The sequence below is a fragment of the Solanum dulcamara genome, chromosome 3 (genome assembly GCF_947179165.1).
Source record: "Solanum dulcamara chromosome 3, daSolDulc1.2, whole genome shotgun sequence".
Classification (NCBI taxonomy): domain Eukaryota; kingdom Viridiplantae; phylum Streptophyta; class Magnoliopsida; order Solanales; family Solanaceae; genus Solanum; species Solanum dulcamara.
In genome coordinates, this window is record NC_077239.1 from 4,102,260 (window position 1) to 4,174,348 (window position 72,089).

At 33.5% G+C, this 72,089-nt stretch overlaps 4 protein-coding genes and 1 long non-coding RNA gene across 5 annotated transcripts; 1 reads left to right on the top strand and 4 right to left on the bottom strand.

Annotated features, from left to right (window-relative positions):
* Positions 1-9,747: 9,747 nt before the first annotated feature.
* LOC129881466 (uncharacterized) lies at positions 9,748-12,343 on the bottom strand. Its single transcript, XR_008765591.1, has 3 exons — positions 12,120-12,343; positions 11,137-11,187; positions 9,748-10,048 (listed from the first exon to the last, which is right to left on the bottom strand). It is a non-coding gene; the product is annotated as an uncharacterized LOC129881466 (long non-coding RNA).
* Positions 12,344-15,368: 3,025 nt separating this feature from the next.
* LOC129882220 (ribonuclease MRP protein subunit POP4-like) lies at positions 15,369-26,968 on the bottom strand. Its single transcript, XM_055956420.1, has 10 exons — positions 26,484-26,968; positions 20,703-20,758; positions 19,859-20,115; positions 18,945-18,980; positions 18,771-18,847; positions 18,419-18,681; positions 17,160-17,228; positions 16,979-17,037; positions 16,504-16,605; positions 15,369-15,704 (listed from the first exon to the last, which is right to left on the bottom strand). The coding sequence occupies exons 1-10, from the start codon at positions 26,553-26,555 to the stop codon at positions 15,607-15,609; spliced, it is 1,089 nt and encodes a 362-aa protein (XP_055812395.1). The 5' UTR covers positions 26,556-26,968; the 3' UTR covers positions 15,369-15,606.
* A 4,501-nt stretch (positions 26,969-31,469) lies between these two features.
* Positions 31,470-36,378, bottom strand: LOC129882221 (ribonuclease MRP protein subunit POP4-like). The gene is made up of 8 exons (XM_055956421.1): positions 36,085-36,378; positions 35,172-35,207; positions 34,998-35,074; positions 34,646-34,908; positions 33,333-33,401; positions 33,152-33,210; positions 32,676-32,777; positions 31,470-31,878 (listed from the first exon to the last, which is right to left on the bottom strand). The coding sequence occupies exons 1-8, from the start codon at positions 36,320-36,322 to the stop codon at positions 31,781-31,783; spliced, it is 942 nt and encodes a 313-aa protein (XP_055812396.1). The 5' UTR covers positions 36,323-36,378; the 3' UTR covers positions 31,470-31,780.
* Positions 36,379-45,822: 9,444 nt separating this feature from the next.
* Positions 45,823-54,022, top strand: LOC129882223 (probable ADP-ribosylation factor GTPase-activating protein AGD6). The gene is made up of 3 exons (XM_055956423.1): positions 45,823-46,804; positions 47,167-47,256; positions 53,131-54,022. Exons 1-3 carry the CDS (start codon positions 46,007-46,009, stop codon positions 53,635-53,637), a joined length of 1,395 nt encoding a protein of 464 aa, XP_055812398.1. The 5' UTR covers positions 45,823-46,006; the 3' UTR covers positions 53,638-54,022.
* A 1,213-nt stretch (positions 54,023-55,235) lies between these two features.
* LOC129882222 (cation/H(+) antiporter 20-like) lies at positions 55,236-60,590 on the bottom strand. The gene is made up of 6 exons (XM_055956422.1): positions 60,342-60,590; positions 59,523-59,884; positions 58,280-58,943; positions 56,756-57,338; positions 56,126-56,369; positions 55,236-55,591 (listed from the first exon to the last, which is right to left on the bottom strand). Exons 1-6 carry the CDS (start codon positions 60,522-60,524, stop codon positions 55,243-55,245), a joined length of 2,385 nt encoding a protein of 794 aa, XP_055812397.1. The 5' UTR covers positions 60,525-60,590; the 3' UTR covers positions 55,236-55,242.
* Positions 60,591-72,089: the final 11,499 nt, after the last annotated feature.

The following is a 72,089-nucleotide window of genomic DNA, read 5'->3' on the forward strand; positions in this document are numbered from 1 at the left end:
AAATAAAAAAATTAAATTATAATATAAATCTTGTAAAATTCAAATTGTGAATCGACCCCGTAAGTAACAAGTCGTAAACCAATATGGCAAAAGGGATGGGCGAATTAATAAAGACTTAGTTGGTAATAATTGCTGATCAGTGATATTCTACTTCTTTTAACCAAAATAAAAAAAATTAAAAAAAATATCTACCTCTGGCCCAATATCAGTAATTATTCGGGAAAAAAAGTACACTTGATTTTATATTTTGACCCACATATATAGTAAAAAAAAATGGAAATGAAGAAAATAATTACATACAAAAAAAAAAAGAGTACTCTCTCTAAGAATATAAATAAATTATTGAGACATGATATATCATTTAAGAAAGATATTTAAAACATTAATCAAAACATAATTTATTAATATTAGCTTTTTAATTCTCCTCAAACTTTCTTTAAAATAGAGATTGTCATTATCTGAAATTTAAAAGTACTAGTGTAAAAATCCTATTAAAAAAGAAGTATAATTTTAAAAAATAATAATTAATAAGTATATTTTTAAAATATTAAAAATAATTTATTTATTTTGAAGTGTAAAAAAATGTCGATAATTTATTTATATTGAAGTAGAGGGGGTAATACGTAAGCAAATCGAGATGACTTTAAAATTTTGGTCACATATCAAATTCAGAGTTAATTAGCTCAACTGTATCCCTCGAAGACAACAAAATTATTAATGGATGTGGTGGTCCTAGAAAATATTATCATCATTTAATAGTTACATTAAATTAAATAATTTAATTTAATTTTAAGAGTTTATATACACATAATTGTTGGATTAAGTGAATTCAGAGATATTTTTAACATGATGTTATATTATTTGTTTATGATCAAGTTAACACGATTTTTGTTTAAAGACCTTACTCCATTAAAATTATCACTAGATCTTATATGTACCTGATCATTTTTCTTCTCAACAATAAATGTGGAATATTAATCGCACACTCAACAATCTTTTTCTCAAATTAAGTTTCATATAACATATTATCATGATTCCCGGATCATTTTTGGATATTCACTATGTGCCATCAACATGAACGAGTATTTATAGCTACCAAAGCCAGAGCTAACTTCTTCTACTTGAGTGTCATCTGTCATGTGTATCTCCAAGCAATCTTTGGTATGGTAAAAATAATAAGTCGAGTATCACGTCATCATTTTGACATTTCTTTACTCGTCTCGTTGAATCACAAGCTCAAATATCAATTATTGGACTAAATCAATTCATAAATACTCTTAATATTATATAATATTATACGCTTTGAATCAAGTTGACATGATTTTTTTCAAAAGACCTCATATCATATATAGTAACAAATTATATTCCTAAAATTTTGGGAAAATAGAGCAAGAGATTGGTCCCATGTACTTTGATTATCCAAGTAAGTTGAGTTTCTGGAAGGATTGAAGTTATGCACTTGATTATCCAACTACTTAAGTTGGGACCAAATGAATACTCATTATTCAGTTTCTCTAATATTTAAGGTCTTTTAACATTTTTTACTGACATATAAATAAGAATAAATTATTTCGGCGGGTATTTTTTAAAAAATAATCAATGATTTTAGCGATATTTTTTATTTATTATCATTTATAGCAATACACAACAATATTATGATAAATCTGCACTTATATTAAAAACGAATTACGCATGCAATATAAATGTATTATAAGTGTTTGAAAATATGTTATGTTTGCTTGGTAAGAAATTGACGCAATGTATTATAAGTGTATTAAAGCGTGTGATAAATATAGTATCCATCAATATAACTTGTTTTATAACTTGTATTATATGTGTTTTATAAATTGCCAAAAGTCATTTCACCAAAATATTCATGGGCTAACACACACGAAAAACTAAAACAATTGTCTAATTCTTGTTGCGTGGCCCCTAAGTATTAGAAATATGTGGTGGATCATACTGAGGTTATACGTACCGTTCCCCAAGGTCATTACGGGAGGTTTCGTGAAGTTTTTCAAAAAAAATTGACCGAAAGTTATTTCATCAAAATATTCATGGGCTCACACACGAAAAATTAAGAAAAATGTCTAATTCCTGTTGAATGGCCCCTAAGTACTAAAAATATGACGTGGATCATGTCAAAATTATACGTATTGTTTCCGTAGATAGTTAAGCATGAAATCATCAATCATTTTTTTCTTCTTATAGTTGGATATTGAACACATCTATTGAATGAACCCCCATTGCTCCCGGTCAAATGTCAACTAAATAAAAGAGTTAGTAATATGGTAACATGAATAGTAAAAGTGAGCTTGGACTAGTCAAATTGTTATAAATCAAAATTGTACATATCCATTGAAGCAAAAGGGAAACAAATACATATTGAACAACACTTGGACAAGGTCAAATTAGAATAGGAGAGCAAGATAGACAGTTGTAGGTGTAACCAATTTGCTATTTTAAGAATACGAAAAAAAAGCGCCAAATTTACATCAGAAGTAATTCACGAGATTATGCACTTCTCTTTTTGATCCAGCCTAGACCAAGAGGCTCGACTAGAAAGGAATAGGCGGAGAAAATTTGTGTTATATCAAACCACATACTTTTGTCTTAGACAATTCCTTCTAATGAATTGGTGTTGTTAATAAGACTAATAATCAAAAAGTTTCAGTTGGTTCTTGAATAATCAAAGCAACCAAGTCGATCAAAATAAATTCGATCATGCTACAAAAAGTTGAACAGAATAAAGCAAATAACATAGAGTTCTTATTGACTGATCGAAATTATGAAAGAAAACTAATACTAGAACTTATCATCTTTATCAGGGAGTATTACCAAAGGAAGTTGTATCACTCCGTGAATATTTTGGTGATATGTCTATTTATATAGATTTAATTATGGGTATAGGAGGAAGAATACATTTCATTGGAAATGTAAGACAATATGATTTAACAATGCTCGAAAAAGATCACAATCTAAAATTATTAAAAATAAAATTTTAATATTATTGTACGTATACTAATTTGAATTATAAAAAGAGCACTAAAACAATTTTTTAAAGAAAAAATTAAAATTAAATAATACCGCGGACACTATTGTCACGATCCGATTTCTCAGATCATGATGACACTTACTCAAACTCACCAGTAGATAAGCCAAACTCATAGCCCGGAGGCAGAAGCAATGGGCTATCAAGTGGAAGATAGTCAAAAGAAGAAAGTGAATCAATAATAAGAAGAAGAAGAAAAGGAACAACAGTAATACATCTACAAAGAACCATCCCAAGACCTAGCATCAGTCGATATACGAGCATCTAATAAAAAATAAGTGTACAAGGCTTATACAAATATAAAATAGATACAGACAGTCTTCAAAAGCAAGTAAAGACTAGTCCCAGCCCAAAATATATGAAAATCGGCAACTCTAGATGCCAAGAGCTCACCAAACCTCCGAATGCAAGCTGCTCCGCACCAAGCCCAAATCACTGACGATAACTCGTACTACAGGGTGCAGAAGTGTAGTATAAGTTCCAAAGAATGGTAATAAGAAGGCACATGCCGATTGAGCTCCACGGATAAAGCAAGTATAGATAACATATACCAAGATAAGTACAACACAAGTAACTAATCACGAACTAACACAAGTTAGTACAAGAAATAAGGGCAAAGAGAAAGGATACATAGAGAAAAGAGCAAAGTCAAGAAACGCACTTGAAAGCTCAAGCCAATAACCAATTTACAATAAATAGGCACTAAAGGAGTCAACTAATCAAGAATGGGATACGGAATGTCACCACTAATCACATAGCTATCTAGAGACTAACCCAACTAAGCCTAGCAGGAAGTACCAATCAATAAATCTAGACTAAGCCCCCTGTAACCTACTGCAAATAAAATAATAAATTAGTATAAGTATAATTAGATAATAACCGATTGGACGTACATACCTTCGGAAGGTAAAAATAATGACAAACATATCCTCAATTGCCATAAAATTGAAGGACCAAACAAGAAATAAGTATACTGGTGATAGACGATGCGAATAAATACAAGTTTTTAGTAAAACCCATAGTATCATCTGTAACAATCAGTAACCCCTAACCATAAGCACCCTAAAAGGGCCCGCCCAGCCAACTAGTAGACTCTCAGGGGCATCAACCCAGCTAGCAGATTAAACCCGGGGGCCACCTGGCTAGACAGTTACTCCCAGGGCGCCCGCCCAGCTAGCAAGAGTAACCCGAGAGCATCAGTAAGACCATCCATAAGCAAGAAAGGGCGTCAACACGCCATCTGGTCAAGTAAAAACTGATACATCTCAGATGCCTCTAATGTCTCAAGTATAAAAAAAAAGAGTATGTCCCTGACGCCTCATAATCTCAAAAATCAATAAGTCAAGCGATTCAGGTGGTATAGTTCCCGTTAAAATCAGTTTAAAAATAGTCAAAGTGTAAGAAAGCCTTCGCAAAAATAGTAGTAAAAAATCCAAAAGAGGAACCGGGATCATACCACAAAACACGTGAAAATGCTCAATTAATGCAAGCATGTCATCACTAGCATCCAAACAAGGTACACAAAATCAAAATGGAATACGAAATCTTACCACACTACCAAGATAGAAACAAACCTGGGATCCACTCGCTCCTCGAACACGGCCTCGAGGCCAACAATAATTATACTAGACAATAAGACATCACAAGCCTACCGCTAAATATAAAGCAAAGTAATCTAGAAATAGTTTAGAATCAAATAGGGGGAGAAATGTCTTTAGGATCGACGACTTACCCCAAAATATGTCATTTTTGCTCCTAATAAGCGCCACTAAGCCAAACTAATGGCTACAATGAGTCATTGAGGTCTCAGGCACTATCACAAGGTACATCATCCATAACAAGCCCTATCGAAAGCTACGCCTAGCTATAAAGGCGATACAACACATGATAAAGTATCTAAGGCTCAAACCTAGCCTAAGACCGTCAATATCAATCCTAAAAAGGATAATAATGCTAAGGCAACACCACAACCAAGGCACATGGCCTAAACTAAGGTCTCACATGACTATTCTAATATAAGGCTCAACCGGAACCAAGAAAATAGAATGGGAGGAGGCAAACCCTATCCTCGACAATTATCAACCTAAAATAACATGTAATATATACTAAATAATTTCTAATAAAGTTCAGTCAAAACGGAGAGACCATAGCCTACCTCAAAGTCGATCACACCCGCTCTAAATACTCCAATTTAAAGCTTTCGACCTCTGAATCACCTTCAATTGCCGCTAGCTAAAAAAATATTGATTACGATGTCAATATAATTGTTTTGACACCAAAATTGTATTTTTCGAAGATGGACCTAAAATTAGGTGTAAAACAGGATTGTGGGATCCAAGCTAGGAATCCCGAAATCAACTCCGTAAAAAAAGTTCATTTGAGCTTACAAAACTTGTGTCCCAAAATACGATATAATTCGACGCTCAAAAATAAGGAAATCAATCCATGCAATTATTTTCACTATTAAAGCTTAAAAAGAGAGAGAGATCAGTTCCATTAGGATGGAAATGTAATACCCCAAAAAATATTCGTGAAGACTCGAACCATTCTTCATATGCATATAGACTCAAACTAAATGAATTCTAATTGTATACATGAGTTAGGATCAATTTCTAAATATTTGAAGTGTATTAGATGTGTTTTAGGGTCATAAGGGATCTCTAACACCAAGCTGATTCCAAAAAATTTCTACCGGCTAAGTTTTCGTATGAGTTCGTATAAGGATCAACGTCAAATGACCATATCTCCTATAATATAATGAATTAAGTGGACTATGACCTATCAAATTGAAGGTTTTTGAGTCTTCTTTTCAAATCCATCAAAATTGTATTTTTTGGAGTTTGGAGTAAAAAGTTATGCCCAGTTGACTAGAGAGGTGTACGACAAGTCCGCAACGCAGACCTGTCGCGGATTTGGCCAGTTTTTCTAGATTTGTTTTGACCAGAGAGGTGCGCGACGAGTCCGCGATGTGGACCTGTCGCGGACTTGGCCATTTTTTCCAAATTTTAGTAAGGACAACTTGGACCATTCCCTATTATATATATACGATCTTGGACGCGTTTTTAGGGCTAAACTCCACCCCCATATCAATTTCTAAGGAGTTTTCTCTACAAAAACATCCAAGAACATTGAGAGAAAGAATTGGAGAAGAGAAGAAGAGTTAGGATTCAAGTTCTTCAAGTAAGGCCATCAAATCCTTGATTTTTTCTTCATTCCAGGTATGTAAGGCTAGCCTAAAATATGGATTGAGTTCTTTCATATGCCCATAGATTTGTTGGATGGAAATAGTGAAAGACTTGAACCTTCTATGAATGTTTTCTTGGATTTTTTCTAAACCCTAGAATATTATTAATATGTGTTAATGATGTTCTTGAGTTGAGTTTTGTTGAGACTATATATTCATGTATTCATTCACATGAACCCAAGATGGAATTTCATTTTTGTCATAATTTGTCTTAGGGTTGAGATTGATGGTTTTCATATAAATATTGCTTTCAAAGTGAGATGATACATATTTTAATGAATTTGATGAAATTGAACATAGAGTTAAATGGGGATTTTGGAGCAAGATATTTAATGATGATGTGAATGATGTTTATTTTTAACAAAGGTAAAATAATTGATGAAGAGGTTATGTTGATGATGATGTTTTGAGATGAAATGGATTGGAGTCTAATGTGACTACATGATATGATTTGTATAATTTGATTTGATTGGAGGCATATGAGGATCTTGAGTATTAAATGATTGTTTGAGAAGGAGTTTTAAAAATGATTTGTGAACGTTTTTGAGTAAATTATTTATGAACTATTTTGAGTTTAAAGAATGATTATTTTCATCTTTGATTTAGAAAGAGTTTAAGCATGATTTAAGTTTGAGAAGTCTCTTAATTATTATTTTGAGCATGAGTATTTTGAATATAAACGAGTTGAGTATTTTTACATTAAAGAGTCTATTTTGAGTTGAGTTGAGGAGTGAAAAATATGTTTTAAATGCATCTAATATTTACTGTATTCATTGAGTTGAGATTGTATCAAATTTAAAAAAAAGAGTTTGATGATAATGATTGTTGACTTGGAGTCCTGATGAGTCATGAATGAGTCTTGAAAGGATTACCTAATTGAATGAAGTGATGTTTGAAATTGATTGAGTTTTGAAATAAGGTCCAATGAGACCAGATTGATTGAGTTTTGAAAGAAGGTCCAATGAGACCAGATTGATTGAGTTTTGAAAGAAGGTCCAATGAGACCAAATTGATTGAGTTTTGAAAAAAGTCTAATGAGACTAAATGAGTTGATTTGAACTAAGTCCAAAAGAGATTAAATGAGTAATTTGAGTATTTTACTCACCTGATAGATATGAGCATATTGAGTCTTAGGAGGAGTATTGAGCACCGAATTGGGTATGAGTATAGTCCATATTTGAATCCCATGAACTACATAGCCAACGTAGGAAGGGATTGGACTGTTAAAGTTGGATGTTTCCCTATTTCATTGTCCTGAAATGATAGGACTTGATTGATTATTGGATCCATGATTGGTTGATTCGTTCATACCCCAAAAAAGTATGGAAGGATGTGGCAATAACATTGGCTTGTTGTACATCACTGGCTCATAGGTGATAGTTGTCAGTTAGAGAAACTCCCAAATTGTGTGGACTGTGCATGATATGATTGGTTTGATTGAGATTGTAGATGATTGAGTCGATTTGAAAGACATTTCTAAGTTCTGATTTGCATACCTGTTGAGTCGAGTCCTTTGAGTTTATTATTAAGTTGATTGAATATGATGTGATTGGTTTGATTGGTATTGTAGATGATTGAGTTGATTTGTAAAATATTTCTAAAATCTAATTCACATGTCTATTGAGTTGAGTCCTTTGACTTTATTCGTTGAGTTGATGGTATATGATTGGATTGGATTGAATTGGATGGTATGTGATTAGATTGAATTGGATTGTATATGATTGAATTGAATCGGATTGTATATGATTGAATTGAATCGGATTGTATATGATTGGATTGGATTAGATTGTATATGATTGGATTGGATTGGATGGTATGTGATTAGATTGAATTGGATTATATGTGATTGGATATAACTAGATTGTATATGATTGGATTGGATCGAATTGTATATGATTGGATTAGATCGAATTGTATATGATTGGATTGGATTGGATCGAATTGTATATGATTAGATTGGATTGGATTGGAGGGTATGTGATTGGATTGTATATGATTGAATTGGATCGGATTGTATATGATTGGATTGGATCGGATTGTATATGATTGGATTGGATCTAATTGTATATGATTGGATTGGATCGGATTGTATATGATTGGATTGGATCGAATTGTATATCATTGGATTGTACATGATTGGATTGGATTGTATATGATTGGTCTCTGTCTAAACTGTATTCTTCCTTTAGACTTATGACACCTTGATTGAGTCTTTCTTATCTTTCTGATTTGAGATATCTGAACTGGTATTATTCTACCTTGATGCATGTTTCATTCTGCCATATTACATACTCGTACATTCCACGTACTAACATCCATTTGGACCTGCATCGTTTCATGATGCAGAGACAGGTTTAAGAGATCATCAATAGGTGCACCATTGAGGACCTATTCACACTCAGCTTATTAGTCAGTCCTTCCCGACATTCGGAGGATACCACTTATGTTATTCTTGCGATGAGTTTAGTCTTTTCATTCTGATTTGAGGTAGCCATGAACCTATCATTAGCACCAATTAGATAGTAGCGATAGAGGCTTCATAGACTAGATAGTGATGGGTCGATTGAATATTTTATTTTCTTGAATTATTCTTGTCAGACTATTTAACAACATAGCTTGGAGTTTGATTTGTTGGTCTATGGTCTTTCTTCCTTGAGCTAGATTGTTGATTGGAATTGCCCACCTAATTATCTCTTTATTTTAAGTATTCCGCTGATTGACTGAATGAATGGATGTGTGATCAGGTCAAGTGGTTCGCTTGGGAGCTAGTAATGGTTTCTGAGTGCCGGCCACGTCTAGGGTACCCTCTCGAGGCGTGATAGAAAATTACCTCAAATTATTAGTCCCCCAGTGTCCCCCGAGCACTCCAATGTGTTGCTACAAACATTTCAAACATGCTGGACTTCAAATCACCCAAAATGGAGTCTCCTAACTCTAGTTATCACGTTTTAAAGTTTGGAGGAGTGCTTGAAATTAAATTCCCAACGATGATCGCAAAAGACAACAAATTGTTGCTAAAGCGACCATCGCTTTAGCCACACTTGGTTGCAAAAGCGACCATCGCCTAGGAGGCACTTGTTGCCAAAGCGACAGTAGTGTCGCTAAAGCTACTGTCACAAAAGTCAACTTTTGATCGCTAAAGTGGCTGTCGTAAAAGCCTTTTTTTGGTCTCTAAAGAGGTTGTCGCAAATGCCAACTTGGTCGCAAAAGTGGTTGCCGCAAAAGCCATTATTTGGTCGCTAAAGCCTTCGAAAATCATTCGGAGCCCAAATGATGCAAACAAAAGGGCAAACCACTTGGACTCGACATTCCGAACTCAACAGCGCAGTCAAAATTTCTGTCACGACCCAACCCCATAGGCCGTGACTAGTGCCCAATTTTGAGCACCCAAATGTACCCTTATCCCAAATTAGTCTATTTTTTATTTTTTTTGAATAAACCAATGTAGTGATTAGTAGAAATTGCTAAATATATCATAAAAGTAGATATACGCACGAGAGTTGAAAGGTTGTCACAAAACACACAAAAATCCAAACCATATATACAAAACCCACAACATAACTCTGTCTACAGACCTCTACAGATGATAGCATAGTCATATGACGGGACAAGGCCCCGTCGTACCCCTGACCAACATATCCAAATATACAGAGATAAAGTCAGTACCAAAATACAAGCTCCGAACAAGGGAGCACTGTCAACGACGCAGCAAATATCCTAAACAGGTGGATCAGCAAATCGAACTTCGGTACCTGTGGGCATGTAACGCAGCCCCCCCGAAGAAAGGGGGTCAGTACGAAAATGTACCGAATATGTAAAGCATGAATTGTAATAAATAAAATCATAATCTGAATAGTATGTGCAGAAAATAAAATAAATGTTCAGAATTTCAAAATATTTTTCATAATCCCAAATCATATATGCAAATACATATGCCGTATCCGGCCCCATTTTATGGGACTCGGTGAACAAAACGTGGTCGCCCTCCTGTCATTGGCGCCACAGCACATCATAACACCAGAATAGGGAATATCTCCGTAACAAATTATATCATATCAGATGGCCATATCAAATCATGTCATATTACAAACATATATGTACATGGCACAGCATAACTCCGTGGCATAACATTTACCACCCCATGTACATGTCATACCTGCCCCCTCACGTCGGGACACGGCGAACAATGCAGAGAAATACGCACGAAAACATATCCTGGCCCAGGCTCAGTGAAAGAAGCATTGAGGCATCCACGAGTGGAGTAGTGAGAAACTAAATGCAATTTAAATTACAAAATATTTATACAGACTCGATTGTATAATTTCGATAACAAATCATAAAAGGAAACTTGAATAATAATAATAGTACAAGTACTTCCAATATCACAATAGTCTAGGTAAAAATAATATTTTCCGAATTATCTCCGTACTTCCAAATATATTATGGGAATTATCGGAATAATTATTCATATAATATTAGGAAGCATAGCAAAGAGTTTCTCTCAAATTCTACCTACCGCAATTCAAACGGAATAACGAAGAAAAATTTGGAATAGTGGGGCCCACCTCGGTCAAATGAGGTGGCGTATACAAATCACGTGCGTTAGACTTCATAACATTATTTAGAAGAGTTTCAAGGTATTCAGAATTCATTTGTGCAAAATCTAGAAGTTTAGACAATTTTTCCAAAATTATTCATAATTACCTAATTCAATTCTATTGAATAGAAAAGGGAAATTTTCGAGCGTCGATTTCAAAGAGTAGAGTGATCCTCGAGGTTCGTATTCACTCCTATTACATCTAGGACATGCCAAGAGAAAAAAATGTAAAGCTTTACATACCTTTTTGGCCTTTTACGGTTGTCCAAGTTCAATTCTCGTTTCCTCCAAAATCTACAATTGGTCACATTTACCAATTACTATTCATAAGACTTTAAGAATTCAATTTTTCCAATACTTGTCTACGAAAATTTCGGCAGCATCTCCCCTATATATATGACACCCCGAGATTACAACTCGGCCACAATATTAACAACCAAGCCAACAACAACACCAATTCCATCGATAATCAATTTAACACACCATAACATAAATTGGTATAATTTTCCAATTAGTGCAACAACTTTCAATCAAACTTTGCATTTCCAAATAAATATGAATATCTCATATCCATAATTAATTTCAACTCATTCCAACATAAGTAAAAAATATTTCAAGTAAGCTATCCAATTTTTTTTCAATTCCATATTTCACCCAAAAATTCCATAAATGCAACAAAACTATTACAATTCATTTTCTTCTTTCAACTTCATAACCAAATTCATTTCCTTCTTTCAACTTCATAATCAAATTCATTTCCTTCTTTCAACTTCATAATCAACAACAACAATCCATACTTTTAATAACTTGCCTCCATATTCTTATAATATCATACTAAAATTACATAATTCCTACAACCCATTTTAATACCAACTTACACCATATAAACTTCATTTATATCCCAAAAATCATAACAACTAACAAATTATACAAACTTAATTATTTTTTTCCATTTCATCACCTAACCCATATTTCCAACTTCAATAAATTCATTCAACTTCCAATTCCAACATAAATTTTTTTTACCATAACTACTACTCCATAACTACTACTAAAATACTACACAAAAATTTAATTCATCTTGCCTCCAAAATCTTCATATACATGGATTTATACATATGTAAAATTCACCATACAAACTTTCATATTTCCATAAATTCTACACATCTCTACATACTACAACATCAACAAACTTCATAACACAAAGAAATTGGATTAATTCTTACCTTTTCCTTCCAACTTCTTCACTTTACCAAAGCTTCAAATCAACCAAACAAGCCTTCTATCTTCCAAAATAAGTTTACCATGTTGTAGAGGATCCTTGAATTAGTAGGAATACTAGGAGAAAATAATTCTTGGGATGAAATTTCAAGGAGTAAAATTACTCCCTCCATAGCCGATTTTCTCTTCTTTCCTTTGCTCTTCTCCTTTCTCAAATTGTGTAGAGAATTCTAGACATTTATGATTTAAAGCCCCTCATGAGAAATTCCAATTTTGCCCCTAACCTTTTCTAATATTTCCAAGTTGAAATTTCAATTTTGCCCTTAGTCTTTTATAGTATTTCCACATGTGAAATTCTAATTTTGTCCTTAACCTTTTATGGTATTTCCACATGTGAAATTCCAATTTTGTCCTTAATCTTTTATGGTATTTCCACATGTGAAATTCCAATTTTGTCCTTAATCTTTTATAATATTTCCACATGTGAAATTCCAATTTTGTCCTTAACCTTTTATGGTATTTCCACATGTGAAATTCCAATTTTTACCCTTAAATTTTTCCAATATTTTCACATCCCAATTTAGTCATAAGAATTATGTACCCAACAAAATCAAACATAGCCTTGCCCTTGACTTATTACCATTATCCCCAAATTGTCCTAATGTGAAAAATACGGGTCATAACAATTTCTATCTGAGGTAATTTCGCTGAAAAGTGGGTCCCACACCCAAATACTATTTTATGCCAAAATCCACAAAGAAGCTCGAAACCAGATCAGAAGCCTCGGGAATCCCACGAAAGGTCGTTCTAAACCAAACTCAACATTCCGGAGCTAACCACGCTGATGGAGTTTCAATTCGAGCATGTTTACCAAGAATGTTGACCAAAGTCAAACCTAGACTAAAGTTTAAAGGCTAAAATGCCTAATGGCTCAAACTCGCACTGAAAGCCTCGGGACTCGAGCCGAATATGTTGCTAGCCTAAAATGACCATTCTAGAGCTGATGGAACCATCAAAACTCCATTATGAGGTCGTTTTCTTGGAGTTTTGACCGAAGTCAATCATCTTTAAGAGCTCCAAAACAGGGAAACGAGCATAAAACCTAAACGAATTGAACGACCAGGCAATGGAACTGTCAATCTCAGCAAGTCATTAATGACTTGAGGTCACTACAGGAAGGTTCTAAATGTTGAAGAGATTGAAAAATGGAGGATATAACTGGGGGGTCATTACAACTCTACTAGTTAAAATATTAGAACAAAAGAAATGTGGAAAAAAATAATTTGAAAATCCGCTTTATTTATTCAACTCTTGTGTCTTTTTATAGCTCATTTTTCCCGCTCAGTGCTCACTTCTCACAAATTCTTTGAAAACGCTTCCAAAATTCATAAGTTCTCTAGGAAAACGAAATCTTCTCGAAAGGTGGAATTCTCAAGTCGAAGAATATATTGAACTATGACAATATCTCGAAAAAAGCTCAAAGAAGTTCTACTCCAATAGCCGCCCTCTGCTACACATGCAAAATGCAGCCAATATCCTTGCACAAATAAGGTGTGCTACAAAACGGACAATCTCAAGCAGCACTATAAAACTTGTCATACAAACATATCTGTCAACAAGAATACGATCTCAAAGATCACTATAAATCTTCTCACCCAACTATCCCTGTCGAGGACAAATGACTCTTTACCGGTTGGCCGTAAGTTTGAAGAGGTTTTAAATAAGTATGAAAGAAAGACATTTGAAATTTGTGTTTTAAAATAAGTCATAGATATTTGTGTGATTATAAATTATTTCATTAAGGATAAAATGGACATTTTAAACTTAAAAAGTATTACTAAATATGGAAATGTGTCATTCTTTTTAGGACCGACTAAAAAGAAAAGTGAGTCATATAAATTGGGAGGTAACAAATTTAAATATAGCTTAGAAACATTCAACTTTGATATTTATGTTTAATTTTTATATTGGATAAGTCTTTATAAAATTATATGTATAAGTATAATTTTGATATGGTATATTTTAGGAACTAATAACATTTTAGACTCAATTTAGAAGAAGTAAAAATTTCAACATATAATTTGATATGATATGTTTAAGTTTTTTTTACGCTGAGTAAGCCTTTTTAAACTTAAAAAATAATATCCAATTTTTCCCTCGAAAAAAATGGTTAATTTATTGCTGAATTATTCTTTTTTTTTAGTTTCATATTTAAATTATTGGGAGTGTAAGTTTCAATATATATATAAAATATTTTTCTGATCCCACTCCACCACTTTCTCTCGCCGTATCCACCCAACCCAAGTTTTTAATTATTTTTTAAAAAAAAATTATTTATAAAAGTTTTAAAGAAATTCTTATTTCATCCCCTCCCCCCTCCCTCAAATAATATTTAGATATTATTTTAATTTTTTTAAAAAAATAATTCCCCCACCCACCTAATCCTCCGATTTCAATTTTTTTCTCGTTTTGTTTTATATGTATATAAGATTATTTGTGTGTGTGTGTGTTTTTTAAAAAAAAAGTAGTTTTTTACTTACCGTAAGACTTTTTTTAAAATAAAATTTTTATTTCTGTTATATTCGATATACAAGTAGAAAAAATATTTTCTTATATGTACATATTAAACACAAAACAAGAAAAATATAAAAAAAAAAAAATTATGAGCAGAGGGTTAAAAGTTATGACTTGCATTTTCCACATCAAACTTCTTCTAGTACATTCTAATTGTATTGTATCATCCTCTAGAATTTGCAAGTCGAGGTCACATGTTCAAGCCATGGAAACAAACATTTGCAGAACTGTGATATAATGTTGCGCACAATAAATTCTTGTAGTTCAACCCTTCCCTGAAACCCGTGCATAGCAAAATCTTTAATGCACTGGACCCTTTTTATATCAAGATCATATCCGTATCCATAAGTTGTAGTTCAAAATCAGTAGTAGAAAAACCAATAAATTTAATATGGAGACTCGAAAGGAAAAACTTCGAGTTTGATTGTTCAACATTCTGTGTTGAAACAAGAAAATGGGTGTGCACCTTCGCCAGAGCAGAATCACATTTGTATTTAGCGTATAACCTCAGCATTATCTTCCATCATAAATTTTATGTAAGAAAATAGGTCCTTCAATAATCGAGTACATTGTTTTATTCAACAAAAATTTTGTAGTAAGTTGCGCTAAGTATGATTCTAATTTTTAAATCAGCTATACCAAATATGTAATAATACAAAGTCAAATGCAAGAAGAGAAGCTTTCTCCAAGAAGTCTCTAAGTTCCTTTCTTTTAAGGGTAATATCAATACGATAAATATCGCTTTCTAAATAGAAGTTAAACTGTACAAGTCTAAATGACCCGAGGAATATCCCAATTGGAAAAATTCTCTACCTTCACAGGGTATTGGAATCATTCTTCATCTGTAAGATGATACTGCAAAAAGGATGTTTAGTTATAACCACAGCTTGTGGCAACATTTTTAGATATTTAGTCATATCATGTAGTCATGTTTCTCGAAGTGAGTTTGTCTCCAAGTAATGTAACTTTCCAGCAATCCACTTGTAGCATAAATACAGAGAGCTTTTTTGGTACAACTGCAATTCAGATAAGCAATAAGATGAGAAAAAGCAGTGGAAAAAAAAAACAAGTATTAACAAGAACTGGTCTTCTGCATACTTTTCCCATCCCCTTCTCTCCTCTTGGCACAAAATGATAAGGGAAAGAGAAGCCATGTTGCTCGGACTCTTCAAAAATGTCGTTGAGTGCATGTCAGATCCAACACGAGCTGCAGCATTTTTGGAGAGTCCGAGCAACATAGAAGAGAAGTAGTTTTTCCAAATTACAAACAAGGTGCATCAAGTAGAAGTTTCAGGTTGCAATGACAGCATGAGTGACAACTCACAGCACAATGGAAAGTGGACGAACTAAGAATAGCTGAAATAAGGATACGCTAGGAGAGAGTATTTACTAAATGAGCCTACACAGAGGTACAGTTCCCATAAGGAGGGTCGGAAAGGATGACGATTCCCCAAAGATTTCTTTCAAAACAATAGCAAAACAGCTTAGGTGCCAATTTCCTTTGGATTCAAAATTGAAATGCAACCTTTTAAAGCTAAGGATGTGAATGGAACAAGTAGGAATAAAAACTAACAAAACTTGAAAATAACTACCTCAATTGGTAATTTAATTCATTGCTCATCAAGGTGAGTGGCCCAAGCAAAAATCACTCAACCAAGAATTCAAAAGAAAAAAAAGGGAAGAGAGAAGCAAGCAAACATCATATTTGTTCTACTCCGGTATATCAAGGCTACCGAAAATAGACTGCAACGGACATATATTTGCTACATATATGCCATATTGTAACCAACGAAATCTAAGTTGAACAGGACAAACCTTGGAATTTGTTCTCTTCTGTGATTATTCCAAATGTTTCTACAGTCTCACGAATCATGATACCACGTACACCAATTAAGCCTGCTATTTTGCACTGAACAACTGCAAGAAACAAATGCCACAATGTTTCAGAAACAAAGAGTTATACTATCTATGTGTGTGCCACACTGTGCAAGAGTTAAACAATGAAAAATTTCTCTATCAAGGCTCTATTATTCAGGCTTTAGATAAAGATAGTATGTACCACACTGTGCAAGAGTTAAACAATGAAAATTTTCTCTATCAAGGTTCTATTAGTCAGGCTTTAGATAAAGATAACCCCTTATCATAATTTAGCTCATCACAAAAAAATGCTTAGATCCTTGTAAAACATTAATGACAGGACAGAATCAGCGAGTAATAATATAGCATTTCCTTGTAATAGTTTTGAAGGGTCTAAAGAGTTAAAGAGGAGGAGATGTGGTTTATACTTCACCTAGAATTAGTGCACCATGTAAGTCTGCATTAAGAAGACATTGTGCTAACTGATTTTTCCTGCAAGACCGATACTGCAGGTGAGACAGACATAAAAGTTGATTGTTTATCAGAATCACTAGAGAAAAGGCCTATTTTAAAAAATCTAAGCCATAAAAACAGTGATGAAACAAAACGCCAACCCAATATTCTTTAGGAGTTTTTTCACGTAGTCTTTCCACTTATCATGCATTGGCTTGAAGATGTCATAACTGCAGACCAAGCCATAAAAGAGTTGTCAGAACAAGAGATGATCCAGGCAACACCTGAAAGTGAGTACATAACTTTGCTGCTCAAATCAATACTCCACATCAAATTAAAAAGGAAAAAAGAACAGAAAAAGGGGGGAGGGGGAGGGGGGAGGACACCAACCTATAAAAGAACCAATCAAAATAAAAACAAGGAATAAGGTCAAGCGCACATCGGATGCATATAAAAGTGAAAGGAGATAATATCCATGAGGTATCATCAACTGTAAGTATCTAGGAATATTTGGTTCTATGTGACCCCACAGTATGCAAGCCCCAGAAAAAATATAAGCTTTCACTGCTCAGCAAGGTGAAGCACCTAATAAGTAACCGTTCCTAGAATCCTAGATGAACAACATAGCTAAAAAGTCAAATAAGTAGACATCTGAATTGATCATTTGGCAATTGAATTTTATGCAGCAGAACCACACGGTATTAGATATCCATTTTGGTCTTTGACTTTCTAGATAAGCAATATCTACTGTAAACAACATAAGGGCAGAGAAAAAGCAGCCTATTCATCTTTTGTCCTCTCAAGGATAACTGTGCAGATAATTACCAAATCAGATCAAATGATATGGAGGCCATGATAGATTTTTTTAGATCATTACACAGTATGCAATATTACTACTCCTTGTAAATACTCACAGCACTTTCTAGTTTCTGATCATTCAATAAAATACCTTCCACGATTAAAAAAAATAAAAAATAACCACAGCAGATAGAGGACGACAGATATCACATGCCTCATGAGATTCAGTGTAGCAGTTAATCTCTTAATCAAGACCATCACATGAAAAGGTCATCTTAATTAGAATAATTCACACCAATTTCTTTTTAGACGAAAAAAATGCGTGAATTGTTCTTAGAAGATGACTTTCTCATGTGAAGGCTCTTAATTAAGAAATTTATAAAAAATCATTACCATATCAAAATAAATAAATAATCACGCCACAATTGAGTCTACAAACCAGCATGAGACTTTAACATTTAACCTCCGACATAGTTAGACTCATCTAGTCAAACAGAAGAAAAAACGAACCACAGTGAACTGTAGCAAAATCAAAAACCACATATAGTTCCTCACTGAGAACGGCAGAAAGTTTCATAAGACAATCTAAAACTTTTTTACTCAAAAAGTAGAATCAACTCACTTATGAGACTCTTGAGGCAAATCAAATGATCCAAACTTCTTATGTTGCTTTATGGACATATGTCTTTTAGATCTCTTTGACTGTCTCTGCAAAGCCCGACTACGAGCTCCAGTAGCAATGCTGCTTTTTCGCACAACATTATCAAGAAGAATCCAATTATCAACTTTCACATTTTTTGACCCCTGCATATATTTCTGCGCTGAATCACCATGTTGGAGAAGATCGTGCAAAATATCGTTAGCAGTCATGCTTTTACCAGAAATCTGCAACAAACAAAGGGATGAGTAATGAAGAAGCTACTAATTAATAGTGCGCATACCTGAAGCATTATTCTGATCATGTGTATTCTTACCTCAGTGGTAATTTTCAGAAGATTATCGTCTACTGAATGGGATATCTGAAGGTATGCTGGATTATTCAGTTCAACATCTATGTTGCAGGACGAAATTTAGCATCCTGGATTAGTCTCATGTATACCTTTCTATGGATAAAAATGCAAGAGAAGAATATAGAGGAAAGGTTGTACCTTGAGCAGATGTATGGCCAGAAAAAGATATATGGCCTACAAATAAACCAGGAATGTTTGGATGAGATAAATCAAGAAGCGTTCTTTTTTAATTTATTTTTGGAAAATGAAATCAAGAGGGATCACATTAAAATGTCTAACTTGCATTCCTGGAAAACACCAACTGTTACACTGCTTTTGGATGCCAAAAGTGTACAGATAAATCAAAGAGAATATCAGGAAAAAAAAATCCAGCGTTTAGCAGTGAACTTAGGGTTCTTAAAACTTCTAGACATACTACAAATTCACTCTAGAAATCACAATAGCTTTAGAAATCCTTTGAAAAAGTCGTGGCCAAATCAAAAAATGGTTTGATGCATCAAATAGCAATAGTGCCAAATATTGGAACAGTGGAAAGTACTATTATTTCATCTGAATTATTCTTTGCTTTTGAATTAAAACCCTCGAAATAATTAAGGATGTGATTTTTTTTTCAATTTATGCTGTTGTTGATGAATTCTAGACTGCAATTGTGCATCAATATCAACAGTTTAAACAAACAAAGAAAAGAAGATAAATAACAGATCAAAACAATGGAGGATATCATCAAAACGGAGAATTCAGGTCTCAAAGAGCAGAATCACAAATAATATAATTTCAAAAAAATAAAAATTGAAATATATTGATTGATTTAGCAGGATCTAAATTCACTGCACCTAGTAAAATCAATAAGGGCAAAACTACTCAACTTTCCTGCACTAAATCTCTGCCTCTTTTTTTGCATAAAAATGCACAGTTGAAAAAAAAACATATCCATAATTATTTCAAGGGTTTTAATTCGAATAATTTAGATGAAAATTTTGGTTCCGCCGCGATAGTTGATTGATATATAATAAAAACAAGTGAAACAGAAAGGAAAATCTAAAAGACAGAACCTTTTTTGGATGATGGAGCTGAGGAAGTTGCTATTGATTTGAGAGGCGAAAGCGAAGAATTGATACCATGGGAAGTGAGTTCAATGTTGTTTTCATCTGGAGTTTTTGTTGTAGTAACAGTGATTTTCTTATTCTTGTGCTGTTGATGATGAATTTCAGCTTTTGCTTGAGCGAATCTTCGTTCTAATGCCTCCATTGTTCGTTTCTTTTGTTGTTCAGCCATTGTTTCGCTCGCCATTGTTGTGCTCCCCTCTCTCCTTCAAGCTTTATATTTATATTTGGTTATACTAATAATAATAATAACAAATGAAAATTAAGTAAATTGTGTTAAATTGATCTATGAGAATGATTGGGTCAATTCACTAAAATGAGAGTTAGCATGAAACACTTATAACAGAGCATTTAAGTTTTGCTTTTCTCTTCCATATCTTGACTCAATATTTTTTATTACAAATTTTGTTACGCTATATATAGCCCTTAAGGATCTCTTTATGTTGATCTGTTTATTGAGGAGATTCTTTCTCTAAATACATGTTTTATCTTCTTTTCTAGAATGTCTTATTCTTGATCATTCACTCAAAAGAGAAGGTATAGATATTCTAGATTGTGGCAGCTGCAGATTCATACTTTTTCAGTAACACAATTACAGGAAGTTCTAAACATACATAATCTTGTTACCTGATTGAATTTTACTATGTCAGGAATAAAAATTATTCATGTTTAGGTATACTGCTTGAATAGGGAAGATTTTCCCATGACAGATAAAACTATCTACGTATTAAAAAAAAATCCATGCTTATGGGAAAGAGAAATTTAAGACTTGGTGGACAGAATTATCGGATACCTGTTGCTGGTGGCAGGTGGCAGGTATCCCGTGGAATCAGTCGAGGTGCACAAAAGCTGGCCTGACACCACGATCATAAAAAAAATAAAAAATGTAAGGCATATCTATATTTTTCTTCAAAAGAAATAAAGTAAATATTGTAATTAATACATGACTCATTACACAAATTTTATTTATTTACACGGACTAGAAATATTATTTAGTACACATAAATATAAAGGAAATTACTTAAATATTATTAGGTTTATCAATATTCATATTGTCTTCTGCTATATCATGGCGATCTACAAAACAGTCTATTGTTGCTACTTCTTCAAATCAGGCTGAAATAATAGCAATTCATGAAGCAAGTAGAGAATGTGTATGATTGAGATCGATGATACAATTCATCAAAGAAAGATGTGGCCTGGAAAAAGATGTCAAAGTACCCCACAATTATATTCGAAGACAATGTCGCGTGCATAGCTCAATTGAAAGGTGACTTCATAAAAGGAGACGGAACGAAAATATTTCACCAAAATTATTCTTCACACATGATCTTTAGAAGAATGATGATATTGATGTACAACAAGTTCGTTCAAGTGATAATCTTGCAGATTTATTCACAAAGGCATTACCAACATCAACTTTTGAGAAGCTAAGATATAAGATTGGAATGCGTCGTCTCAAAATATCAAATGAAATTTTTATCAGGAAGAGTAAAATACACGCTACACTTTTTTTTCCTTAACCAAAGTTTTGTCCCACTGGGTTTTTCTGGTAAGGTTTTTAATGAGGCAGCACTCAAGGTGTATCACCAAATGTTTGTACTATTTTTCCTTCACTAGGTTTTTTCCTAATAAGGTCTTAACGAGACACAACATCTACGAGTGTTCAGAATATTTGTTCTTTCACTAGAATTTTTTCTTTTGTATATGAACATCCAAGGGGGAGTGTTGCAAAGCGTAGTGGATGTCCACTAATTAGTGGGACCCACCAACATGGCAAGATGCCACAAGTTGTCATTTCCTTCACGCGTTTTGCTATAATTCTAAACAAGGCAGAATTATATTCAGTTATATTTTTGAAATCCATTAATCTCAGATTTAGCCAATCATGACGTGCTTGTGGAAGCATGACCAACTTCAAGTGGTCATATCTTTCTTTTAACTTTTTCCACAGTTTAAGGGGTCTTTTAATGTGACATTGTAATTTTAACCCTTCGTCTAGATGGTGGCGGAGAAATATCATGGCTTTGGCACGGTCTTGACTGTATACCGTATTGTCATCTTTGATGGTGTCTGCCAGACCAATCGATTCTAGATGTATTTTGACATCTAGTGTCCATGATGAGAAGCCTTCTTCAGAAATATCAAGAGCAACAAATTCAAGTTTTGAGATATTAGACATTTTAAAAAAATAAAATTCTTACCCTTTTTGTTACCTTCTAAAAATATAGCTCAAAGCGATGGAGACTCATGCTAATAACGTGTTATAAAATAAACTAACTTAGCAAATTAATAAGAAAAAGAGATTAAGAGAAGAGGAGAGAATTTTCAGTATATTATTCCAAGGCTATTTATAGCCAAGTAAATCAGAGGGAAATTAGAGAAAACGCGTGAAGGAAATGGCAACATGTAGCAACTTGCCATGTTGGTGGGTCCCACTAATTAGTGGACATCCACTACACTTTGCAACAAATGGTTCATATTTGATTTTTTTACAAAAGTGTAGCTAATTGATAGCTAATTTTTTCACTTTGTGAAAAAGCTCAAAGCACCATCTCTCTCCTACGCCGTCTCCATCGTCGACCAGCTGTCTCCGCCATCTACCGTCTCTCTCGGCATTCGACCGTCCACACAGGTGTTTATGTCATTGCGTATTTATATTAAATTTGAATCATTTCTCAAGCTGTTTGATTTTTGAAAGTGAAAAGGCTCAGTGCGTTTAATCGATTTCGACCTGTGTTATTTGCTGAGTTTCTTCAATTTTTGATCAAAAGCTGAATTCCTTTGATATCCTAACAAAGATTATAGGTTGACTGCAAATTTTAGGTTGAAATTAGTTTTATTGCTTTGGTATTAATTGCACCAAACCAAATATTGGCTTGGACAGTTCTGGGAGCATATTTATTAATTCCCCTGTTATGAAAGACTCTCTTCAAAACCTCATATAGACTAGGCTGGGATCTTATTAAAGACTATATGATTGATAAAAAATGAAAAAGAGCAAATACAAATAAATAAAACTGAAGAGCAGGCTTTTAGCAAGCACGTAAACAACTTCAGAGAGAGATAATTCCAGCTCAGATGGAAAAAAGCCAATTGATGCATTCAACAGCAATTCTCATGCCTATGGAATACACAGTAAACTTTATAGACTCCAACGCATAGAGAAGGGACTTATATACCAAATAATATATCTCTAGCAGAATAGAAGTTAACTCTGGTTCAACTAAAACACATGATACCGAATGGTATTATATCCATCGAACAGCAACTCTTTTCTACTACAGAGATATATCTTAGGAACTATAAGGACCCCATTGGTCTAAATAATTCCATGGAAGTGTACCCTTTCTTTAACTAATGCAAGTGAACCATTATCCCAGACAATTTATGGAAAATAAACAGAACCAAAAGAGAACATTATATATTTAAAGGGTTGAACTGATCCAAACAGGTATCAGATGTTACAAATTTTTATAAGCACCACATAAGGTGTGTAACAATGGTATGGCAGAGAAACGCAGAAACACTGGTGAGACTGCAGAGGCAAGGACTTTGTTTATGATATAGTCTCTAGGGGTGGCAATTGGGCAGGTCAGATGAAGTTTGAGCGGGTCATAATGGGTCAAGACAACAATTGGGTCAAGACCCAACCCAATCCAAATTAGTTTCGGTCAAAACGGGTTAGGTAATAGGTTATATAACGGGTCAAGACCCAAACCCAACCCAATTTTTACTAAGCTTAATTGTTTTATTTGTTCTTTTAAACTATTTTAATATCTAATAAAATTATTATTTTTCTTTATTATGGCTATATATAACATATCAAATTGGGACAAAAAGTTTTTTAAAACTATTTTAACAAGATTTCTCATAACTCAATTCGGGTTACATATCAACCCAATTTTTAATTGGTTGAAATGGGTTGGCTAATGAATGGGCGGGTCAATAACCAACCCAAACATAAACGGGTTGGGTTGGGTTGGGTTGGGTTTGATTTTGCCACCCCTAATAGTCCCCAAGATTGTCATTTCTTTACTTCCCTAAACTCTGTTCAGATGATATAGAGAACGTCACTCAAAACCCAGTTTACATGAAATTAGCAGAAGACTACATGAATCTCTGTGGGAGGTGTCTTTAACCCTAGAACAAATAAACAGAGTAAAATATTTACATGGTTTCTGACTAGAACTAAAAATCTGACACCTCGCTCAGCAACCGTTTTGGAGATAAAAATTAAAGGAAATTCCTAGTGGATATTCACTCACAAAGACCAGCTAAATCGGCATTAGCTTACGACTCACTGCGTGAACCAGCATACTAAGAGCAACAAAAATAAGTGAAGTTAAACAATAAGCTGAACCTTTTTTACTAACTGACAAGATAGTGGAAGACGGGCAAAAAGGTCCTACAGCGATTGCTAAAGCTCTTAAACATTTCTTTAACGGCTTCAAATTGCATTTGGACATACTAATTAAGTAATTTATAAGTTCACATATTTGAGCATCACAAAGCTAATCGGCTCAAAGCCTGGATAAAGGTAGCTGATTGTAGTGAGTACACGGCCAACATAAAGATTGTCTAACTAAGGACTTAAATTGTGCAAATTGAATAGAAAGGAAAGGATACATATAGGAAAAGCCCAACTAAATTGTTGTTGAACTATATTTTGTTGATTGATAGAATTTTGGGTCGAAGCTTTAGTTGCTCATCTGGTTTTTATGTAATAGTACCTCAAAGACCTATTGTTTGTCAATAGCAATGGCATCCACACCAGCTTGCATGCATTTAACCTGGTACCCGCCACCTCCCACCAACACAAGTACCGGAAAGCTGTCTCCACCAACACTCAGGTAGATGGGAAGAAATCCCCTACTCTCTTTGTCTCAATATATGCAGAATCTTTCAAATTTCGAGAGTAAAAACAAATTTTTCTTTGGCCGTGATCTTTTTATATGCCTTTAAAATATTTTGAATTGTTTATTATCAATTATCGTACTTTTTATGTAGTTTCCAAATGTATAAATTTTATTTACAAATTATTAATGATTCTAAGTCCCGAATTCACAGACCAAAATTAAGAGAGTTGACTCTACAAATTCGAACTGTTCGGGCCAATTTGTATGCATCTAGACAATACTGTCGAGTACTACCACCACCCACCAACTCAAGTAATAGTAATCACCAAAGCTTAGGTAAATGGAAAAACCACTTAAAGCAAAACACTACCTTAACCACACTGAAGAACCATCCCTTTCCCATTCCCTCCCCCGCCCGCTAAAGAAAGATCATATATGTCATAACTTTGAAATCATCCATTACTCATAAATTTGATATTGATTGAATCTTGTCCCTTTTTAAAAGAAATTAAGATCCCAGAAATTTGTCACTCTACCAACTAGTTTGCAGCTTTTTTCTGCTTCTATGTCTTATTCTTAAAGTGTATAATAGAACTTTTAGGAGAAAATTAGTTGCAATTTGGACTTTACCTTTCTAAAAGAATGAATTGCAATTCTAATGAACAAAACTTGTTCTTGGAGACTTTCTCCTCATTGTATCCACTATATGTACTACTTGCTCTCTCTATAGCATTTGGTCATTTCTAATCTGGTATAATATAATTTTTGTATAATCGCACATCCATCTCAACATTTGCATGTTACCACAGTATTATCCCCCTCCCCACCTCCCCCACACAAAAAAATTAATATTCTAGAACACTCATCATCGGGATATGATAAGTCTTACAAGTATTGTTGGAAAATACACCTCAAAGATTAAAACATAACATCAAACTCACCTAAGAGCCTGATTGGATTTGATTAAAAGTTGGTCATATCAAAAAAGTGTTTGGCAAATAAAAAAAGTGTTTAAAATAAGTTAAAATTTACAAAAAAAAGTCAAAAGTCAAAAGTTGATGCCCCCTACTTTTTTCTATGTTACTTCAAAGTCATTTTTGGCTTAAAAGTCATTTTTTAGGCCAATCCAAACGGGCTCTAAGTCCTATCAATTAAGTGAAAACCTCATAATATTAGAAGGCTCATCTACAAAAGACAACCAAAATATTATTGAACATATTAAAGCTCACGAAGAGGTGAAGTCATCAACTAATGATAATTAATAGCTTTAACAAGCATGATAAATAGAATTTTGGCACAACCATCTATCTAGTTAAACACAAGTATACTAACAATAGAAGATTTGCAATAAGCATTTGCACCATTTCAACACTTAGGATATCGTTTAAACACTTATTGTCAGGTGTGACACAATGATATGTGACTTTAAGTGTATATAGATGCATCCCTTTTTAGCAAATAAATACTGCTATTTCAACCTACAAAAGTAATAACTGATTAAAAAAAACTAAGACTACATGGATAACCCATTTTCCATTTTGGATTACCTTAGTTACTCCATTTTCTACTCTTCTTCTAATAATGGTTACATTAACCAGAGCTCTTTGCAGAATTCCCCATTCTGATATCTCGAGAATTAAAAACAGCCAGTGTATCTAAAGTAGAACACAATTACATAACCATTAATTTTAAATGCAGAAGTCAAATTAAAATACCTTAGTAGTCAATTCCTTTGTCCCCACTTGAACCACACTTGCAGCCGACTGTGCTGCTGTTGCAGCTATCATAGATAACCTACCAAATCCCTACACAAACCACATCGCAACTCTATCAGCTATAAGTAAGTAGACATAATACAGCGCAGCAGAACAGGTACAATCAGTTCACTCTTGGAGATCTAGGAGCCTCCGTGATGCCGCCATTTGACCCGGATCCGATTCGGAAGTGACTCGAAATCGGATCTGTGAAGAGATCGGAGAATCGAAATTGAGATCAAAACGACGAGAATTGATCGGCCGGAGAAATAAGGCGTTAAAAGGAAGGAGAAGAATGGCCGACACCGAAAAGGGGTGAGTTGGATATCGGTTGGATTACAAGTAGACCTTTTTTTAGTTGTTTAGTTTACAAATTATTTTATTTTATTTTTTCACACATGGAAACATGGGTTAATTATTCGAGACACATGTTTAGAAAGGAGCCTTGGAATAGGAAAGAAGATAGAGAAATATAACCACATAATCACTAGTAATAGTCATTGGAGGAGGGGCAATGGTAAAGTATGATTCACGTGCCTCATATTTTGGCTTTAAATTTTCTCCGAACCGGTAGCTCCTCCGTGGGGGCAGAGCTAGGAATGACATATGATTTTATCTAAATCTCTTCGATGAAAAATTATGTATAAATAGTAGATGTCGAACCCCCTTCGTCGAAAAATTATACTATTTATACATGGTTAAAATATTTTTTTATGTATAAATAGTAGATGTTGAACCCCCTTCAGCTAGTTCGTATTTTTACTTTTTCAGATTTTGAACCCTCTTATTAAAAATTCTGATTCCGCCACTGCATACATGTTTTTTGCTATCAGACAAACTGAAATAGAGAGAGAGACAAACGAGATTTGTCTATATATTTCAAATACATGTGAATCACACTAGATACATGTATTTGAGATACTAGATATGCGAGTGAAATAGGAGAGTGGCGAGTGAGATAGGAGAGAGGCGAGCATATGTCTCGATTTCTAAAAATATTTATTTCAAATTATTTTTCATTTTAGAAATTCAAAACAAAATTAATTAATTTTTACCACACGTAACTAGTAGTAGTAATTGTTTTTTAAGAGCACAAACACCACAATTATGGAGTAATGTTACGATTGTTCAAGTACCAATGAAGGTAAAATAGTTAGAAATTCTTCATAATTAAATTTTTTTAAAAACGTGTAAAAGAAAATTACGTCAAATAATTTGATACGAAATCACTAGAAATGAGAGAGATGTGAGTGTCAATCATTTTGTCAGCATGCTCAAAGAGTGCTTGTAATTGATTGCGCATTATCGTATCGAATTAATTAGATGCATGACTAGGGGTGTTCATGGTTCGGTTTGGATCGGTTATTGATTAAAACCATAACCAAACCAATTTAATCGGTTATTAAATGTCTAAAACCATAACCAAACCAAGTAAAATAATAACCACGGGTTTGGTTCTTGTCGGTTTGGTTCGGTTTGATTCGATTATTCGGTTTATGACTTGCCGAGATAATTCAAATATTCTCTCTCTACATTCTTCAAATTCTTATGAAGCTCTTTTTCCCTCAGGACCCACAGAGGTTCAAAACAGAAAATGAAACAACTTAAACATTCGGAAAAAAAAAAAACTTAAAATCAATTTAAAATTTGAAAAACTCCTTATAAACCTTCTCAAAATTTGACAATCTTATACTTGGGGTTGAGGAGTTGAGGTTGCTCTTGAGCCTTCACTGTTAGTCTATGACTGTGAGTCTGTGACTTTGTGAGAAACCAACGTGAGAGGAACAAAAATGTAAAAGGAAAACAGATACTAGAGTTTTAAAGTTTTAACTTTTACTTTATGTTGCTGCCTGCTGCTCAAGTGCTTAGTGCTTATTAGAAATTTAGGATTTAGAATTTCAGATTTAGAATTGGGCTTGAGAGTTGGGCTAATGGGCTTGGATTGTTGGAATTGGACCGCTGTTTAGTGTTTATTAAAATTTATAATTGGTCTTGAGAGTTGGGTTTGGATTGTTGGGCCTTAAAAATAAGTATATTAATATTAAGTTAATAATTAAAACGTATAAAATATCTTTAATTATTTATGAAAAAATAATATTATACATATAAATAATTATAAATTTTAAGTATATAATTATCGGTTTGGTTCGGTTATTTATTCGGTTATTTTTTTCTATAACCATAACCAAACCAAATATTATCGGTTATTCAAATTTAAAACCAAACCAAACCAAACCAAACTGAATGTCGGTTTTTTTATTCGGTTTGATTAAATTTTTGGTTTGATTTTGGTTTTAACCAAAACTGTGAACAGCCCTATGCATGACAATTAATTGAAAACCTAATGAATTAGATATTCCAATTAAATTTTTTTACTTTGGTTAGATAATTTGGGGGGTAGTCTTTATATTTAATTTTTAAAAATGGTTCACTGAAAAAGATTTAATTAGTTCTATCAATCGGAATAAATCTAACTCATTAGAATCCCAAAGTTTTGGATTATAATCCATAAATTTTCTTGTGTAGACTATGTTAGGCTATCTAAATGGCTATAAAATCATCATAATTGAACTTAATTTACACCTCATAAGTTCTGAAATCTCCATATTATAAATACTAAAAAAAATCACATTGAATATTTTCCTTGATTTGGATCATTAATATGGAGATTTTCTTAGCCCTTTTGAATTTTAGTATACATTAGGTATCATTTCCAATATCAAAAAGAGACATAAAAAATTGCTGGAAAATGTCTCTTAATGACATCTCTAGCAATTCTTGTTTGTCATCCAAGTTCTGCCATTAGATGTTTCAAGCCAAAGCCAAGTTCAAATAAGTCTCCAAAAAAAAAAATGCACTTGAAGACGAAGGGATATCAAAATCAAGAAACGGGTTGGTGTTTAATTCTTGTACAAACATTTGTGACTCTCCAAAATTGAATGTGCACAAACCGCTTAAGCTGTTAGACGAGATTGTTGAAGGGAATCCTTTAAAAACCATAGTGGAAGATAGGTTTCGATTCAAATGGAATCATGGAGTAGGATACAAAATTGAAAAAATCTTGAAAGTGAACCATAGTGAAAAGGTTATTGAAAATTTTGAAGAATGCAAGAAGATGACGGTGAATTCAAGATCCACGAGAAGTTCAAGTAAAAAAAGAGTACAGAAAGTTTTCAACCATGGTGCAACAGTTACTCATTTGTTAGGCCTTGACAAGTCGACAAGAACTTAATCATAGGCCAAAATTATGGAATTCATGAGAAAATTAATTGGATTGTCAGGTTCCATAAATCCGTAGCCAGAATCATTTTCTTCTAGTTGTTGGAGTGCACAGAGGAAAATTATGAAAATTTGGAGATGGAGTTTCAAAGAAAGCTATTATAGTTTCAAGAGTGATCATTGCAAAATACGAAGAAGATAACAAGGGAGAAGTAAATATTTTGAATCCAAGGGCTATATTGCCTTGCTTTGTTATCATATATAGCTTACCTCAATATAGACCAAAAGTATGATATATGAGTTTCAAATCTACGTTGTCCAGACTTTTCAAAAATGTCAGATCATACCTGTCAGATCCGACATGGGTGTGGAGCGGAGAGGGAGAGAGCGCCCATAAACAAACCAAAAAATAGATTGATTCTGAACTTCTTCTTCCATAGTATTTTAACGTGAGATCATTGTAGTAACTCATACACTCGACCCAATACATCCTTTCTTTTTCTTATTCTAGTAGTTTAACTTGAGATCATAGTAGTAACTCATGCACTCAACCCAATACATCCTTGAAGGATATTTGATGTAACTTTTAGATTAGTTATTAACTCATTACAGTGAAAGGAAGCCTTGGAATAACAGGTAAAGTTGCTGCCATGTGACCAGGAGGTCACGGATTCAAGCCTGGAATAGTCTCTGACAGAAATACAAGATAAGGCTGCATACAATACACCCTTGTGGTCGGGTCCTTCCCCGAACCCTGCACATAACGTAGCTTTAGTGCACCGGACTGCCCTTTTTTTTTATTACAGTAACACAAGAATGTACCTTAAATTTTGACCATATATAGTCCAAGCTAAAAAGAAGTTTTTGTCCATAAAACATCAATATGTACACAAGTTATGATTTGCATTTTCCACATCAAACATCTTCTAGTACATTCTAATTGTATTGTATCATCCTCTAGAATTTGCAAGTAACGTGACCAGGAGATCACATGTTCAAGCCATGAAAACAAACCTTTGCAGAACTGTGAGGTAAGGTTGCGCACAATAAATCCTTGTAGTTCAACCCTTTCCTGAATCTCATGCATAGCAAGAGCTTTAATGCACTGGACCCTTTTTATATCAAGATCATATCCGTATCCATAAGTTGTAGTTCAAAATCAGTAGTAGAAGAACCAATAAATTTAATATGGAGACTCGAAAGGAAGAGCTTCGAGTTTGATTGTTCAACATTCTGTGTTGAAACAAGAAAATGGGTGTGTACCTTTGCCAGAGCAGAATCACATTTGTATTTAGCGTATAACCTCAGCAATATCTTCCATCACAAATTTTATGTAAGAAAATAGGTCCTTCAATTATCGAGTACATTGTTTTATTCAACAAAAATTTTGTAGTAAGTTGCGCTAACAAGTATGATTCTAATTTTTAACTCAGCTATACCAAATATGTAATAATACAAAGTCAAATGCAAGAAGAGAAGCTTTCTCCAAGAAATCTCTAAGGTCCTTTCTTTTAAGGGTAATATCAATAAGATAAATATCGCTTTCTAAATAGAAGTTAAACTGTACAAGTCTAAATGACCCGAGGAATATCCCAATTGGAAAAATTATCTACCTTCACAAGGTAGGGATAAGGTTGTGTGTACACACTGCCCTCCCGGACCACACTGTGAAATTACATTGGGTATGTAGCTGTTGTTGCATTTCTGTTGCAGCAACTGATATACTCCTTGACCAGTGTCTCAATATAAAATATAAAACTGTTGCATCAATTCTTATCACTGAGAGAGAAAATACCTAACAAAGACGCGTTCAATTCTAATACAGTATAGAAATTTCAAAAACTAATTACCCTATTAGATATCACCTTTGTTCTCCCACTGTAAGCCCAACGTAGTCTTTCTAGAACGAAACCCAGGCCAAGTGATCTTCCAAGAAATAATACAGCTATTGGAATCATTCTTCATCTGTAAGATGATACTGCAAAAAGGATGTTTAGTTATAACCACAGCTTGTGGCAACATTTTTAGATATTTAGTCATCATGTAGTCATGTTTCTCGAAGTGAGTTTGTCTCCAAGCAATGTAACTTTCCAGCAATCCACTTGTAGCATAAATACAGAGAGCTTTTTTGGTACAACTGCAATTCAGATAAGCAATAAGATGAGAAAAAGCAGTGGAAAAAAAAACAAGTATTAACAAGAACTGGTCTTCTGCATACTTTTCCCATCCCCTTCTCTCCTCTTGGCACAAATTGATAAGGGAAAGAGAAGCCATGTTGCTCGGACTCTTCAAAAATGCCGTTGAGTGCATGTCAGATCCAACACGAGCTGCAGCATTTTTGGAGGGTCCGAGCAACATAGAAGAGAAGTAGTTTTCCAAATTACAAACAAGGTGCATCAAGTAGAAGTTTCAGGTTGCAATGACAGCATGAGTGACAACTCACAGCACAATGGAAAGTGGACGAACTAAGAATAGCTGAAATAAGGATAAAGTTGGAGAGAGTATTTACTAAATGAGCCTACACAGAGGTACAGTTCCCATAAGGAGGATCGGAAAGGATGACTATTCCCCAAAGATTTCTTTCAAAACAATAGCAAAACGGCTTAGTTGCCAATTTCCTTTGGATTCAAAATTGAAATGCAACCTTTTAAAGCTAAGGATGTGAATGGAACAAGTAGAAATAAAAACTAACAAAACTTGAAAATAACTACCTCAATTGGTAATTTAATTCATTGCTCATCCAGGTGAGTGGCCCAAGCAAAAATCACTCAACCAAGAATTCAAAAGAAAAAAAAGAGAAGAGAGAAGCAAGCAAACATCATATTTGTTCTACTCCGGTATATCAAGGCTACCGAAAATAGACTGCAACGGACATATATTTGCTACATATATGCCATATTGTAACCAACGAAATCTAAGTTGAACAGGACAAACCTTGGAATTTGTTCTCTTCTGTGATTATTCCAAATGTTTCTACAGTCTCACGAATCATGATACCACGTACACCAATTAAGCCTGCTATTTTGCACTGAACAACTGCAAGAAACAAATGCCACAATGTTTCAGAAACAAAGAGTTATACTATCTATGTGTGTGCCACACTGTGCAAGAGTTAAACAATGAAAAATTTCTCTATCAAGGCTCTATTATTCAGGCTTTAGATAAAGATAGTATGTGCCACACTGTGCAAGAGTTAAACAATGAAAATTTTCTCTATCAAGGTTCTATTATTCAGGCTTTAGATAAAGATAACCCCTTATCGTAATTTAGCTCATCACAAAAAAAATACTTAGATCCTTGTAAAACATTAATGACAGGCCAGAATCAGCGAGTAATAATATAGCATTTCCTTGTAATAGTTTTGAAGGGTCTAAAGAGTTAAAGTGGAGGAGATGTGGTTTATACTTCACCTAGAATTAGTGCACCATGTAAGTCTCCATTAAGAAGAGATTGTGCTAAAAGATTTTTCCTGCAAGACCGATACTGCAGGTGAGAGAGACATAAAAGTTGATTGTTTATCAGAATCACTAGAGAAAAGGCCTATTTTAAAAAATCTAAGCCATAAAAAAAGTGATGAAACAAAACGCCAACCCAATATTCTTTAGGAGTTTTGTCACGTAGTCTTTCCACTTATCATGCATTGGCTTGAAGATGTCATAACTGCAGACCAAGCCATAAAAGAGTTGTCAGAACAAGAGATGATCCAGGCAACACCTGAAAGTGAGTACATAACTTTGCTGCTCAAATCAATACTCCTCATCAAATTAAAAAGGAAAAAAGAACAGAAAAAGGGGGGAGGGAGAGGGGGGAGGACACCAACCTATAAAAGAACCAATCAAAATAAAAACAAGGAATAAGGTCAAGCGCACATTGGATGCATATAAAAGTGGAAGGAGATAATATCAATGAGGTATCATCAACTGTAAGTATCTAGGAATATTTGGTTCTATGTGACCCCATAGTATGCAAGCCCCAGAAAAAATATAAGCTTTCACTGCTGAGCAAGGTGAAGCACCTAATAATTAACCTTTCCTAGAATCCTAGATGAACAACATATCTAAAAAGTCAAATAAGTAGACATCTGAATTGATCATTTGGCAATTGAATTTTATGCAGCAGAACCACACAGTATTAGATGTCCATTTTGGTCTTTGACTTTCTAGGTAAGCAATATCTACTATAAACAACATAAAGGCAGAGAAAAAGCAGCCTATTCATTTTTTGTCCTCTCAACGATAACTGTGCAGATAATTACCACATCAGATCAAATGATATGGAGGCCATGATAGATTTTTTTAGATCATTACACAGTATGCAATATTACTACTCCTTGTAAATACTCACAGCACCTTCTAGTTGCTGATCATTCAATAAAATACCTTCCACGATTACAACAACAACAACAACAACAACAACAACCCAGTGAAATACCTTCCACGATTAAAAAAAATAAAAAATAACCACAGCAGATAAGAGGACGACAGAAATCACATGCCTCATGAGATTCAGTGTAGCAGTTAATCTCTTAATCAAGACCATCACATGAAAAGGTCATCTTAATGAGAATAATTCACACCACTTTCTTTTTAGACGAAAAAAATGTGTGAATTGTTCTTAGAAGATGACTTTTTCATGTGATGGCTCTTAATTAAGAAATTTATAAAAAAATCATTACCATATCAAAATAAATAAATAATCACAACACAATTGAGTCTACAAACCAGCATGAGACTTTAACATTTAACCTCCGACATAGTTAGACTCATCTAGTCAAACAGAAGAAAAAACGAACCACAGTGAACTGTAGCAAAATCAAAAACCACATATAGTTCCTCACTGAGAACGGCAGAAAGTTTCAAAAGACAATCTAAAACTTTTTTACTCAAAAAGTAGACTCAACTCACTTATGAGACTCTTGAGGAAAATCAAATGATCCAAACTTCTTATGTTGCTTTATGGACATATGTCTTTTAGATCTCTTTGACTGTCTCTGCAAAGCCTGACTACGAGCTCCAGTAGCAATGCTGCTTTTTTGCACAACATTATCAAGAAGAATCCAATTATCAACTTTCACATTTTTTGACCCCTGCATATATTTCTGTGCTGAATCACCATGTTGGAGAAGATCGTGCAAAATATCGTTAGCAGTCATGTTTTTACCAGAAATCTGCAACAAACAAAGGGATGAGTAATGAAGAAGCTACTAATTAATAGTGCGCATACCTGAAGCATTATTCTGATCATGTGTACTCTTACCTCAGTGGTAATTTTCAGAAGATTATCGTCTGCTGAATGGGATATCTGAAGGTATGCTGGATTATTCAGTTCAACATCTATGTTGCAGGACGAAATTTAGCATCCTGGATTAGTCTCATGTATACCTTTCTATGGATAAAAATGCAAGAGAAGAATATAGAGGAAAGGTTGTACCTTGAGCAGATGTATGGCCAGAAAAAGATATATGGCCTACAAATATACCAGGAATGTTTGGATGAGATAAATCAAGAAACGTTCTTTTTTTATTTATTTTTGGAAAATGAAATCAAGAGGGATCACATTAAAATGTCTAACTTACATTCCTGGAAAACACCAACTGTTACACTGCTTTTGGATGCCAAAGGTTTACAGATAAATCAAAGAGAATATCAGAAAAAAAATCCAACGTTTAGCAGTGAACTTAGGGTTCTTAAAACTTCTAGACAGACTACAAATTCACTCTAGAAATCACAATAACTTTAGAAATCCTTTGAAAAAGTCGTGGCCAAATCAAAAAATGGTTTGATGCATCAAATAGCAATAGTGCCAAATATTGGAACAGTGGAAAGTACTACTATTTCATCTGAATTATTCTTTGCTTTTGAATTAAAACCCTCGAAATAATTAAGGGTGTGATTTTTTTTTCAATTTATGCTGTTGTTGATGAATTCTAGACTGCAATTGTGCATCAATATCAACAGTTTAAACAAACAAAGAAAAGAAGATTAATAACAGATCAAAACAATGGAGGATATCATCAAAACGGAGAATTCAGGTCTCAAAGAGCAGAATGACAAATAATATAATTTCAAAAAAAATAAATTGAAATATATTGATTGATTTAGCAGGATCTAAACTCACTGCACCTAGTAAAATCAATAAGGGCAAAACTACTCAACTTTCCTGCACTAAATCTCTGCCTCTTTTTTTTGCATAAAAATGCACAGTTGAAAAAAAAAACATATCCATAATTATTTCAAGGGTTTTAATTCGAATAATTTAGATGAAAATTTTGGCTCCGCCGCGTTAGTTGATTGATATATAATAAAAACAAGTGAAACAGAAAGGAAAAGCTAAAAGACAGAACCTTTTTTGGATGATGGAGCTGAGGAAGTTGCTATTGATTTGAGAGGCGAAAGCGGAGAATTGATACCATGGGAAGTGAGTTCAATTTTGTTTTCAGTTGGAGTTTTTGTTGTGGTAACAGTGATTTTCTTATTCTTGTGCTGTTGATGATGAATTTCAGCTTTCGCTTGAGCGAATCTTCGTTCTATTGCCTCCATTGTTCGTTTCTTTTGTTGTTCAGCCATTGTTTCGCTCGCCATTGTTGTGCTCCCCTCTCTTTTTCAAGCTTTATATTTATATTTGGTTATACTAATAATAATAATAACAAATGAAAATTAAATAAATTGTGTTAAATTGATCTATGAGAATGTTTGGGTTGTTGAGTGTTGACAACCAATTTTGTATTTTCTGTTCTCAAAATTAATATCTTCAAACTTCTTAATCCTTAAAGAACACACTATTATTTTTACACATTTTTTTTAATTTTATTTATTTATTTATTATTATTATTTTATTATTATAATTATTATTATTTTTAATTAAATATTTTGTTAATTAATTGATATTTAATCATCTTATTTTAATTTTAGTCATCTTCAATGTTAAATAAATTGAAATAATTGATTTTTATAAATTTCAAATATTTCCAAGTTATTTTAAAATAATTTTTGTCATCTTTATTGTTTTAAGATAATATATGTAGACAGGTAATTTTTAACCGAATTTGAGATTTTACACAATTTTTAGTTCTTAAATATTTCTTTTATATCTAAATTAAATATTTTTGGTTTTTATCTTCTTTTAGTAAGTTTATTCTATATAAGAAAAGGGGGATTTAAAAAAAAACTACAAAATAGAATCACATTTTAGTATAAATTTTATTTTTATTTTTATTATTTCAAAATAAAAAAAAGTTTTAAAAATACATATGTTTTATTTAAATTTAGGTTTAATAAATAAGTTAGTTATTTTAATATTTTTTGACTAGTCATTTAACTTTCTAGATTTTATTAGTATAAAATAATTAGTTACTATTATTATTATTACTTCATTTGTTATGAAAAAAAGAAAACAATCCTACTACCCCATGTTTCATCTTTCCCCTAAAACATGCAAACCCCTTTTTCTAAAAAATCTGTCCTTTTTAATTAGTTATTATTATTATTATTATTATTATTACTATTATTATTATTATTATTATTATTTCATTTGTTATGAATGTTATGTCGAAAATAAATGATTTAAAATTAATTTCAACTTTATAGAGAAAAAATTAATTTTAGAAAAAGAAAAGTCGTCACTTAATTTTTTAAAGAAATTAAGAAAACTTAATATAAAAGACCCTAACAGATTTAAGTTTTAAAAATTTAAAGAAAAAGGTACGAGGTTCTTATTTCCACTTTGAAAAGGTGTTAAACATTCAAAGTGGCCGTTAACGCACGGTTATCTAATAATTTAAAAAATTATTTGACTAACTTTTTGAGAAAGTATTAATTTAAATAATAAATACATTTAAATTATTGCAAAAAAATATACTAACTGAAAATACTTAAAATAATTTACAAGGGAGTAAACTTTATTGAAATTTGACTAAGTAAAAAAACGATTAAAATAATTTGAAGAAAAGCAATAAACTCAAAATATTCTAAATAATTTAAGAGTAATTTAAACTTGACTAAAATATGATTAAGTAAGAAAAACTCTTGAATTAATTTTTTTTAAGAAAGAAAGATAATAATTTGAAACATATAATTTTTTTTAAAAACAAGTAAAAATGGACCAAAATATTTGAACAAATAAAAAATGAATTGATAAAATCTTTTAAACATATGAACCACATAAAAGAAAGTCGTTCCTCTTTTTAGGGAATTTGAATAGATTAATCTAAAATTAGGATTAAAGTTAACAAATATATAATCACAAGAATAAGCAATTAAATAGAATAAATAACAAATTTATGCCTTTTGCCCAAGTTCAAACTATAGCTTAATAAGCCTAATCTTGAACCTGTCCTAATTTCCAACTTATTTTTGGCTGCCTCATTTTTGGGCCAGTGGAACATTTTCATGTATATCAACATGTATACGGATGTATACAAGGTGCATATCATCCGCTTTTCCATGTATCGGACATGTATATTATTGTATATTTGCTTTCATAAACCTGTTTACGGGCTTACTTCAATGTGTACTAGGTTCCTTGATAAGATTGACTCGATACAAATGATATTTTAAGTTTCAAACCTTCATGGGTCAATGCAAAAATGCACAGGAAAAAATAAAGTCCATAATGTACTCAGACATAAGAGTTCATGCAAAGAAAGCACACAAATTAGTATAGAAAAATTCTTTCCATACTCTAAAGGAAAAAAAAAATATTCTTAAATTTTCAAAGATCAGTTAATTCACTCAATCAGTAAACTTAACTAATGATTATTTTTGAATCAAACAAAAATATTACAACCCCAAACTGGCAAATTTTGAGAGATTTCAAAAGCATGTTTCAAACGATTTATTATGGGAGAGGAGACAGAGAAGCCAATTCAAATATAATGCTAAATACCAAATAGATAGAATGTTCATTAAAGCTCATTCAAACGTACCACTGGGAAACAACAGACTTCCATAAATCAACCATAGAAATGTATTTCACAGAGAAAGAGATTCGTCAAAGACATGAACTTTTACGAGCAAATTTTATCAAAACTAGGAGAACAAATTCAAATTTATAACCTCGGCTAAATAGAATTACTAATGTATGTTCACATGTTATGAATTATGAGAAAACAACCATAAATAGATGATAAAATATGTATATGTTGTAAATAATTGGAATGGTTGGTGATGGGTTTAATTTAGAGAAAGCCACGTGATGGGGTGTTGTATATGCATAATGTTGACACATATGAATTGAATTAAACTTATGCATGCATGCAAACCTCTTTTTCTAAAAAACCTCTCCTTTTTCTTTTCTTTTCCCTAAAAAAACCCCACTAAACTCTTTCACCCCAAAAGAATTCTCAACTTTTCACTCCTATATAAGGAAGAGAAGAAGAGAACCAAAAAAAAGATTAGAAGAAGAGAAAAAAAAAGAGAGGAAGAAAGAAAAGAAAAAGGATGAACAGAGGAAGAAAGAAAAAAAAATTCTTACAAGGATTTTCGATTTTTTTTTCTATTACATTTGACTCTTCTTGAAGAGCGAGGGTAGATTCGAGGCTAATAACCTCCCTATTTTAAAAGAATTTTTTTTTAGTTTAAATTTACATTATATATTATATTTTTTACAAGTTAAAAATGGCCGATGAAGAAATTACCGTCGATTTCTAAGGTCTCCCATGTTTATAAGATGGATTTTATTTTATTTATTAATATTATTATTATTATTATTATTATTTATACTTTACTAATACTTCTACTAAGTGTCTTTACAGGTACCCATCCCAAAGTTGTAGCTATTTGAATTTAATGAAGTTCGAATATTATTTTTAATTTATTATTGTGTATATTATTGACGTTAGGCAAAACTTAGGCCGTAAATACTTACATAAATTTTTTTTAATTGAGTTAAATATTTAATCAGTTAGTTCACATTTTAGACAATATTAAATAATCTTTTTCCTTTAAAATATTTTTCATAATTTATCCTCTCATTAATATTGTAATTTAAAAATGTTATTTGAGAATACTTTTTTTTCTTTTATAAAAGAAGTATTTTTTTCCACCCATTACAAAAGGTTTTTTTTATATGGTAAAAGCGTTTATTTTTTTTTCGTATTAATAACGGGCAATTCTTTTAATATTGCACAATATATATATATATATATATATATATATATATATATATATATATATGTATATATTGTCTTTCTCATATTTTCATACGAATAGTTGACTATAATATACATTACTTACTTGATACAGACTATTTTTATACAATTTTAGTACATATCTTTTTATATATATGTGTGTTATACTTGCAAATAATAATTTTATTCCATCCCTTTTTTAATTAACCTAAGTTTGGCCGGTAATCGTTTTAACGAATTTTAAAGGATGCTTAACCTCTTCCCTTTAGAATAACTAGAACCTTACCTAGAATCATATAAGTTAAGTAGACCATTAAATGAAGCTAATTTTAGCATTATATTAGTTAAATATTTAGATGTCTTGTTTAGTGAGGAGATTCTTTCTCTAAATATATGTATTATCTTCTTTTCTAGAATGTGTTTTTCTTGATCATTCACTCAAAAAAGAAGGTATAGATATTATAGGTTGTGGCAGTTGTAGATTCATATTTTTTCAGTAACACAATTACAGGAAGTTCTGAACATACATAATCTTGTTACCTTATTGAATTTTACTATGTCTGGAATAAAAATTATTCATGTTTAGGTATACTGCTTGAATAGGGGAGATTTTCCCATGACAGATAAAATTATTTACCTATTAAAAAAATATAGGGTAGTAGGATGATTCTTTTTCATCTTTTCCATGCATGCAAACCTCTTTTTCTAAAAAACCTCTCCTTTTTCTTTTCTTTTCCCTAAAAAAACCCCACTAAACTCTTTCACCCCAAAAGAATTCTCAACTTTTCACTCCTATATAAGGAAGAGAAGAAGAGAACCAAAAAAAAGATTAGAAGAAGAGAAAAAAAAAGAGAGGAAGAAAGAAAAGAAAAAGGATGAACAGAGGAAGAAAGAAAAAAAAATTCTTACAAGGATTTTCGATTTTTTTTTCTATTACATTTGACTCTTCTTGAAGAGTGAGGGTAGATTCGAGGCTAATAACCTCCCTATTTTAAAAGAATTTTTTTTTAGTTTAAATTTACATTATATATTATATTTTTTACAAGTTAAAAATGGCCGATGAAGAAATTACCGTCGATTTCTAAGGTCTCCCATGTTTATAAGATGGATTTTATTTTATTTATTAATATTATTATTATTATTATTATTTATACTTTACTAATACTTCTACTAAGTGTCTTTACAGGTACCCATCCCAAAGTTGTAGCTATTTGAATTTAATGAAGTTCGAATATTATTTTTAATTTATTATTGTGTATATTATTGACGTTAGGCAAAACTTAGGCCGTAAATACTTACATAAATTTTTTTTAATTGAGTTAAATATTTAATCAGTTAGTTCACATTTTAGACAATATTAAATAATCTTTTTCCTTTAAAATATTTTTCATAATTTATCCTCTCATTAATATTGTAATTTAAAAATGTTATTTGAGAATACTTTTTTTTCTTTTATAAAAGAAGTATTTTTTTCCACCCATTACAAAAGGTTTTTTTTATATGGTAAAAGCGTTTATTTTTTTTTCGTATTAATAACGGGCAATTCTTTTAATATTGCACAATATATATATATATATATATATATATATATATATATATATATATATATATATATGTATATATTGTCTTTCTCATATTTTCATACGAATAGTTGACTATAATATACATTACTTACTTGATACAGACTATTTTTATACAATTTTAGTACATATCTTTTTATATATATGTGTGTTATACTTGCAAATAATAATTTTATTCCATCCCTTTTTTAATTAACCTAAGTTTGGCCGGTAATCGTTTTAACGAATTTTAAAGGATGCTTAACCTCTTCCCTTTAGAATAACTAGAACCTTACCTAGAATCATATAAGTTAAGTAGACCATTAAATGAAGCTAATTTTAGCATTATATTAGTTAAATATTTAGATGTCTTGTTTAGTGAGGAGATTCTTTCTCTAAATATATGTATTATCTTCTTTTCTAGAATGTGTTTTTCTTGATCATTCACTCAAAAAAGAAGGTATAGATATTATAGGTTGTGGCAGTTGTAGATTCATATTTTTTCAGTAACACAATTACAGGAAGTTCTGAACATACATAATCTTGTTACCTTATTGAATTTTACTATGTCTGGAATAAAAATTATTCATGTTTAGGTATACTGCTTGAATAGGGGAGATTTTCCCATGACAGATAAAATTATTTACCTATTAAAAAAATATCCATGCTTATGGGAAAGAGAAATTTAAAACTTGGTGGACAGAGTTATTATATACATGTTGCTGGTGGGAGGTGACAGGTATCCCATGTGGAATTAGTCGAGGTGCACAAAAACTGGCCCGACACCACGATCATTAAAAAAAAATAAAAAATGTAAGACTTTAAACCAAAAAAAGACCCTAATACAGTTGATTGACATATTACCTCTGCAACGTTTGTTGTGTTGGTTTTGGCTGCTCATTAATTTTATCTAGCTTGTCACAAAACTATACCTATATACAAAGCCATAAGCCTCTTTAAGTTTTGTCACACATCATACCACTCATAGCTTGTTTTCAGTTTCTACTAAACGTGAAATTGTTGCACTTGAGCCGACTATCTTTCGGAAACAACATCTCTACCTCCACGAGGTAATAGTAAGATATGCATACACTCTATCCTCTCCCGACCTCACTTGTGGAATTTCACCAGCTATGTTTTTGTTGTACTTTTACCAGCTTAAAATTGAATAGCAGTTCATTGACATGAGGATTCTTCATCATCAACCATGCTAACCTTGGTATGGAAGTTATGCATGAACGTAATGCTCATAACTTCCCTGTAGACCTAGTTGCTATCGAAGTTCCATCTACAAATGGATAAGATCCCAGCCTAGTCTATAGGAGGTTTTGAAGAGTGTCTTTCATAACAGGGGAATTAGTAAATATGCTCCCAGAACTGTCCAAGCCAATATTTGGTTTGGTGCAATTAATACCAAAGCAATAAACCTAATTTCAACCTAAAATTTGCAGTCAACCTATAATCTTTGTTGGGATATCAAAGGAGTTGAGCTTTTGATCAGAAATTGAAGAAACTCAGCAAATAACACAGGTCGAAATTGATTAAACGCACTGAGTCTTTTCACTTTCAAAAATCAAATAGCTTGAGAACTGATTATAATTTAATATAAATACGCAATGACATAAACACCTGTGTGGACGGTCGAAAGCCGAGAGAGATGGCAGACGGCGGAGACAGCTGGTCGACGACGGAGACCGCGTAGGAGAGAGACGGTGCTTTGAGCCTTTTCACAAAGCGAAAAAACTAGCTATCAATTAGCTACACGTTTTGTAAAAAAAATCAAATATAAACCATTTAATTTTTGGTAAATAATGAGGAGAAAATAAAACATAAAAAAATTGAAAAAGGAGGGGGTGAATTTTAGAACCCGACAAATTTTGCCACAGTTATATCGGCTTTATTAAAAATAAATATTTCTTAATATTTGTTATTTTACAAAACTAATATATAAATAACATTATTCTTTTCTATTTTATCCTTGAGAGTTATTAGCCTTGTAACTTTTAAAGTTCATCACCTACTAAATATATACATAAACATATGGTGAACATCTAATATTAAATTTAAATTATTACAACTGAAACAAAATGTACAGAATAAATATTGGATACATTATAGTGCAATAAAGGTATTACATAATTTTTTTAACTGTCAAAAACTTTACAACTCTAGTTAAAAGGTATTATATAATTTGAAATATAACTGTTGAGAAGCATTTTAACAAAATTATATAAAATCATTTATAAGGACATGAATAGATTTCAAAAGAAATAATTCAAAATGAAACGTATTTTTACTGTTAGGGTAAAACCACATTTAAAATGGAATAGAGGTAGTAAACTTTTAAGATTTGTTTTCATTTATGAGTGGAGTGTGTGGCAGAAGTTTCGTGATTATACACTATATATACACATCATTCAATCTATATACCAATGTATATAAGGTGTATAATTAATATCCATTATGATTATAAAATTTGAATATCTAGTAAAGAAAGTGTAGGTGGTAGAAGCGAATCTAAAATTTGTAGAATAAGAGCGTATTGAGTGGGAATTGTTCCCTAGTCAAGGTAATAATTCAATATTAAATCAAGTGCACTATTTAACATTTTTGTAGTATGAATGTCAACAATTAATATTATACTCATTAATATATATATATATATATATATATATATATATATATATATATATATATATATATCCAAGTTTATGAAAACCCATGGATTCACGTGCCTCATATTTTGGCTTTAAATTTTCTCCGAATCGGTAGCTCCTCCGTGGGGGCGGAGCTAGAAATAACATATGATTTTATCTGAACCCCTTTGATGAAAAATTATTATGTTTATACATTGTTAATTTATTTTGATATAACTATTATAGCAAATATTGGACCTTTTTTAACTTATTTTTGTATTTATTTCTTCATATTTTTAACTCCCTAAATAAAAATTCTTACTTTACCATTGCCCCTCCTCCATGACTATTACTTGTGATTATGTGGTTATATTTCTCTATCTTCTTTTCTATTTTTGTGAAACAATTTCACCTTTAAAATAAAAGCTTATCATCTCGAAATACAATAATCAAAGTTAGAAAAATAATTAATAAAAATAAAATCTAAGAATATGAAAATACACGACTACAACTAATACTCTGGGACTAAAAAAGCAAACACTTGACTATCTACTAGCCTACTATTTTAATTCTCAACCTCCACATCATTTTTTTAAGGATTATATCTTCAGCGAACTGAAGATGCATCATATCCAACTTAATCACTTCACCTAGTACTTCTTAGGTCTATCTATACTATTCCTCAAGCCCTCGACGACCAACCTCTAACTCCTTATGGAGACATCCACACATTTTCTATTCAAATGTGTGAACTATCTCAACCTTATTTTTGTCATGCCATCCTCCATGGGAGCCATTCCCATCCTAGCCCGAATAATTTTATTTCTAATTTTATCCCTCGTGGTAACACCACACATTTTTCTCACCATTCTCATCTCGTCTACGCTCATCTTCTGGACATGAGATTTATTGATTGACCATCACCTTGCCCCAAATGGTTAACCATGTGGGAAAAAACAAAATTATAAATTTATGTTTATGTAACTATTATAGTATGTTTTGCATCTGTTTCAGCTTTTTTTGTGTGTGTTTATTTCTTCGTATTTTTAACTATCTAATTAAATTTTTTGGCTCTGCCATTGCTCCTCCTCCAATGACTATTACTAGTGGTTATGTAGTTATTTTTCTCTATCCTCTTGTCTATTTTGTGAAATAATTTCACCTTCAAAACAAAAGATCAAGGTTAGGGAAACAACCAATATAACAACAATAAACCAGTAAAATTTTACAACGTAGGTAGGAAAACAACCAATAAAAATTAAAATCTAATAATATGAAAATAAATAACTACAACTAATACTTTGGGAAATGATAAGCAAAACACTCGATTACTTACCAACCTACTATCTTAATTCTCAACCTCTACACCGTCTTATCAAGGATCATATCCTTGATGAATTGAAGATGTCTCATCTCCTGCCTAATCATCTCACCTCAATACTTATAAACCTACCTCTACCACCTCCTCAAGTCCTCGATGACTGACCTTTCACTTCCTTGCCAAGGTATTCACAGATTTCTTATTCAAATATTTGAATCATTTTAGTCTTACTTCCTACATTTTATTCTCCACGTAATCACTCCACCTTGATTCGAATAATTTTATTTTTAATATTATCCCTTATGATAACTCTTAAACATCCATCTCATCATCTTCATCTCTTCTAAGCTCATTTCTAAACATGTGTCTCGAATAATTAACCCATGTTTCCATGTGGGAAAAAATAAAATAAAATTATTTGTAAAGTAAACTACTAAAAAAAGGTCTACTTGTAATCCAGCCGATATCCAACTCACCCCTTTTCGGTGTCGGCCTTTCTTCTCCTTATTTCTAACCCCCAATTTCTCCGGCCGATCAATTCTCGTCTTTTTGAGCCCAATTTCGATTCTTCGATCTCTTCACAGATCCGATTCCGAGTCACTCCCGAATCGGATCCGTGTCAAATGGCGGCATCACGGAGGCTCCGAGATCTCCAAGCCCAGTCCGGCAACAAGATCTGCGTCGATTGTTCTCAGAAGAATCCTCAATGGGCTTCAGTTTCTTATGGCGTTTTCATGTGCTTGGAATGCTCCGGTAAGCATCGGGGGCTCGGTGTACATATCTCGTTTGTCCGATCTGTTACTATGGATTCATGGTCCGAGATCCAGATCCGGAAAATGGAGCTCGGTGGTAACGAGAATTTCAACAAGTTCGTGTTACAATATGGTATTCCGAAGGAAACCGATATTGTTACCAAATACAATACAAAAGCTGCTACTGTTTATCGTGACAGGATCCAATCCTTAGCTGAGGGAAAACCCTGGAGGGATCCACCAGTTGTTAAGGAAGTCCTGAGGGGATCAGCAAGTAATAATAGTAGTAGACCACCATTGAGCAGCGGCGGCAGCAGTAGGAATGGTGAATGGGATAGTTGGGATAATAATGATGATGGAGGGTTTAGTGGTAGTAATACTAAAGATATTCGGAGAAATCAGACGGTCGGGGATTTTAGGAGTGGTGGTAGTAGTGGTGGTGCACCAGCTAGGTCGAGGTCGACTGCTGATATCACGAAGGAGCAGTATGAGGCGTCAGCGGCAAACAAAGATAACTTTTTTGCAAGGAAGATGGCAGAGAATGAGTCCCGGCCTGATGGGCTTCCGCCCTCTCAAGGAGGGAAGTATGTGGGTTTTGGATCAAGTCCTGCCCCAATGCCCAGGAATAACATGAATCAGCAAGGGGATGTTTTTTCTGCTGTTACTCAGGTTGTTCGCCTTCCCTTACATTTTACATTATGTGATTTGATTGGACAGAAGTTATATGTGAACTTATATATTATATTAGTGATAGTTGAAAAGTAATCTGGGTTATAAACATCTGATCAAAGTTAAAAATGTGAGTAGTTAATGAGTTTGAATTCCAAAGTAGTATAAAATTTGTCAAACATTTTGAGATATATGGAAAAGAATGCTGTATATATTAGGACGTAGGAAATATTATTATTATTATTATTATTATAATAATAATAATATAATACATATAAGAATGAACTGATTGTACCTGTTCTGCTGCGCTATATTATGTCTACTTACTTATAGCTGATAGAGTTGCGATGTGGTTTGTGTAGGGATTTGGTAGGTTATCTATGATAGCTGCAACGGCAGCACAGTCAGCTGCAAGTGTGGTTCAAGTGGGGACAAAGGAATTGACTACTAAGGTATTTTGATTTGACTTCTGGATTCAAAATTAATGGTTATGTAATTGTGTTCTACTTTAGATACACTGGCTGTTTTTAATTCTCGAGATATCTCTTGATTTATTTTTTCGGGTCAAGCAAGCCTCTCTTGCCACTTAGCCAACTTTACTTTATAAGGTGCTTTGTTACTCACTTTCTCTATATCAATTTCCATGGCTATACTTGTTCTTGTAGTCTACTTTGTGACAATACTTTGTAATTAGACTTTAATCAGAGAAGGCCATCTTTGTGTTCTTTCCATACTATCTTATCTGCTACTAATTGCTGTCCTTGGAAGCTATCTATCATATGCAGAAAACGGTTCATTTCCTCCATTTCCTAATCGTTGCATCCCCATCTAAGGGGAAAGCTTCATCCTTAGTAGACCAATAATTTTATCCAATGGCATTATGATTATTTATTATTCTAAAAATGGTAGGAAATTGTCTTTGAAGGAGTCTCTTTCCAAAATTAAAGTTTTTCTACTCGCCTACTTTAATGTTACATGTGTTCTAAAGAATACACCTCCTAAGTTTATGATATTTCCAATTCCCAACTCTGTAGGAGAGATATATCTTGATTCTCTTTCGATGAAGGGGATATCTCTTGATTCTTAAGAGTTGAGAGATAGTTCTTTAAGGCCTCATTTATTTTCATTAATATTAAGATGTCTGAATTTGAATGCATTTTTGGATGTTAAGATGTTGTATTAAGATCTGAATACTATATAATTAAGATGGTTTGTTTTCTCAACAATTGAATGCACAAAACTTGTCTTTATTTAAATTAATAAATATAAATTCTAAAAACTTAATCTAATGCGACAACATTTTTTTTAAAATATTTGATTGTTGAAAGCGATGATGGCTAGCGACGGTAGTCTTTTATTGTGGGTCTTGGTTGGGGATTATCTTGGGTGATGGTGGTGGTTCTGGGTAGTAGCTACTAGCTAGTGGTGACATTGGGTGACAATAGTGATTAACGTGGTTGTTGATCGTGGTAGTCTGTGGTGATAACTAATAATTGTGGTAGACAATATATCAAGCTAATGGTGATGGTAAATGATGACGGTGGTGGTTGGCGATATATAGTGGTGGCTGGTTGTGGAGATTGTGTTGTGATGATTGTAAATGATGGCTAATGGTGGTGACAATTAACTTACGTGATTGGCGGTGGTTGTGGCTGATGATGGTGGTTGTAGGTGGTGATTGTTGATGATGATGAGCAGCGGCAATTAGCAGTGAAAATGGATGAAGTAGTGATGAACTGCATGTTATCTTTGTGGAAGCCCTTAAATTCACATTTTAATGGTTAGTTCTTTGTTATAGATCTTAGTCATTTAGACCCATTAAGTAGTTGTAAATTTATAAAAAACAATTGCACTTAATGATTAAGTTTTGAATGACTTAGATTCTGACTGGTAAAAACAAACTTAATGACTGGGATCTGAATAATTATGATTAAGACATCCATTAAGTGCAAATAAATGAGGCCCAAGTCTATTTATCAGGTAACGTTTCGAAAGTGTGGGGAAGTATACCAAGAGCACTAGAGAAGTGGGGGATTCTACAAAGAGCTCTGTTTGATGTAACCATTATTAGAAGAAGAGTAGAAAATGGAGTAACTAAGGTAATCCAAAATGGACAATGGGTTATCCATGTAGTCTTAGTTTTTTTAATAAGTTATTGCTTTTGTAGGTTGAAATAGCAGTATTTATTTGCTAAAAAGGGATGCATCTATATACACTTAAAGTCACATATCAGTGTCACACCTGACAATAAGTGTTTAAACGATATCCTAAGTGTTGAAATGGTGCAAATGCTTATTGCAAATCTTCTATTGTTAGTATACTTGTGTTTAACTGGATAGATGGTTGTGCCAAAATTCTATTTATCGTGCTTGTTAAAGCTATTAATTATCATTAGTTGATGGCTTCACCTAATATTTTGGTTGTCTTTTATAGATGAGCCTTCTAATATTATGAGGTTTTCACTTAATTGATAGGACTTAGAGCCCGTTTGGATTGGCCTAAAAAATGATTTTAAGCCAAAAATGACTTTTAAGTAAAAAAGAAAAAAGTAGAGGGGTCAACTTTGGACTTCTTTTTGTAAATTTTAACTTATTTTAAACACTTTTTTTATTTGCCAAACACTTTTTTGATTTGACCCACTTTTAATCAAATCCGAACAGGCTCTTAGGTGAGTTTGATGCTATGTTTTAATCTTTGAGGTGTATTTTCTAGCAATACTTGTAAGACTTATCATATCCCGATGATTAGTTCTAGAATATTAATTTTTTTGTGTGGGGGAGGTGGGGAGGAGGATAATACTGTGGTAACATGCAAATGTTGAGATGGATGTGCGATTATACAAAAATAATATTATACCAGATTAGAAATGACCAAATGCTATAGAGAGAGCAAATAGTACATATAGTGGATACAATAAGGAGAAAGTCTCCAAGAACAAGTTTTGTTCATTAGCATTGCAATTCATTCTTTTTAGAAGGTAAAGTCCAAATTGCAACTAATTTTCTCCTAAAAGTTCTATTATACACTTTAAGAATAAGACATAGAAGCAGAAAAAAGCTGCAAACTAGTTGGTAGAGTGACAAATTTCTGGGATTTTAATTTCTTTTAAAAAGGGACAAGATTCAATCAATATCAAATTTATGAGTAATGGATGATTTCAAAGTTATGACACATATGATCTTTCTTTAGCGGGCGGGCGGGGGAGGGAATGGGAAAGGGATGTTCTTCAGTGTGGTTAAGGTAGTGTTTTGCTTCAAGTGGTTTTTCCATCTACCTAAGCTTTGGTGATTACTATTACCTGAGTTGGTGGGTGGTGGTAGTACTCGACAATATAGTCGAGATGCATACAAATTTGCCCGAACATCAGGGTTATACTTAAAGAATATATAGCCTATTTGGATTGACTTATTTTAAGCAGCTTATAAGTTGAAAACTGCTTATAAGTTTTTAAAAAAAGTAGGTGCATTCAAACTTTTTTGACTTATAAGCTGTTTTCAACTTATAAACTGCTTAAAATAAGTTCATCCAAATAAATCCAACTATTTATTGGGGCTTATTTTAAGCACAAAATGACTTTAAGTTGGTCAGCCAAACACTCAAAAAAGGCTGAAAACAGCTTATAAGCAAATCCAAACGGCCTCATAGGGTTGTTCAAGGGATGTGAAAAGGATCCCAGCATAGGATACGTGAGGATCCTTGTGGCATACTTTGAGGTTTTCAATTTTGAATCTTGATTTGCAATGAGTGGTGCTAAAAGAGAAGAGTACAATTAATGAAAAGAAGAAAGTATCCTAAAGAAAGCTCTTTGGATCCAATTTGGAGATCTTTAAGAATAACCATTTGAGGTAGCACCCTAGGGTGAAGACCGGAGTTCAAATCTGAGACAAAAAAATTACCCCCTCTATCCCATTTATGTGACAGTTCGAATTTGTAGAGTCAACTCTCTTAATTTTGGTTCATGAATTCGGGACCTAGAATCATTAATTTTTTGTAAATAAAATTTATATATTTGGAAACTACATAAAAAGTACGATAATTCACAATAAACAATTCAAAATATTTTTAAGACATATAAAAAGATCACGGCCAAAGAAAAAATTGTTTTGACTCTCGAAATTTGAAAGATTTCGCATATATTGAGACAAAGAGAGTAGGGGATTTCTTCCCATCTACCTGAATGTTGGTGGAGACAGTTTTTCGGTACTTGTGTTGGTGGGTACCATGTTAAATGCACGCAAGCTGGTGTGGATGCCACTGCTATTGACAAACAATAGGTTTTTGGGGGTACTATTACATAAAAACCAGATGAGCAACTAAAGCTTCGACCCAAAATTCTGTCAATCAACCAAATACAACTCAATCAACAATTTAGTTGGGCTTTTCCTATATGTATCCTTTCCTTTCTATTCAATTTGCACAATTCAAGTCCTTAGACAATCTTTATGTTGGCCGTGTACTCACTACAATCAACTACCTTTATCCAGGCGTTGAGCCGATTAGCTTTGTGATGCTCAAATATGTGAACTTATAAATTGCTTAATTAGTATGTCCAAATGCAATTTGAAGTCGTTAAAGAAATTTTTAAGAGCTTTAGCAATCGCTGTAGGACATATTTGCCCGTCTTCCACTATCTTGTCAGTAACCAGGAGGTCAATGGGAGCGTTGGAGTAACAGGTAAAGTTGCTGCCATGTGACCAGGAGGTCACGGGTTCAAGCCTTGGAAACAGTCTCTGGTAGAAATGCAAGGTAAGGCTGCGTACAATAGACCTTTATGGTTGGGCCCTTCCCCGGACCTGCGCATAGCAGGAGTTTTAGTACACCGGGCTGCCCTTTCCACTATCTTGTTAGTGAGTTAGTAAAAAAGGTTCAGCTTATTGTTTAACTTCACTTATTTGTGTTGCTCTTAGTATGCTGGTTCACGTAGTGAGTCGTAAGCTAATGCCGATTTAGCTGGTCTTTGTGAGTGAATATCCACTAGGAATTTCCTTTAATTTTTATCTCCAAAATGGTTGCTGAGCGAGGTGTCAGATTTTTAGTCTTAGTCAGAAACCATGTAAATATTTTACTCTATTTATTAGTTCTAGGGTTAAAGACACCTCCCACAGAGATTCATGTAGTCTTCTGCTAATTTTTCATGTAAACTGGGTTTTGAGTGACGTTCTCTATATCATCTGAACAGGAAGTAAAGAAATGACAATCTTGGGGACTATTAGAGGTGACAAAATCAAACCCAACCCAACCCGTTTAAGTTTAGGTTGGTTACTAACCCGCCCATTCATTAGCCAACCCATTTCAATCCATTAAAAATTGGGTTTATGTAACCCGTATTGAGTTATGAGAAATCTTGTTGAAATATTTTTAATTTTTTTTTTCCAATTTGATATGTTATATATGGCCATAATAAAGAAAAATAATAATTTATTTAGATACTAAAATAGTTTAAAAGAACAAATAAAACAATTAAGCTTAGTAAAAATTGGGTTGGGTTTGGGTTTTGACCCGTTATATAACCTATTACCTAACCTGTTTTGACCCAAACTAATTTGTGTTGGGTTGGGTCTTGACCCAATTGTTGTCTTAACCCATTATGACCCGCCCAAACTTCACCCGACCTACCCAATTGCCACCCCTAGGGACTATATCATAAACAAAGTCCTTGCCTCTGCAGTCTCACCAGTGTTTCTGCATTTCTCTGCCATACCATTGTTACACACCTTATGTGGTGCTTATAAAAATTTGTAACATCTGATACCTGTTTGGATCAGTTCAGCCCTTTAAATATATGATGTTCTCTTTTGGTTCTGTTTATTTTCCATAAATTGTCTGGGATAATGGTTCACTTGCATTAGTTAAAGAAAGGGTACACTTCCATGGAATTATTTAGACCAATGGGGTCCCTATAGTTCCTAAGATACATCTCTGTAGTAGAAAAGAGTTACTGTTCGATGGATATAATACCATTCGGTATCATGTGTTTTAGTTGAACCAGAGTTAACTTCTATTCTGCTAGAGATATATTATTTGGTATATAAGTCCCTTCTCTATGCGTTGGAGTCTATAAAATTTACTGTGTATTCCATAGACATGAGAATTGCTGTTGAATGCATCAATTGGCTTTTTTCCGTCTGAGCTGGAGCTATCTCTCTCTGAAGTTGTTTACGTGCTTGATAAAAGCCTGCTCTTCAGTTTTACTTATTTGTATTTGTTCTTTTTCATTTTTTATCAATCATATAGTCTACATTTCATCTCTGGTATGTTGTTTAGAAAAAAAGAGCAGTGTAGTTAAATGACCGTTGAGATGCGTGTGCCAATCCTTATTCTTACAGGTGAAAGAAGGTGGATATGATACCAAGGTCAATGAAACGGTCAATGTTGTCACGGCAAAAACAAGTGAGATTGGACAAAAGAGTTGGGGTATCATGAAAGGAGTCTTGGCCATGGCTTCACAGAAGGTAGAGGAATATACCAAGGAAAGTCCAACCTGGAAGAATGATAGCTGGCAACGAGGTGAAAGCGAAAAGAATGGCTATTATCAGGACTTTAATCAGGATTCTAAAGGATGGAATGCTTCTGGAGGAGCCCACTCCTCTGGAAGGAACACTAATTTTGTCAGCTCTGGGTCGTGGGATGATTGGGACAATGAAGACAAGAGCAAAGTAAATCCTACAAAGGGGGCAGCAGCATCCAACAACAAGAACGATGACTGGGCTGGATGGGATGATGGTCAGGATGATGGATTTGATAATCACTACCAGAGTGCATCCAACAATAAACATGCTGCTGTTCATGCTGGAAATATAGATTCCAAATGGACCGATGGAGGTTTCCTCTGACGGCAGTACATGTTGCAGCTCCCCTTAGTAATTTTTTGCCTTCCCAGATTCAATTTTCTCCGTGTCTTATTGGAAAAAAGGAATTGTGTGTCTGAATATAGTTGATATTTGTACCATTGCCAGCAGTTTGGGTTAATTGCTCCTCCTGTAAAAGAAGAAAGAGCCAAAAGCAAGCAGAATTACTCTTGTTGAGGACCATTATTCGGGACAAAAAAACGTTTAAGTTACATTTGGATTTGTAAAGACCATTTTTGCATTGTCTATTTTGTTCCTGTTTCTGTCCTATATATTGGAGATTTTTGCTTATTATGTCTGATTTCTGTGTTGCATATGGACATGAGAGATCTTGGATAAATGGTATTGGCTTCTTCGTCTGGCTCATGAATTGTATGTTACAGGTTTTGATGTGCTTAGGCTTTTGTACCCATCTATGTCACTCTGTGCCTTCACTTGTCACAAAAGGGATTTTTTTTGGCTGTTAAAACAATTGAGTTCACCCTTATGGTGAGGATTCTTGATGACCGACGAATCAAGTTGTCGTCGAGGATTCTTGATGACAGATGAATCAAGTTGTTGCATCGCTTACGCTTTAGGAACTGTCGGAAAGTGAAAAGGCATCATTGGTAGATGGCTCTGTGAAAGTGGAAAGGCATCATTGTAAGGTGTCTAAGTGAACATTTTTGGATGATTGAAGATAGGATATACACTTTAGGAAATTTCTGAAAGCAAGTGAACATTCCTGGGTGATTCAAGATAGGTAGGTGCAGCGAATTGGCAATTGGACTAAATTCATTAAATGATATATGTATAGTGTCTCTTGTCTTCTGGTAAAGCATCAAAATCAATCCACAAATAACTTCCTTATTCAAATTAGATCCCTTCCATTGTTCACATCTGCCCTTGTCTCAATCGATCGAGCTCTATTGGTCAACTGTTGGAAACTCTATTTCTGCTACCCACTGCCCCCTCCTGGTTCACAAGCATGGAGCACTAAATAGGTTTTTGTGATAGTCTTTTGCCTTTATCCCTACCACTAGGAGCTTAGATTTCCTATGAATAATGAGTGGTATGTACTAGAATAGTGGCAGGGACATATAGGTATATATATGTGAACAGTACCATTAATTCTTAGATTTTTTACATTTTTTGTTTTCAATCTTGTGTTTATTAATAGTACAAATACAAATACTGCAATGATAGTTGGTGACAAAGGTGGTTTTATTGCCTGTTTCATTAGGAATCACATAGTTCTTGATACATATATGTGACCCATGAAGAAGAGGAAGTTAGCGCGCGTAAAGAGACATGTTGAAAAACATAACTTAATTTTTTAGATGAGATAATCACAAACTTTTAACATATTTATTCATTCTACACCTACAAACAAGACACATCAATGTAAAATTAACTACTACTCTTCAAATTCAACGGCTAGAACTAACACTACCGCGACAACAACATATCCAATATAGTCGAGTCTGAAGGATAGTCATGTGTACAATATATGCAGACCTCACTCCTACCTTTGTGAGGTAGAGAGGACCCTCGACTCATGAAACGACAACTAACACTAATTTGATAATACCTTTATTATATTAAATGAAGTCACACAATATTCTCATCAATAAAGCTAGCCAGTTTTGAGTTCCCAAAATTAGCTTCTTCTTGTTGTTGAATCACTAGAACAGAACTTTTTATCCCTTTGCCTGATGAAGCCAATAAATTAGCCAATGGTCCCAATTCTGAATTATTCTGCTCATCAAATGGTTTTGCCATTATGCCTTGTGTGAACTTACTTTTGTTATTCCCTACTATCATAAGTTCAAATTCTCCACTTTTTCCAATTGCCAACACTTCATTCACCAAATTATAATTATTTTCTTCTTTCTCAGCATATAGAATTTGTTTATCCCACTTCATCATGAATTCTGCAACAGTAGAATCATCCAAAGTCCTGTTTGGAACAATGAAAACACATAATACAATTTAGACAAATAATTTAGATGTACTACTAAGTGAGATCAATTAGTAATAACTTAGAAAAATAATAAGACATTTTACCTGCTAAACATTCATGTATTAATTAAACTCTTAGAGAACTAATGCACAAATTAAAAGACAAGCTAGGGAACTAAGTTATATATATAATGAGTACAAATATTTATATACTATCATTGTAGTTTAGCTTGTGATCAGAGGCAAAAACACTAGAATTATGCATTCGGCCGAGCCCAATAGCTTTGTTCCGAATCCTATATTTTTAATTAAAAAAATTCACCTAATATGTAAAAAATAATTTATCCAGAATTCAATTGTTTGGATCAAGCGCTTTCATGCCAAAAGATATAGTTGATAGCATGATCACAACTTTACTTTTGATGACTCTGACCTGGACCACCCCAAACCTCTCGTGAGCCTTGACATAGGCAGGAAATTGACGTTATCCAACTCCAATAAACAAATGCATATATAGAAGGGTTAATTTTACCTTTCAGCTTCATCAAAATTCGTACTTCCATAATAAATGAATCTTACTAATGTAACCCTAATAGCAGGATGTTCAACCATTTTGCTACCAATTTCCAAAGCTTTACGACAATCAGCTCCACCAAAAAACACAATGCAAATTCTCATCCCATTATTAACCAATTGTAGTCCACGATCAACCACCACTGCCACCGAGCACCGCGCTTGACTCATAACTCTCTCATTCGCCATTCTCCATCCGTGCCCTGCATATCAGGATGTCAAATTTAGCGCATGAAAATTTATTTGAACATATATTTATCAACTAGTGTCATTTTTGGCATAGTCTAACTAGTCATCTAATGTTCGAGCCAATTTAGGTGTGCGGCATATCTACCCTACAATTGACCATACAATTAACTTATCAAAACATAAAAAGTTTTAAAAGTTTTTTTAAATTGTTTTATCTGTTTAATGTAATCATGATTAATAACAGAAAAAAAAAGAACTTTTATATATTAGTCCTCCAGCCCCAATTTAAGTGACATTATATATATTGTTTGATTGGACCAAATTCATTTGTTAGTTTGTCTAGCTTTTAACTTGCTCAAATTTAATTCAACCAACTAATTTGATACCCTGACAATCTTACCGGCATGAATCTCCACTTCTTCGTCCCCTTCCATTTGCCAATATTTATCAAATGGCAAAATAATCAATTCAACTTGTTTTTTCTCCGCCACATGAATAATATCCTCATGCAAATTCGGTAAACCCGAGATTGCCATTGTGGGTCGGACCATAACTCGTCCTAGCACGCTATATGCCTTGAACTCCGCACCCACTTGATCAATCGCATCGTCCCGGCAAAGTACTCGGCCGATGAAAGGGAAACCGTTCTTTCGAGCACGTCGAACCATCGATATGGATGAGAGTCGGTCGGTGAATTCCACAAGTCGCATCACATAGAGTTTGGTGATTGAGGCGTAGTTATTATTATTTTTGTCAGACCTTAGTGACTCGACGAGGTTTATGAGTGCACGTGCGTCCCTCGGGTCACGTAGGATTGCTAGGATTCGGAGATTGTTTTGTTTTTTGGTATTTTTTTGTGTTTTTTCGAGTTGAGGCTCTTGTGTTGATGATGATTTATGAATAGCCATTACTATAGGAGTTGTGATGAAGGTTGTAAAAAGTGCCATGATCACCAATATTGCAAACGTCTGATCGTCCAAAACCTAATGGTTGGTATAAATAAAAATTAGTAGTAGTATATGTTTGTCAATATATTAATTAATGAAAGAAATGATGACTTTGTTGTGTCAAGAAAAAAAAAGGATTAGACATCGAATCAAAGAACATGCAATTAAAAATCAATTTAAGTATTTAATCATGTCTTAAAAGTATAAATGCTTACATAGGTGAAATTAAATCACATTCTGATATATCATTAAAAATATATCATATATACATCAATAATTGAATGGTTTAGCACTTGATGAATATTTGTTAAATTTGTGAAGATTCATAGTCAAAAATCAAAAGTGCATATATATATATATAAATTAATTAAAGATTAAATGTGTTTGATAAAAAAGTTATTCTAATCAAAATCAATTATTTTTAAATGAGTAGTGATTATTCTAGCTAGGTTTAGTAGTCAAAATATATTCTATCTAGGTTAAGCATCTTTCAACTTTATATCCTTTCCTGATATCCTATAACTAAATAAGTTAGTGGAAATTATTTCCAATTAAATCACCTATAAATGAACAATGAGTAGTGATCATTCAATTGCCACTCTAAACTTCTCTCTCTTAGAGTGTGTTTGGTACGAAGGAAAATATTTTTATGAAAAATAAATTATTTTCTTATATATAGTAAGCAAGCAGAAAAATATATTTTCAAAATTATTTTATATATAATCTAGATAAACACTATGAAATTCGGGTAAGGATAAGAATTTATCGGGATGGTGAAAGTGGGAGCTATAAGGAGTGGGGATTTGTTTCAGGTGCGGAGGGGAGAGATGTCACTTGTGAAATTTGTTTTATCGCCATAGAAAAGTCATGACATGTTTAAAATCGTAGTTTAAGAGTATTTTTTTTTCTTATATAATTCTATATCTAATGAAACACTATCATATAAAATGAAATAGAAGAATAGATACAAGACTAACCTTTTTCTCTTTGCCAATATTTAGAACAATTAGCTCCACCAACCCTTTTGTGTTCATCAAAAATCCAAGTGCCAAAGCTTCCCTCATTGGCATAGCACACAACATTATTCCCACTATAAATGTACCCAAAACTTTCCCTGCACAAGCTGTGGACACAACAAGAACCACAAGTCCCCAAGCCCTATCACTATGAATTTGTGAAATATCAGTCTTAATACCACTTGATGCAAAATAAAGTGGTAATAATAATCCAGATACAAAATCTTCAATCCTCAAAATTAATCTCTCTGAAAAATCCCCATTTTTTGGAATAATTAATCCAAAAATAAATGCTCCAAATATTGCATGTATACCAATAAAATCAGTCATAAAACCAAACAACATTACTCCAGCTAGAGTCAAACATATGTAACTTTCCTCAACAATATTGTTGTTCCCGCTTGATGATTTTTGTGCCACCCAAATTATAATTGGCCTTATAATTAGGAACATAAAAACCACAAATCCAAATCCAGATAGAAGAACCCATAGGGAAATTAAAGGACTATGATGAACTCCTCCTCCTCCTGCTAGAGCAACTGCAAGAGCAAGTAAAATCCATGCAGCAACATCATTAAATGCAGCTGCTGCCATAGCCATTTCACCAATTTGTGTAGTAAGCAACCTGTCGAGACATGATATAATTAAAAGTTATAATGACGTGAACTTTCTAGCTAGCAGTTTAAACTTTTAGCTGAAACAGTCACATAATTCAGTATGGTATCACATAACGTACACAATTTTTTTTGTATCGATATTCAAATTAAAGAAGTGAACGAAAGAATAAATGTTGTGACAATATCATATGAATAAAGGGAAATTCAGATATAGTAATATAACTATATCCTCCACGAGTTTTTGAAATTAGGGTTCCCAATTTTCCCCTCCAAACCTAATTAATCATGTAAGAGTTTCGAGTATATATGATATGATCAATGTAATTAACTAGAATTTTCACTAAGGGAAATTAAAATATAAACTAAACCACACTAGAAAAAAAATCAAGGGATTAAACATATAATATATGTACATAAATAAATTTAAAAAATTGCATATCTACACAATATAATTTTTCAGTAAAGGGGGCGTCACTTGACACGATGTCTCCGCTACAACATATATGTGACATCTTTTTTGGACATAGATCTAGGTTGACTCTAACAACTTGAGCTTTCAGATGAAATGATTGCATAATTGAACAAACCTTAATTCAGCAAGGATTCGAGCAAGAACAGGAAAGGCAGTGATTGAAAGTGAAACACCAATGAACAAGAAAAATTCTCCATATCCAACACTATCAATCCCTTTGATTACTTTTCTTAGAACAAAAGCAACTCCAATACTAAAGAGAAAAGGCAATGAAATTCCAGCAAATGCTATTCCAACAGCTTTTTTTCCACTTTTAAGTATGGTGTTTAAGTCCAATTCAAGGCCAACAAGGAATAAGAAAAATAAGAGGCCTATGCTTGCTACACATTCAAGAATTGGTGTACTCCACGATGGAAAAATCCAATGTGTGAATGTTTTGTTCCTCCCAAATGCTGATGGTCCAAGCATAATACCTGCCTGAAAAATACAAAAAAGGAACAATTATGTTCTATGTCTACTGGAGAAAATATTTACGTCACGTAGGCCAATATAACTATTTTATAATATTTATGTATAATTAAGGACCTTTTATATACGATTATACATTTTTATACAAGGTTGACACATTATGTATAATACTTTTGCCTCAGATATAATATTGTATATTGGCCTACATGACGTAATAATTATTAAATTTTAGTGACTTTTCGCATATATATCCATGCGGTGAGCACAAAGCGAAATATACCTTCATCTTTTAATGAAGAATATCGTGTGTGTGAAAATAGACTTATCAAAATTCGTTATGAAGCCCGTTTTCACAACGGATGAGGGATGATTGTGAAAATGCTCGATTACACAAATGATGAGGGACCATAGTGTAACATTCTTTAAAATAAAATGAAAGAATATACTGATAGTGCACAAAACTTACACTGATTTCCGCAACGACATTAGGTTGACGGAGGGGCTTGAGAAGGAAACCAAGTAGTCGACTGAGGAACACAACTAATGTTGTTTGAATAATTAACAACGGGAAAGCATAGTGCAAAGTATTTTCTCCTTGCCATACTCCATCTGATGATGTTTTTACGGAATTAGTTACATTAAAACCCATAATATATTAATAATGGGAATTAGTTCTTCAAAAGTTACAACCTTATAACTATAGCACACAAGGTATATCTTCCTAAGTTCAAGTTTTTGGTTATTGAAACTAAAGGCTATTGTTAGGGGTATATATAGAGGAGAGAAAGGACCGATGCACTCTTATAGTATTGCAGTGACGAAATCAGAAATTTTGTTAACGGTCTTCAAGATTTAATATATATATATATATATAAATATAAAAATATTTTTTGATCTATATACATTGTATAACTTTTTTTATATACATAATATAATTTTTCGATGAAGTGTGTTTGATTGCGTACTTGTTAATTGTTACTACACGTGGCGGCGTAGCACTGGGTTCATGAATTCAATTCTTTTATGCAATGTATAAATTTATGTAGAAAAATTTATTAACATTGTAATTAAGTTCAAATTCGTAATTTTAAAACATAATAGGTTCAATATTAAAAATTTAAATACTAAATTTATAGAATTTAAATCTTGAATCCGCACGTGATCAGAGAATGTATCCAAATTAACCCTCGACAATTGGAGAAGAATCTAATATTATTTCCATTGAGTGGGTTGTTTGTACAAGTGAAATATATATTTAGTGGTATATCATTGTCACATGAGTCATTATATAAATAATAATAATTTAAGGATTAAAATGACTAGTTATTATTTATTAAGGAAGTTTTGTGTGGGCTCTTTGTAAAACATTCTTTTAGTCGCGGCTTAAATACTTCATAAGATAAATTACTACTGTATTATTGTAAGATTCGGGAAAGGATTAGCTATATATTTTGATGTAAGGTTCTGGGAGACATTAGATTCGGAGTGTTGGTGTTCATTTCGCATTTGTACCTTATAGTGTAGCCTTTGAATGTACTCGTCGAATTTATGGGGATTCGATCGAGTTTATGTTTGTATGCTTGATCGTTATTGTGCCTTTGTATGTGCCTTCTGAATTTATGGAGGTCCAGTTAAGTTTAAATAGTATTATCGCTTTCATTAATTACTATAGCAATTGTATTTTGATGCATGCCTAGTTATGTTATTCTCGTTTATTATCTTGTTATTGTAATCGCAGCTCGATCGGCCTATGATGTCTACTGAGTACCTATTGTTTTGGTACTTATGTTGTACTCTGTATTTTTTTTCCCGATGCAGATGCGAGCGCTAGTCGGCCCTGTTGACCTTTTGTGCTGTTGTAGCTGGTGATTCGACGATTGAGGGTGAGCTTATTTGGCGTCCGTGGTTGACTCATCTTTTCTGTACATTTTGGCTAGTCTTTTGTATATCGAGACAGGTTGTATATTTGTTGTATATGTCTAGTCTGTACTCGTCTTTTGAAGTAGCTTTGTACTAGCATCGACCAATTTTTAGGTGGGATCTTGTACTTTTTCCTCATTCGAAGGCTGTGTTAAGATATATAATGTTCCTTACTTTCGATGTTCCTTCTTGAAATGCTTTATAATGCTCTTTTCTATCTCTTCCGCTCCTTAGGCTTCTTATCGATGGTTTCGGGCTATGAGTTGACTTACATACTTATGAGTATTAATAGGTGCCATCATAACTCCGATTTGAATCGTGAATAATAATCAACCCACAATAAATAGGGAAGGTATTTACGAATGACCCAACATCAAATATATTGATGATAATATTTGGAAAAAAAATTTCTATTATGCTTCTTAGATTCCAGATAAGTTTGTACCATCAAAGAAGATCGCTTCCTTAAAATGTGAGGTAGATAGAAAATGTTTTCCTAGAAAATGTTTTCTTGGGAAAAAAGTTGGTTTCTAACTTATTTTCTCATGTTTGGTTGGTGAGTGGAAAATATTCTCCAGTGTATGATTGATGATTGAAAAATATTTTTTTAGAAATACCTTTTATAAAATTTGACCTCAGACCCGACCCCGACCCAACCCAACTCCGACACAAATATTTGATTCAGGATCCAACTTTTGAATCAAAATCCGGCCTCCAAGACTTGACTCGAGATCTGATCCCGACCCCAACCCCGACACTCAACCTCGACATTGATCTCGATACTCAATCCGAAATTCAACCCCGACTCGAGACCTTATCTCGACCCCGACTCTGACCCTAATCTTGACATTTGACTTGAGACCAGACCCCGACATCAATACTCGACCCAAGACCCAACCCTGACCCCGACCCCGATATCCGAGACCCCACCCTAACACCGACCCCGATCCTAACCCGAGATACGACCCCAACTCCGACCCCAACCCGAAATCTGACCTTGACCCTGACCCCGACCCCAAAATTCAACCCAAACCCAAACCCGACACTGGACTTGACCCCGACCTCGACGGTGACACCCGACTCGAGATCCGACACTGACGCTCAAAACCAAACATCGACGCTAATCCAAGATCCGATCTCGACCCCAACCCTAAAACTCGACTCTAGACTCGACCTCAATATTCGATTCAAGACCTGACCCCAACACCCGAGACCCAACGCTGATGTTGATTTGAGACCCTATGTCGACCCCGACTCTGACATCTGACTCAAAACCTGACGTCGATACCCAAAAACTAGCCCAAACATCAACTTGAAAATTGACCCCGACTCCGACAGCCGACTTGAGACCTGGCCTCGATTCGAGACCCATTCCTGACACCCAAGACCCGACGCCGATACCGATTTGAGACCCTACCCTGATCTCTACACCCGACTCGAGACCCAATGCCAACACTCGAGACCTTTTCCCGACTTCTTGATCCAACCCTGACCCCAATCTGAGACCCAACGCCGATATCCGACTCGAGACCCAAACACCGACGCCGACTCAAGATCCGACCCCAATACTCAACTCGAAACCTTACCCCAATTCGAGACCTAACCACGACCTCAACTCGAGACTTGAACCTTACACCAAAACCCAATTCGAGACCTGACCCCGACCCGATCCCAACCCCGATCTCTATCCCGACACTCGACTTGAGACCTGACCCCGACCCGATCCCAACCCCGATCTCTATCCCGACACTCGACTTGAGACCTGACCTTGACCAGAGACCAAACCCCGACCTCGACTCAATTTGAAATTCGCGAGTTGAGTCTCGGATCGAGGTCGAGAGTTGGGTCTCGAATTGAGCATCAGGAGTCGGATTTAGGATTAACATTGAAAATTGATACTCGAGACTTAAGTTAGGATGAAAAATTGAGGTGTGCGGTTCCAAAATGATTTTGGAAAAATGTTTTCCTTACTTGTTTAAGGGAAGTCATTTTCCTTGAATTTGAGGAAACTAAGTTGATTTGAAAAACATTTTTCAAAATATTTAAGCCAACCAAATATGAGAAAATTGAAAAATATTTTCATTCATACCAAACACACCCTTAATTATTTATTACTACAATAGTAATGTTTATGCCAGATTTACTATTTGCGAAATTATATTGAATATGTTATTTTTATATGATGATAAAATAGATATTTAATGATAATAAATTATATTTTTTAACAGTAATATTTGTTGCGGCAAAAATATTTAGTTGTAACTGAGATAATGTTTCGCATCTAGAGTCGATAAAACCTTTAGTGACATTTACATATAATGCTAATTATAAAATTTATATTTATTATTGCTGCTAAATATTAATGATAATTATATTATTATCCTTAAATAATGAATGGTCCAATAAATCTATTTGTTGTGGTGTTGTGTAGTATGTTTATGCAATTGTGATGTACTACAATGGGATATTTAGTGGTATTTAATTGTTACACCTGTTGTACATACAGTTAATTACTCTTTCATATCGTTTTCGTTAATTAACAGCTTGCAGAATATTTTATTAAGTTTTATAAGAAATATTATACATTATATATATACTGAAAAACATCGAACGTCATATCCCAATAACAATAATCACATAAAGAATAACCTCACTTTGACATTGAATTAATCAGGGCTCGTTATTTATTTCAGAATTATTATCTCATTTTTAATGAAGAATAAAAATAACATTATAATTTTAAAATGATTAATTTTGAAATAAATTATATTATAATTTTATTTTAATTAAATATAATATAAATTTATTCTAAAATTAATTCAGTCATTTCTTACCGACCGTAAATGAATTAATATTCAACAAACGTAGCAATTATTGCATCACCCCTTTTATTTCTCTTGGCCAATCTTCAATGTTTTCTCTGGAAGCACTCGTAAAAATTTAGCAAATTACAATAACAGTAAAGAATAAGAAAAATTAAACATCGATCATATTTTAAAATAATATTTTATTATAATAGTAAAGTTATTTTTTTAAAATCAGGTTGTTTATGTTATATATATTTTATGTTCTTTATAATAGTAATTCTCAATAACAACATTTACAATAATGATCAAGTATTTTTATAATTGATTTTTATGTTATTATTATATTATATGTTCTCTACTAGGGGTGGATCTAAGGGGGAGGAGGTGGTAGGGGTTCACCTGAGCTCCCTTAGCAAAAAATTATATTGTATATATGGTAAATTTTTTATATTTATGTACTTATGTTAATTTTGAACTCTCTGAACAAGGAATAATGTGTAGCGCAATGATAGCTGACTTTCAAATTGTCCCATGTGTTTAGGATTTGAACCTCACTATGCGCATTATGTTTTTAGATTCTGTTATTTCTTTTTATTTAATTTCAGAAACATCCACTAGCCAGATCTAATCTTTCACTAGTTGTCTCTCGATTTTAACCAGACTCTGTCCATTGATTTCATGACCAACAATGTACAATCCATCAATTTAATGTTTGATTTTTCTTTAAAAATAATAATTTTATCCGTCAATTTTAATCTTCAATTTTGATCCATTTTTCAATAGAAAAATTACCTAATTACACTTCTTTATTTACCATATTTTTCATTATTCCTATCCATTTAAAATTTTTTTTCAAAAAACCTTCTTTCCATCCGAATACATTAATTCTGATTAAAAAAATTATCTCTATGTTCAATGTATTATGCTTTAAACATTACCTGCTGATACATAAAAACCCTAATTAATTTATCCGAATTACTGAATTAATGTATCTGAATTACTAAACTAATGTATCCAGATTATCATATTTTTAAGAGATTTTTATAAATTTTAAAAAAATGATAATTAACCCTTGCTATGTGATTCCTAAAAAGCATACTTTTTTAATAGAGAACCTTTTTGGTGCAAATCTCACCTACAAAAAATTCAAATTAAATCATCATATTCTTGTATGTTCTCTGCTTTTTTAAGATTCGATTTAATGTAAAAGAAAATGGTTATAAAAGAACAAACATGTTGGAAAGTAGTCCCCACCATTACAATCTCTCTTCATTTTCTTAAGTTCGTATTAGGTGATTGATATATACTTATATTATGTATTAAATTTTAAAATTTAGATTTAATTAACTCAACAAATATTTTAACCAATGGGAATACTCAAAGGAGTTATTTATTTTTGTTAATATTAAAACTTCTGAATCTCTCTATATATATATTATAAGTAGTAGTTAATAGTGATGGTGATTGACAATAATTGTGAATGTTAGTGATTTATGATAGCAATTAGTGGTGACATCTAATAGTTATGGTGTGTGATAATAATAAAATATGGCGGTGTTGATTAATAACGGTAATTGGTGACATCTAATAGATATAGTGGGTGATAATAATAAACTATGGTGGTGTGGATATATACTTGTATTATGTATTAAATTTTTAAAATTTAGATTTAATTATCTGAACAATTATTTTAACCAATGAGAATACTCGAAGGAGTTATTTATTTTTATTAATATGAAAACTTTTGAGTCTAGATATACATATTATAAGTAATAGCTAATAGTGATAGTGACTGACAATAGTTGTGAATGTTGGTGATTTATGGCAACAATTAGTGGTGACATCTAATAGTTATAGTGTGTGATAATAATAAACTATGGCGATGTTGATTAATAGCGGTAATTGGTGACATCTAATAGCTATAGTGGGTGATAATAATAAACTATGGTGGTGTTGATATATACTTGTATTACGTATTAAATTTTTAAAATTTAGATTTAATTAACTTAACAAATATTTTAACTAATGGGAATACTCGAAGGAGTTATTTATTTTTATTAATATTAAAACTTTTGAACCTACACGATAGAGTATCACTATTCACAAGAGCACTTAAACTCTCTTATTATACTATACCCGAAGATACCAACCCGCTATTAGGGCCTCATTCAACTTTATACTATCTCATATACACATCTTAAGCCTCTTCTTACCAAATGACTTAGCCTTAATTCACTATTTACATCTGAGGGTCACATACCCCTCCATTCATAACACATACTCCTTGCAAGTTAATATCTTAATCTCTTGCATACGTCATGTCAATCCTACTAAATCAAATATTAAACTAGCACTATCAAAATCATTCATTACACCTCACTACTCACCTTATAGATACTTCACTCTAGTTACATGCCTCGATCAACCACCATTCTCACTATTTGAGTTCTACTCCTCTAACTCCCTCTTTTTAACTCTAGAATCATTTTACGAATTGTAACAACCCCTAAAATATTGTATGTCGGTATTTCAATTCTCGACGAAAATAATACAGCCTCTGTATTTTGGGCATAACTTTTCATAGTTTGGTCCAAATTAGGTGATTCAAATTTTTGGGTAATCAAAACATCATTACCTACAACTTTCATGAAGAACATATCTTAATATTCAGAGTGTAAGTAGATCAAATAAATTAATCTTTGCAAGATATAGTGCTGTGACGGAATTGAGTATTTATAGAAGAAAATTCATATCTCACTGTAGGTTTCTCCAAATTGGTTGATTCTTAAATGACATGAAACTAGACTTCTCTATATACAATTCTTATGAAGATACCAAATCCTAATAAGGAATTTATCTTATTTAAACGCAGCTTCGAAAATGGTTTTTCCGTTAAAAGAGATCTCATCTCACCTACCATAGAAAGATCCAGAACCATTTGACATCATCCATGACATCAAAATTCTCCATTGAATTTTCAAAATCATCCTTTATGATTATGTTTATTTATTGTTAGGTCCCTCCTCCACACCTATAAATACCCACCTTATTTTCTCATTTTATTAATCAAACTTTCTTAAGCAACTCTTCTCTATATATACTTCTTCTCAAATATAGTTTTAGTTTTAGTAGTATAAAAATACTACTCCGGTGATTCTTATACTCCGGGTAGTACACAAAATGCTCCGGCGAGAAGAAAAGGCTAGGGGTCCAAGAGTGTTCTAATTCAGAGTAAAGCTTCGAATTTAAGGTATGTAAGGCTTTTATAGCATCGGATTGAGTTCGTTCATGTGCCCAATATTTAAATTCATTATAATTGAGTTATAGTTGAGTTTTATCCAAATTTTGAATTCTAAATGAATTAATTCTTCTTCTATTGAGTTAGATATATTTATGCATTAATATTATTATTATTGTTATCTCTCATATTATTGGAATTATTGTTCATGGCTACTTTCCCATGAATTTTAATTGATTTGATATTCATGAATATTTCTACACATGTTTTGAGTAATGATATTAGTTTTTTTTTAATATTTTTATTGCTAAAAAGAGTGATATGAATTAATACTATATATGTATTTTATTGAATTTTGAAAGAGCAAAATAGTTGAGTTTAAATGAATTTGAGTAAATGATGTTTTGAGAAAGATGTTTTAATGAGATGTAAATGATGTTTTTGAAGTATAATGATTAATGAAGAGGTAATGAGATAAGTTTGATAATTTAAATTAAAGTCCAATGAGACTAGATGATGAGTTTAATATGAGTACATATTTTGTGTCACGACCCAAAAACTGAGGTCATGATGGCACACATCTCAAAACCCAATCTGATGTGTAACCCTAAAAATAAAACTCATACAAGATTCCCAAAGGGGAAAGTGATGCCACGATTTAAATAAAAAGAAAAAAAAATAAAGAAATTATCCCAAAACCTGGTGTCATAAGTATAAAGAGCATCTAATACAAGGTTCGAATCTGAAGATACAACATAAGTCTCTGAATGATACAAAAGACTGAAAAATAAAGATAGACTAGTGACGATCCGAATTCTAGGACCTCACCACTAATCTGAGAATACACAATCCGCTAGAATATTAACTGCCACGTGGGGTACCCCGACTAGTATCTGCATCAAAAAGGGACACAGAAGTAGGGGTGAGTACAATTCACATGTACTCAGTAGGTTTTAGCTGACTGAGTATAAGGAATTAATCAAACCTATGAAATAAACTAAGGAACGCTTCCACCTGCATACAGAAAAGTCCCACTTCGGCATCGGTGCCGCCAGTTTATATATATAGTGGCACGAATAAAGTATAATAACAACTCATAATCACAATTAATCAAATAATTCAAGCAGCACAAATGTCAATGCAATGCAATGCAATATGATGATGCAATGATGTGGTGGTACGGTGGAATCAAGACTGTCGCACAGCCTGTCGTATACACCTGCCGAGCTGTGCTACCAAGCAGGACCCATGGGGGTCTCGCAGACCATATACCTCAATCACAATATCTCATTATCCTTGCCACCTCCTCGTGGTCAAGGGATCACAATGCATCCACTACCCTGCCGGAAAACTACCTCGGTCAGGAACTCAAGATACAAAGGTTGGGATCACAATGCATCCGCTACCCTACCGGAAAACTGCCTCGGTCAGGGACTCAAGATACAAAGGTTTAAAGGTGTTTCATTTTCTTTCTCAAAAAGAATTTCCATATTTTTCAACTTCCCATGTTTCATGATGTGATGAATGAGGATGAATGCATCAAAACACATATGCATGGAAGTAATAATCAACTCACATGTGGTATAATGTTCAAAGTTCTCAAAACTTAACCTACACATGATATTCACCCTCAATAAATAGTAACGGGAAGAACACGCTTTCATTTAAATATTCACCCCTTTCTCAACAATATTTCAATACTCAAGTATGCTCAAAACCCCCAACTCAATCTCTCAGGCGGCATCACAAGTCAAATAATATACTCAAGCCTCTCTCTTAGGCAAATCATAATTCACATGCTCTCAAAGCAAATAAGATAACAAATAAGGCCCCCACACGGGCTATGTAATACAAATAAACCCCGTCACGGCAACACATTAATAAATAAGCCTCCACACGGACATCATAATATATATAACATTCTCAACTCATACTACAACCCCATCCCAAAGTCTATAACATATGAATGATTAATTACCCCATCTCAATCTCAAAGAAAGATAGTCAAACCTACCTCAATTGCCAAAATCGCACTCGAATACCTCCACCGGACAAGTAACTCTCGAATTCAGCGCTCGGAATGACAACCCACCAACACTTTGCCTCAAAAATCTCTTCTCAAATCACCTCAAGGAGTTCAAGAACTCAAACAAATGTTGAAAAATATTGAAATGAGAAGAAAGGGGCATTTTCTGCCCAAAAAGTTACTGTTCATGCGTGTTACTGTTCACGCGTGTTACTGTTCACGCGTGTTTTGTACAAATTTACGAAAATCACCCTCAAGGTCATTACAATATCCACCACTAAAAAGGATGTTCGTCCTCGAACATAAGATAAAATAAAGTACCTGGGGTCTCAAAAAGCTGAGGGTATCGAGCCTGCATATCAGACTCTAACTCCCAAGTCGCCTCCTCAGCAGGCCGATGCTGCCACTGCACCTTGACCGAAGCGACCTCCTTGGTCCTGAGTCTACGAAGCCGCCTATCTAGAATAACTGTCGGCTCCTCCTCATAAGTCAAATCCGAACTCAACTCTACCGCATCATAAGAAATCACATGAGACTCATCCGGTATGTACTTGCGAAGCATGGAAACATGAAACACCGGATGGACAGCTGACAATTTAGGGGGTAAGGCCAACTTATACGCCACTCCACCTACTCTCCTCAGGATTTCAAACGGGCCAACAAACCTTGGGCTAAGCTTGCCCTTCTTTCCGAACCTCATCACACCCTTCATGGGCGATATTTTAAGCCACACGCAATCACCCACCATGAACTTTAAGGGACGAACCCTCCTATCAGCATAACTCTTTTGACGACTCTGAGCTGTCAATAGTCGACCCTGAATCAAACGTACCCGCTCCACAGCATCCCTAAGTAAGTCAGTATCCAATGCATCAACCGCAACAGAATCAAACCATCTAATGGGTGATCGACACCTACGACCATACAATGCCTCAAATGGTGCCATTTGAATGCTGGAGTGATAACTGTTATTATAGGCAAACTCTGCTAAGGGCAAGTGTTGGTCCCATCGGGCACCAAAATCAATCACACAGGCCCTAAGCATATCCTCCAACACCTGAATAGTCCGTTCAGACTGACCATCGGTTTGGGGATGAAATGCTGAACTCATCTCTAGTCGCGTACCCAAACCACGCTGTAATGCCTTCCAAAAGTGAGAGGTGAACACTGAACCCCGATCCGATACAATAGAGATAGGCACCCCATGCAGCCTAACAATCTCACGAAGATAGATCCTAGCTAACTGATCCGCATTGTAGCTAGTCTTCACCGGAAGGAAATGGGCTGATTTGGTCAATCGATCCACAATCACCCAGACAGAGTCATACTTACCCAATGCCATGGGTAATCCAGACACGAAGTCCATAGTGATACGCTCCCATTTCCACTCAGGAATGGGCATCCTTTGCATAGGACCACCCGGTTTCTGATGCTCATACTTCACTTGTTGGCAATTTAGACACTTAGCCACAAAATCAATAATGTCTCTCTTCATGCCACACCACCAATAATGTTGTTTCAAGTCATGAAACATCTTTGCCACTCCCGGGTGAATCGAATACTTGGAACAATGAGCCTCCTCTAATATCATACGTACCCATTCACTAACCTTGGGCACACAAATGCGACCATTAATCCTCAAAACTCCTTCCTGATCAAGAGAGGCTGATTTTGCTTCACCACTCAACACTTTGTCTCGAATGGCCCTCAACTTTTCATCTTCAAATTGGTGTGTACGAATCTGGTCCATCAAAGTAGACCTAGCTTCCACAAATGCCAAAATACCATGATGTGTAGAAATATCCAGTCGGACCAACTGTCTAGCCAATGACTGAACCTCCAACGCCAAAGGCCTCTCCACAGCCTTAAGAAAGGCCAAACTACCCATGCTAGATGCTTTGCGACTCAGGGCATCCGCTACCACATTAGCTTTGCCCGGATGATAAAGTATGGTAATGTCATAGTCTTTCAATAACTCTAACCACCTACGCTGCCGCATGTTCAGATTCGGCTGAGAAAAGATATACTTAAGGCTACGGTGGTCAGTATAGACCTCGCAATGCACTCCATAGAGATAATGCCTCCACAACTTCAGAACAAACACCACTGCTGCTAACTCTAAGTCGTGGGTAGGATAGTTCTTCTCATGTACCTTCAACTATCGAGAAGCATAAGCTATAACTCTACCTTTTTGCATCAATACACCACCCAAGCCGACTCCCA

Excerpts from the sequence above, each read along its gene's own strand:
- LOC129882220 (XM_055956420.1), bottom strand. The coding sequence starts at position 26,555 with ATGATAGCTGCAACAGCAGCACAGTCGGCTGCAAGTGTGGTTCAAGTG. Across the intron at positions 20,759-26,483 it reads CAAAGGAATTGACTACTAAG|CTTTTGTGCACCTCGACTGA; the intron begins GTATTTTAATTT and ends GTGTCAGGCCAG. Across the intron at positions 20,116-20,702 it reads CCACCTGCCACCAGCAACAG|GAGAGAGGGGAGCACAACAA; the intron begins GTATCCGATAAT and ends TAAAGCTTGAAG.
- LOC129882221 (XM_055956421.1), bottom strand. The coding sequence starts at position 36,322 with ATGGCGAGCGAAACAATGGCTGAACAACAAAAGAAACGAACAATGGAG. Across the intron at positions 34,909-34,997 it reads TTCTGAAAATTACCACTGAG|ATTTCTGGTAAAAACATGAC; the intron begins GTAAGAGTACAC and ends TGTTTGTTGCAG. Across the intron at positions 33,402-34,645 it reads TTTCCTCAAGAGTCTCATAA|TTATGACATCTTCAAGCCAA; the intron begins GTGAGTTGAGTC and ends CTTGGTCTGCAG.
- LOC129882222 (XM_055956422.1), bottom strand. The coding sequence starts at position 60,524 with ATGGGTTTTAATGTAACTAATTCCGTAAAAACATCATCAGATGGAGTA. Across the intron at positions 59,885-60,341 it reads ATGTCGTTGCGGAAATCAGT|GCAGGTATTATGCTTGGACC; the intron begins GTAAGTTTTGTG and ends TGTATTTTTCAG. Across the intron at positions 57,339-58,279 it reads ATATTGGCAAAGAGAAAAAG|GTTTTGGACGATCAGACGTT; the intron begins GTTAGTCTTGTA and ends ACCAACCATTAG.
- LOC129882223 (XM_055956423.1), top strand. The coding sequence starts at position 46,007 with ATGGCGGCATCACGGAGGCTCCGAGATCTCCAAGCCCAGTCCGGCAAC. Across the intron at positions 46,805-47,166 it reads TTTTTTCTGCTGTTACTCAG|GGATTTGGTAGGTTATCTAT; the intron begins GTTGTTCGCCTT and ends TGGTTTGTGTAG. Across the intron at positions 47,257-53,130 it reads CAAAGGAATTGACTACTAAG|GTGAAAGAAGGTGGATATGA; the intron begins GTATTTTGATTT and ends TTATTCTTACAG.